This window comes from Lolium perenne, chromosome 4, assembly GCF_019359855.2.
Source record: "Lolium perenne isolate Kyuss_39 chromosome 4, Kyuss_2.0, whole genome shotgun sequence".
Classification (NCBI taxonomy): domain Eukaryota; kingdom Viridiplantae; phylum Streptophyta; class Magnoliopsida; order Poales; family Poaceae; genus Lolium; species Lolium perenne.
In genome coordinates this window covers 68,629,888-68,700,786 of record NC_067247.2, presented here as the reverse complement: position 1 = coordinate 68,700,786, position 70,899 = coordinate 68,629,888, and the positions used below count along the sequence as shown (strand labels likewise).

At 43.0% G+C, this 70,899-nt stretch overlaps 5 protein-coding genes and 1 long non-coding RNA gene across 8 annotated transcripts in view; 3 read left to right on the top strand and 3 right to left on the bottom strand.

Annotated features, from left to right (window-relative positions):
* Nucleotides 1-31,314: 31,314 nt before the first annotated feature.
* Nucleotides 31,315-33,778, bottom strand: LOC127348423 (uncharacterized). Its single transcript, XM_051374455.2, has 9 exons — nt 33,632-33,778; nt 33,419-33,552; nt 32,826-32,901; nt 32,462-32,739; nt 32,199-32,385; nt 32,015-32,134; nt 31,705-31,952; nt 31,543-31,618; nt 31,315-31,464 (listed from the first exon to the last, which is right to left on the bottom strand). The coding sequence occupies exons 1-9, from the start codon at nt 33,656-33,658 to the stop codon at nt 31,339-31,341; spliced, it is 1,272 nt and encodes a 423-aa protein (XP_051230415.1). The 5' UTR covers nt 33,659-33,778; the 3' UTR covers nt 31,315-31,338.
* A 316-nt stretch (nt 33,779-34,094) lies between these two features.
* LOC127346866 (uncharacterized) lies at nt 34,095-34,697 on the bottom strand. The gene is made up of 3 exons (XR_011744350.1): nt 34,550-34,697; nt 34,313-34,475; nt 34,095-34,235 (listed from the first exon to the last, which is right to left on the bottom strand). It is a non-coding gene; the product is annotated as an uncharacterized lncRNA (long non-coding RNA).
* Nucleotides 34,698-34,874: 177 nt separating this feature from the next.
* On the top strand, nt 34,875-38,429 carry LOC127346865 (uncharacterized). Its single transcript, XM_071829005.1, has 4 exons — nt 34,875-35,722; nt 36,996-37,044; nt 37,137-37,198; nt 37,838-38,429. The coding sequence occupies exon 1, from the start codon at nt 34,875-34,877 to the stop codon at nt 35,601-35,603; it is 729 nt and encodes a 242-aa protein (XP_071685106.1). The 3' UTR covers nt 35,604-35,722; nt 36,996-37,044; nt 37,137-37,198; nt 37,838-38,429.
* A 16,822-nt stretch (nt 38,430-55,251) lies between these two features.
* On the top strand, nt 55,252-58,191 carry LOC127292876 (uncharacterized). Its single transcript, XM_051322390.2, has one exon. The coding sequence runs from the start codon at nt 55,713-55,715 to the stop codon at nt 57,399-57,401; it is 1,689 nt and encodes a 562-aa protein (XP_051178350.1). The 5' UTR covers nt 55,252-55,712; the 3' UTR covers nt 57,402-58,191.
* A 963-nt stretch (nt 58,192-59,154) lies between these two features.
* On the bottom strand, nt 59,155-68,359 carry LOC127292875 (ATP-dependent RNA helicase SUV3, mitochondrial). Of its 2 annotated transcripts, none has more exons than XR_007845409.2 (17): nt 68,055-68,359; nt 66,932-67,049; nt 66,482-66,603; nt 66,211-66,401; nt 65,854-65,994; nt 64,760-64,882; nt 63,597-63,674; nt 62,907-63,075; nt 62,672-62,784; nt 62,467-62,547; nt 61,924-61,989; nt 61,645-61,709; nt 61,473-61,518; nt 61,270-61,386; nt 60,362-60,453; nt 60,177-60,273; nt 59,155-59,633 (listed from the first exon to the last, which is right to left on the bottom strand). XR_007845409.2 is itself a non-coding variant. In XM_051322389.2 (17 exons), exons 1-17 carry the CDS (start codon nt 68,107-68,109, stop codon nt 59,594-59,596), a joined length of 1,722 nt encoding a protein of 573 aa, XP_051178349.1. In that variant the 5' UTR covers nt 68,110-68,358; the 3' UTR covers nt 59,155-59,593. The 2 variants fall into 2 exon arrangements, 1 of the variants encoding a protein (XP_051178349.1); XM_051322389.2 differs by having other exon boundaries at nt 60,177-60,281; nt 68,055-68,358.
* A 138-nt stretch (nt 68,360-68,497) lies between these two features.
* The window catches only part of LOC127292873 (autophagy-related protein 16), a 3,258-nt gene continuing 856 nt past the window's right edge, over nt 68,498-70,899 (top strand). Inside the window, exons 1-5 of one of the 2 annotated variants that reach the window (XM_051322387.2) lie at nt 68,498-68,612; nt 68,720-68,852; nt 69,177-69,358; nt 69,452-69,647; nt 70,274-70,899. The exon at nt 70,274-70,899 is cut by the window's right edge and continues 856 nt beyond it. In XM_051322387.2, coding sequence (XP_051178347.1) covers nt 68,724-68,852; nt 69,177-69,358; nt 69,452-69,647; nt 70,274-70,899 — 1,133 coding nt within the window. In that variant the 5' untranslated portion in view covers nt 68,498-68,612; nt 68,720-68,723. Of the gene's footprint in view, nt 68,630-68,719; nt 68,853-69,176; nt 69,359-69,451; nt 69,648-70,273 lie in introns of both variants that reach the window. The other variant, XM_051322388.2, reaches the window with a different exon arrangement.

Genomic DNA, 70,899 nt, shown 5'->3' with positions numbered 1-70,899 from the left:
AGGTCCAAAGGATGTAACCATGATTAATGCTGCTGATCTATCAGAAAAGGAGTTGCTTGATGAAGTCCGTCGCCTTACTTCTTTTAACCAGGAAGATTCGATTCCGTTGACCTCTTCTTATGCTCCCCTCGACGTTGATCATCCACCATCAGGGGTATTTTTCTTTCTTCACATCTCTACTATGCCTTTTTCTTGGTCGACATAATTACCTATGTTCTTACTTGTCATTTTTCTTCGCCAGATCCTCATGGCTTCTGAAAATACACGTGATTCACCGGATGATACTTCTGAGGGGAGAGGCTCCTCAATCCCCGTAGATTTTCACACCACCGAGCAAACAGGTCTAGAGGATGAATATAATGATCCGATGGATCTCGAAGTTGCCCACACTGACCTTCCCTCCTCAGCCGATAACACTTGTGTCGCAGATGGATCAGTGCGTAACGTCGACACTGATCGTGATACTTTTGTTGATGCAGCTGCGGAAGGGGCCAGAGCTTCTCCCGCGAAGAGATCAACCGGCGGCTTTGCCGATGAAGATGATCTCTTCGACATGTAAGTAGTCCTTTTCTAAAAGTTATACTTTGCCTTTTTTACTTTTCACACCCCTTTTATAATCATAGTCAACCATTCACCTTTGCAACAACGAGGGCTTTATCGAGCCTCCGCCTAAAAAGGCCAAATCTGATGCTGCCTCGCTGGTCGTGGTGGCTTCCGAAGCTTCGGCTCCTAAGGCTGCCCCCATGGCTCAAGCATCGACTGCTTCTTCCCTTTCCAAAGGGAAGGATGTTTCTCCAACTGTTGCCACCGCGACTCCTTTTTCTGTAAGTCCTCTTCTGATTGCAATACAGATTTCTTGGTGCGTGCCTTGTTTAATTGTTTTTTCTTTCTCCCTTAAGGACCTGTGAGGCGTTATTTCTTCTCTGGAGGTTTTCGCCTCCCGATTCACTTCTCTAGAAGCTGACAAAGCTCGGCTGCAAGAGGAAGTCGAATCTTCTTCCTCGAAATTGGATGGCGCAGTCAAGATAGCTGCTGCGGCTCGCCAAGAGATTGATTCTCTGAAGGAGGAACTGGTCAGGCTGAAAGAGAAGCTGAAGGAGGAGGAAGCATCCAGGCTGGTGGCTGAGGTTCGGGCAGCCGAAAAGGATGAAGTCCTTCGTCAGTCTTATTTGGCCTTGCTTGGTAATTTCTAACATACTTCTGTCGAATGACGTACTTATGGATTCAAACTTTTTGTCAATGACTGAATTTGTTTCTTCCTTTTTACTGCAGAGGCGGCGAACATCCCTGTCGATGCCCTGGAGAGAGTTCCAAATAACTCCCCAGCGAATGCTGTATCAACGATTCTTGCTTCTCACCAGCTTACACAAGAGCTTCTTGTGAAGGGGAAGGGTGCCCTGGCGCGGATGCACTCGATGATCTTCCCCAAGATCAAGCAAAAGAAGACCTTGGGACAGCTGATCGATACCTTTGCGGTTGACACCAAGGAGGTCATCGAGGTATTCAAGCGTACATCGCACACTTTTGGTGCTGTCCTTGCCTTCCAGCTTATGATGGGTTACGGCTTTAAGGGTGACATCGAGGAAATGACTAAGGGGCTTCCGAAAGAGCGAGACGGGCAGCTTGTTGATTTGAGCACCTTTAAGGCGTCTGCTCTTACTTGTGCCCGTCAGCTCCTTGAACTGGTTTCATCAAGGAAGTCGTCGGCTGGACCCAGTTTATCGACTCAGACCCAACTCCCTTGATTCTTGTAACAAACTTGTGCCTTGAGCTGATGCGAAACATTGTTCTGCCGCAAAACTTATGCTTGTAATAAACTCCGTGCTAGCAGTGTTGTTAGTATACTTTTGTTATGATATCACTTTCTTGCACTTCTCCCGATGGGAGTTATTTTGGATTTTCGGCTGTACCATATCCATCATCCTTTTATAACGGTATTTCCTGCAGGTCTTCCTAGTGCCCTCGTTTGTTGACGACTCGTCGGGTGCCCTTCCTGAAAGTGATCGGATCCAGCGTATGAAGGACCGGATCACGCAGATGGAAAAGGACTTACGCAACACTTATGCATTAGCTGCCATCATCAATAAAAAGAGCGAGATTGCAGCCGACGTGGAGCGGTACATTCTTAGCGAGCTGCATAAGGCTACCGAAAGTTTAAACTGTAAGTTTCCTGATCCTTTTGCCTGTTTGCTAGCAACTTCTTGTCTAAGTCTTTACTGATTCTTTTGCCAGTCATAGCTTTGAACCACGCGGAAGAGAACAAGCGGATACACGAGCGAGTGCATGCTTTGACTCAGCTTTCCTCATCCGAAGAGATTTTCTGGCGGGAACACTCGAAGGCCTCGGCTGTCGTCAAATTTCAGGATCGAGTGCAACAGGTCCACTAGTTCTTCGACAAGTGCTATAAGGCTATGATGGTAGTTTGGAAGACGATGTTTCCTTTAAATGCAGTTCCCCCTACTCTTTTGACTTTGATGTCTGAGTTTGGAAATGCCAAGAAGGTTCGGGAGCTAGTAAGATCTCAAGTTTTTGCAGGGGCCAAGTGTACACTTGCCCTTGTGCTTGCTTGTTATCCTTCAGCTTGCTTGTTATCTATCGCCAATGCAACTGGTGATTTTGAAGAGTTGTACCCGAAGGTTTTAGCACCTGCCCATATAATTGTCGACAGACTTGAGGAGGAGTCAAAGGTACCTGAGGAAAGGGAAACTCCGCAAGGGTGAAGGTGTAAAGTTACTTTTGTAAATTGTATTGGCTAGTCCATCCAAGTGTTAGGATTGTTGAGCCGAAACTTTTTTATCTGGTTAATACATGAATATGTACTTTTACCATGCCGTTGGCAAATATTCAAGGGAGCAAAGCTTAATTGCCCGTTGGATGTATGTGTACTAGTTGGTCAGCAAATCATTATGAGTGATCAGCTCGTGTTGCAGGTTTTGCTAAACCTGTTGTATGCGCAACTTTGCTTTCAACCGATTGTAAATTTCGACAGTCATTCCCAAATATTTCAGGTGTAATGATTCTGCCGATGAGCCCGTTGCTCTCTGATATTTCCATAAGTGAAATATCGAGCGTGGGTTGTGTGTAAGTTTTCCAAACTCTTGCTTCATACGGCACTCGTAGAGGCATCTGAAGCAGAGGGGAGGATTAATGTCCTTATTCTTCTTTGCAGTGCTTGTAGAGGCTTTTGCCCTGGGCGCTATCTTCTGCCGTGCGTTACGTTACGTCGTTACTTGGCGGCAGCACGGTCATAGACGCTTTAGATTACTACAATACTTTAACAAGAATCGAAACTTAAGTGCTTATTGATAGGGTAAATACGAAACTAGAGGGCGAAAACAAGAGGCCCTGTATAAAGTAAAGGGAAAAATTTAAAAACTAAGGGAGTGTTTTATCAAGGAAGGGGTTCTTCTCTTCTTCAGAAGCATCTTCCGATTTCTTAAATCATCTTTGGTGGTTCTTTCTTGGCTGTTGATTTCGCCAGATGCCTGGGCAGCGATTGTTAACATCATGCCACCTCCTACATCTTCTGCCGAAACTTTTTCCGCCAATGCTATTGCTGCTGGGGCTTTGGGAGCTGGCTTCTTCTTGATTTCCCTGTCGAGTTTTTCCTCCTTGATTTCTTGTATCGTCAACTTGGGCGGGGGGTCGACAGTCTCTCGCCGTGGCCCAAATTTTGCAGCAATCCTTTGAAAGTCACGATCACAATTGTCCGAGCGCGAGAAGCTTCCGTAGACTGTGATGTTTGTCCCATTGTTCCCTGGCATCTTCAGCTCTAGGTATGCATAGTGCGGCACAGCCATGAACTTGGCGTAAGCTGGTCTCCCGAGTATGGCGTGGTACTGTGATTCCCAGTTCACGACTTCAAACTTGATCTTTTCCTTCCTGAAATTGTCGGGTTTGCCGAAGATGACGTTCAGGTATGCTTTGCCTAGAGAATGTGCTGGCGAAGTAGGGAGTATCCCATGGAAGCGGGTGTCTGAGTCTTCCAACATTCTCATGGTGATCCCCATACTTTGAATTGTGTCAAGGAATATCAGGTTGAGTCCACTTCCTCCATCCATAAAGACTTTGCTCATCTTGAACCCTCCTATCTGTGCTTCGACCACTAGGGCGGCGTGCCCTGGTTTTGGTATAGTCATCTGGTGGTCCATTCGACTGAACGTGATTTTCTGAGATGACCACTCGACATATTCAGGAATGTTCGCCATAACACTTTCTGCCAGGTTAATTTCTCGGGTGAGCTTCTTCATCTCTCTCCTTGAAACGCCTGTCCTGTGGATCATACTCATTTGCCCACGTGGTGGTGGAAACGCCTCGCTGGGTTGATGAGGTTGAGCTTGCTGGACTTGATGTTGTGATGGGGGTGGCGGTGGTGGTGGTAGCTGTTGCTGGCCTGCCTGCTGGATGAGTTTATGCATATCGAGGAACTGCCGACAGTCCCTGAGCAGGTGGCTAGACTTTACTTTACCATCTTTTGAATCGGTATATGAATGCAGGTAGCAAGGGGCGTTGATCTGTTCAGCGTAAGGTAATTCGGGAGTTCTCTGTGGTCGTGGTTTATAGTTGCCACGGTTCCCAGAGTCGTTCCGATTACCGTCCTGCCGATCGTCTCGCCTGTTGTCGTACCGATCATCCTGCCGATCAGAGTAACCTGCGGCCACCAAGTTATTGTCATCGTAACTGCGGTTCTTCCTTCTCTTGTTCCGATCCCTTCGACCACCCGAATCATGCTTCGGCTGGTCATCCTCTTCGTCGTCACTGCGCTGTCGTGGCTTTCGGACGTTGTCTTCACCATCGGCCCAACTGTTGGCGATTTCCATCAACTTGGTTATGGTTTTCGGCTTCTTGCGCCCAAGTTCTTCTATATAGCTTTCACGTCGGATGCCATCACTAAAAGCGTCGATTGCTCTGTCGACAGATACGTCTTCCGCAGCATTCAGGAGTTTGGTGAACCTCCCGATATATGCGCGCATCAACTCCTTCTGCTTTTGCTGACAGTGCCGTAACTCCTCGATCCCGACGGGCCTTTTGTAGGTTGCTTGAAAGTTAGCGACAAAAGCTTCTACTAGGTCATCCCATGACTTGATGGAACCCTTCGGCAGCCCTCTGAGCCAGGCTCGTGTTGAGTCCTTTAGGTAAAGCTGCAGGCATTGCATTGCTGCTATCTGATTCCTTTTTTGCAGAATTACTGTCTGCAGATAGTCCTCTATCCAGGATCTTGGCTCCTGCTGTCCATCATATTTGGCGGCGTCAGTAGGTGTAGGTTTGAACTTCTTGGGTGGCATCGCCTCCCGAATTTTGTAGCTCAAACAATCGGCTCCTCTAAGCTCGCCGTCGTTCTCCTGGGTCTCGTCCGAAGAATCACTCTCAAGTTCTTCTCTGATGGCGCGTCGCCGCCTTGCTTTGTCGATCCTGCTCTGTGTGATTTCGTCCCGAGCGGCTTTTGTGCGATGCTTTGACCCGCTGGCCTGCAGGGTCTTCTCTTTCGGTGGAACTAGATTATGTCCTAGTATCGCAAGACTTTCCAAAGCGCCACGGTGGGCCTGAGCCATGGATCCTTCGGGACGCTGGTTAATGAGGTATGCTGCGAGGTTGGCTGTTGCTCCCGCAACGGTTTTTGGCCGTGGCATGCCCGCGGTGTCCGTGGTTATAAAAGACTTGGTCAGGTTTGATGTTATCTCCCTTGCATCATCCTCTGAAAGCTTGGACAGTCTCGATCGATGCTTGCCTCCTCCGTGGGTACTTCGAGAGGCACTCCCCTGCGAGCCCCTTCGTTGCTCGCTGGATCGGTCTGCCGCAGATAGGAGTTTCTCGAGGGTGGCTTGCTCCTTAGACAGGCGCTCCCGATTTTTCTCCAATATGGAGCGGTAAGCATTGAGTGTGCCAACCGTGGTTCCCGCCGAAAGCGGTGTGTTGTTGAGTGCGGCTGCCTTGGCCGCCGCCCACTCCTCTTCCGTAATTGTGTGGTCGCTATTGTCATTGCTGGCGCTATTCTCAAAACTAGCCCGCCTGCTGGATCGGGGGGTGCGATCTCCGTCTCCCCTGTTAGCGACGTAAACTTGGAGGGGCGCCACTCTTCGGGTGTCTCCTCGGGCGACGCTGCCGATGCTGTCCTCTCCCGATGAATAGTAGGCGTTGCAGATGAATGGCGTGTCGCTTGACCCTAGTCCATGCCTGGTGTCGCAGTTCATGCAGTAATACGAGGTCAGCTCCGAGGGCACGGGGTCATCAGATCCAACCGACATGGAAGATACCGAACGAGGAGTCGATGGCGCGGACGGACTCGACGGGCTTGTCAGGCCAGCCGAGAGGTCGGGTGTCGACGATGCGCTTGGACTCGTCGATCTGGAGATAGGGGATTCCAGCAACCGAAGAATTCCTTCTGAGTTGACGTTGTAGTGGACGCTCCCGAAAGCCATCTCCATGTTGCCTTGTAGACCAGAGAAGGTCGAGCGGGATGATTCGCTGTGCGGGGTGAATTCGTAGGAGCCAAAACGGATCGGGCTTCCCAGATGAGGCGATGATGGTGCTGATGAAGCTACTGATGACATGACGGGTTCAGCCGATGCCCGATCTTGCGCCGACAGGGTTCCCACAGACGGCGCCAATTGTCGAGGGTACTCCTCGCCAATGCCCTCCGATAGGGGCTTAGGGTTGACGGAATCCTGTTGGCTGACTCGAGACATCGGTTTTCAGACAAGCGGGGAGAGCAATTTACCCAGGTTTGGGGCCCTCGATGAGGTAAAACCCTTACGTCCTGCCTGTCTGTTCTTTGATTATGAAGACAATGGGTTACAATGGGGTGCCAAATAGTTCGGCTGAGATCTAGTCGAGATTGCTATTGCTAGGGTTACCTAGCTCTAAGCTTTTCCTGGCTAAGATTGCTAAGATTGATCGTGTCCCTCGGCAGCCCCTCTCCTAGCCTTTATATAGGAGGCCGGGTCTCAAGGGGTCTAACCGAACACGACTAGATTTACAGTAGTTTAGATCCAATCTTTCCTTGTTTGTTCGCTCCCTTGTCTTGCACGTCAAGGAATCTTCTAGTGCGCCGACCTAGAGGCCCATCACGCCTTCAGGTATCTTCATGGGCCTCCAATTAGTCAATACCGGATAGGGCAACGCTGGTTACTCGAAGGGTAATGCCCACGTCACCTGAAAGTCAGGCAAACCATCAAAAGATGAAACATAGAAGGATATATATTTGCGAGGAAAAATTCTCCTCGTTACTCCTCTCGGCGTCCATGACCTTCCCCACATGCCAACAGGACTAGTCGTGGCTCGCTCGTCGAAGCTTGTCCGGAGATAGGCAGGATGGTGAGGTTGTCCTCCATCGCCGGTCAGCACAACGATGAGGAGTGGCACCGGTGTTGCGCTATCGGCACGGTTCTGGGAGGAGCAATAGAAGTTGCACAAGGTCGTGGTGGTTCGTGGTCGATAATCGTATGCAGGAGTGGCGCTAGGTTTTACATGCGGCGGCGTGAGTGGAGTTGCAGGATGAAGGCAACAGTTGGGGATTTGATCTGGGATAAACTGGGGAGGCTTCTGCATCGAGTGGTGGAATGGGTAGTGGCTGGCGAGCTACTAGGACGTTGGTGGTCAGCGGCGAAGCTGTGGGAGAGAGGGAGATGGGAGGGGACAAGAGATGGAGAGAGGGTACAAGTGGTGCCTGATAACGCGTGAAGCACACGTCCGTTGGGAACCCCAAGAGGAAGGTGTGATGCGTACAGCAGCAAGTTTTCCCTCAGTAAGAAACCAAGGTTATCGAACCAGTAGGAGTCAAGGGCCACGTGAAGGTTGTTGGTGACGGAGTGTAGTGCGGCGCAACACCAGGGATTCCGGCGCCAACGTGGAACCTGCACAACGCAATCAAAATACTTTGCCCCAACTTAACAGTGAGGTTGTCAATCTCACCGGCTTGCTGTAAACAAAGGATTAAATGTATGGTGTGGAAAATGATGTTTGTTTGCGAAGAGCAACAGAGAACAATGATTGCAGTAGATTGTATTCAGATGTAAAAGAATGGACCGGGGTCTACAGCTCACTAGTGGTGTCTCTCCAATAAGAAATAGCATGTTGGGTGAACAAATTACAGTTGGGCAATTGACAAATAGAGAGGGCATAACAATGCACATACATATCATGATGACTACTATGAGATTTACTTAGGGCATTACGACAAAGTACATAGACCGCTATCCAGCATGCATCTATGCCCAAAAAGTCCACCTTCGGGTTAGCATCCGCACCCCTTCCAGTATTAAGTTGCAAACAACAGACAATTGCATTAAGTATGGTGCGTAATGTAATCAACACAAATATCCTTAGACAAAGCATTGATGTTTTATCCCTAGTGGCAATAGCACATCCGTAACCTTAGAACTTTCTGTCACTGTCCCAGATTCAATGGAGGCATGAACCCACTATCGAGCATAAATACTCCCTCTTGGAGTCACACGTATCAACTTGGCCAGAGCCTCTACTAGCAACGGAGAGCATGCAAGATCATAAACAACACATATATGATAGATTGATAATCAACTTGACATAGTATTCCATATTCATCGGATCCCAACAAACACAACATGTAGCATTACAAATAGATGATCTTGATCATGATAGGCAGCTCACAAGATCTAACATGATAGCACAATGAGGAGAAGACAACCATCTAGCTACTGCTATGGACCCATAGTCCAAGGATGAACTACTCACACATCAGTCCGGAGGCGATCATGGTGATGTAGAGTCCTCCGGGAGATGATTCCCCTCTCCGGCAGGGTGTCGGAGGCGATCTCCTGAATCCCCCGAGATGGGATTGGCGGCGGCGGCGTCTCTGGAACTTTTTCCGTATCGTGGCTCTCGGTAATAGGGTTTTCGCGACGGAGAGTTTAAGTAGGCGGAAGGGCGGAGTCGGGAGGCGCACGAGGGGCCCACACCACAGGTCGGCGCGGGTCCCTCCTTGGCCGCGCCGCCCTGTGGTCTGACCACCTCGTCGTATGCTCTTCGGTCTTATGGAAGCTCCGTGGAAAAATAAGACCCTGGCGTTGATTTCGTCCAATTCTGAGAATATTTCCTTTGTAGGATTTCTGAAACCAAAAACAAGAGAAAACAGGAACTGCGCTTCGGCATCTTGTCAATAGGTTAGTGCCGGAAAATGCATAATAATGATGTAAAGTATGTATAAAACATGTGAGTATTGTCATAAAAGTAGCATGGAACATAATAAATTATAGATACGTTTGAGACGTATCAGTGCCACAAGCGGTGCCACAAGCGAAGAGCATCTGACTATTGTCAAAAGGACCCACATGTCATTTACACGCAGCGACAAATATTGTTCACCAGACGTTGCAAGTAACGTGAATATATCCACAATCAACCGAACTTGCAGTTTTGTAGAATTTCAACAATGAACATTATTGCTCAACTACTCTTGTCGCACAATGGTGGATGGAGTTATATATGCTCGAACTGATCGAGCTCTATATCAGAAAGCATCACCAAGTCGAGTAAATATCAGAAATTTTAAATTGTAGTGCATCCACTAGTGAACATAAGGAACCTCGAAGTGTGACTGAGATGTCCATGCCGATGGTGGTGAGGCCAGTCGCGACTGCAATGATCGTAACCACGAGTCTCAAGTGGACTGGAGAAGCAACGCGTGGAGGGGGATTGATGCCCTGGTGCAGTATATTTTCATATTTATTGTATTGGTCTAATGATTTTTGTATCACGGGTTCAATATCTCCATGGATCCAAAGGGTGGCTCCAAAGGGAGAGGGCTATTGCCCCCCCCCCCCCACCACGAAAATAAGAATTAGCAAAAAATGCAATTGGCTTAATATGTTGTAGTGAATAAGATGAAAGATGTGATAAAGTGAGGAACATGTCATCTTAGAAACCCATAGGAAACATGTATTAGTACAACTCATGTACTTGTCGGCCTTGATGTTGGGCATGATATTTGGCTTTAATGCCACCTAGACACAGTTACCTGATGATGCCTTTGGGTTTGTACTAAGATAGAAGAGATGGTATGCAACATCGTGAAGAATAGGGCCTAGAAACGATAGATGATTGAATTGTGCATTTGCATATTAAAAATGGGTAACTAATAAAGCTCCTTTGTTCGAAAAAAATTAAAAATAATAATAAAATGTTTAACCTATTTAAAATGTGTTTTTCGTGTGGATACGACAAATGTTGAAGCCGGTGGTGATGTGCGGCTAGTTGGGTGTGGACGGGGATCTCAAAGAAGAGTGGCTCGCGAAGGAGAAGGGCTTGATCTAGTTAAGACTGGACCAATAGTAAATGAAATGGGGGAAATAGTTGTTAGGTATTTACCGGTCCCAGGTACGTATTGGTCCACCCATGTCTGCCACACTAAAGTAAACTTACAGTTTTGTAGAAGTTGAACAATCTGAATCTTGAACAATACTTGCTCAACTACTCTTCTCGCGCAAGTGTGCATGGAGTTACGCTCGAACCGATCAAACTCTATATCAGAAAACATCGCCAAGTCGAGTAAATATCATAAATTTAAAACGATGGCAACGCATTTACTGATGCAACGAGTCTCGAAGTGCGGCCGAGTTGTTAATGTTGATGGCGGCTAGCCTGGCAGGGCTAAGATGGTGGTGAGGACGCTGCCTGAAGCGCATAGAAGAAGCCATGCGAGGAGGGGGACTGAAGCCCCGTGCAATATAGTTTCATATTTATTGTATCGGTCTGATGGTTTTTATATCACGGGTTCAATGTCTCCGTGCTCACCTATCCGCCGCCAGCTTGCCGACCTGGTTGCCCACCTACTTGATGTCCTGGTTGTTGCTTTCCCTGTTGGTGCTCCGTGCTCACCACATGCATGAAGGAATGGGTGAGAGATGCAAGTGGCGGAGTGAGGCGCATAGATCTGGCAGTGCAACGGTGGCGACACACGTCTACGTGAGAAGCTGGAAACCCTAGCAAAATTTTCCTTGACCCCTTGGGTAGCCACACCCAAGTAGAAGTTGCAACGAACGTACCTAGGCTGGAATCAGTAGTCCTAGCTAGCCAGAATCCTTCCAAGCCCGGCTGAACCCTCCAGTCTAGTTGGGCCTCCCTCTCCGTGGAGTCCTAGGCTGGAATTAACATCGGTCTAACCCAAGGGGGAATCCTAGCTCTAGCTCATGGCCCTAAATAAATAGGGAGTAATGAACTGAATGTTGGTGAAGAATGTTCAAACTACACAATGCAAACAACATTTGCATACCTAGTATAAAAGAGTGGTAATAATAAGCTAGTAGTGAGATGTGTCGCGTGCAGCGGAATTCCATTCGGCTACCAGGTGCATATGCTCCCTTCACCCAAAAAACATGAAATAATTGCATATCTAATATTTTAAAGATGAACAAAATCTTTATCTATCTATCCACCTGAAAGTCAAGCGAACCATCAGAAGATGAAACATGGAAGGATATATATTTGCGAGGCAAAATTCTCCTCGTCGCTCCTCCCGGCATCCATGGCCTTCCCCACATGCCAACAGGACCAGTCGTGGCTTGCTCGTCGAAGCTGGAACGGAGATAGGCAGGATGGTGAGGTCATCCTCCATCGTCGGTCAGCACAACAATGATGAATGGCACCGGTGTTGCGCTACCTCAACAGCCGTATGCTAGAGTGGCACTAGGTTTTACATGCGGCACGTGAGTGGAGTTGCAAGATGAAGGCACCAGTTGGGGATTAGACATTTAAAGGATAAAAAGGCAAGGCTTATGCAGTGAGTGGTGGAATGGGTAGTGGCTGGCAAGCTACTAGGACATTGGTGGTCCGTGTGAAGTTCGGGGAAAGAGGGAGATGGGAGGGGACGGGAGAGATAGGGTACAGGCGGTGCCACAAGAGAAGAGGAGTTGACTATTGTGAAAATGTAAAAGGACCCAAATGTCATTTACACGCAACGACAAATTATGTTAATCAGACGTTGCAAGTAACATGAATATATCCACAATCAGCCTTGATGTTGGGCCTGATGACGAACAACTATCGCATGTTCGTGATTGGTACTTTATCATTATTTGGTGGGGAGATTATATATTCAGATTACGTTGGAACCATTATGTCGTTGGTCTATATCATGTTTGTCATGTGTGAGTAGTTCCCCAAGTTCCCGAGGGCATATGATGATCTGGCTATGATTCTATATGATGTGCAATAAGTATTTGGTCAAATTTTCTATCTTTTATGTTGTTTTTGATGGGGTTCGTAGCATAGAAAACAAAAATTTATACCGTAAGAACAAATACCACCAAGATCTTATCTACCATATCTGAGCAACGAGATAGATAAGAAACGTACCCTCGAAGATCCAAAGTGTTAACAAGATCAAATCTCGTGGATGATGTAGTCGTACTCTTGCCGAACTCAAGTTCGAGATGTAGACCTTTCTAGTGCTGCAAGCGGGTAGCACCTCCGTACTCGGTCACACGTACGGTGTCGATGAAGACGTCCTCTCCCCGTTCCAGCGGGGAGCGGATGTAGTAGATCCTTCTCGGAATCCCAACATCACGACAGCGTGGTGGTGGTGGTGGAGAAGATTTCCAACAGGGCTTTGCCAAGCCGGTACAGGAGCAAGGACAAAGAGAGGATGGCGGCTAGGGTTTCTTCGCTCAAGCCTATTTTAGCACCCTTGCCCCTCCCCTCTTTATATAGGGGAGAGAGCAGCCATGGGATGCCTTGGCCCTTACTTTTCCTCCTTGGGCCGGCCCACAAAAGAGGGGAAAGTTGACCCTCAAGTTTCGGGGAAACTTACCCCTTAAGTCTTGGGGAACTTGTCCCTTAAGCTATGGGAAACTTGTCCCTTAAGCTTGCTTGGGGTTGGGCTGGTTGACGTGGTGCGCCCAGACCATTGAGGCTAGGCAACACCTCTTTGGCCCATGTGGCCCCTCCCGAGGTGGTGGGCCCACCTGATGAGGAAATCTCTATGATAGATACAACCAATACTCATACAACCACATCTCAGGTATATTCGTTACTAGGAATCCTTCCTGATATATATGAGAATATGATGATGCCTCAATCAAATGTATTTATATTATTTAGGAATGGATCTATCATGGACGCCAAATTGGATTAGGAACTTGCATGGAGATGGCAGCAGGCCTGCAAGGATTCAGAATGGCATTGCAAGCGAGGATTTCAGAACATTGAAGCCATCATAGTGAAGCAACGTTGCTTGGATGAATTATACAATTTACCCAATCATAAAATTCATCCAAAGAGTTATTTTTGGTGCTGCGTCACCTTATTTAATGGGCTAGGCCCATGTATTTTTGGATTAGGTATTTTAGAGGATTTTAAGAGGCCATATAAGTGGAGGAAGGCCCATTTAGGTGTGTTTTTGGCCAGCCCTAGCTGGTTCAGCAATTTGAGGATTACCAAAAATTGCAATAGGACTTAATCAATTCTTGATTCTTTAACAAAACAGTACCAGTCCGTAAAGTTACTTGTCAAATTTAACAGTGTTTCTATCTCAATTACAAGACTAGCGCATGGTAGATAACGGATGACAATTCTACAAAATTAATTCAAAATACAATTCAGACTATGTTCAGGATAATTAGTTCAAGTTTTAATCTAATTACTAATGAACTCCCACTTAATTCAACATCCCTCATAGTTGTTAAGTGGCACACGATCCAAATTCACTACACCAAGTCCGATCATCACGTGAAATGATGTAGCTTCAATGGTGAATATCAACATGTTGATCATATCATCCATATGACTCGTGTTCAATCTTTTGATTTCCTGTGTTCCGAGGCCATGTCTATACAGGCTAGGCTCGTCAAGCAAACCCAAGTATTTCCGCGTGTGTAACATGGCTTACACCCGTTATATGTGAACGTAGAATCTATCACATCCGATCATCACGAGATGCTTCAAAACGACAAACTTTAGTAACGGTGCATACGAGGGGAGAACACTTTATTATCTTGATATTAATGTGAGGGATCATCTTATAATCCTATCGTCGCGACCTAAGCAAAATAAGATGCGTAAAAGGATTAACATCACATGCATGGATAATGTGATATGATATGGCCTTTTCGGCTTGTGCGTTTGATATCCATCTTCAAAGCACATGAGCATGATCTCCATCATTACCAGCATTGCGCCAAGGTCCATGGCGCCGCTTCATGGTTGTCCACCATCCATAGCAACCATCACAACTACTAACTCATAGTAATGAAATAAAGCTATTACATGGTGAATAGACACACATGTCTTAATAAATTTAAAGACAACATTAGGCTCCTGCCGATTGCCATATTACAATAAGGATCATCTCTTACATCAAATATAAACATAATCACATATTGACCATATCACATCACATGCCCCTGCAAAAATAAGTTAGACGCCTCTAAAAAGTGTTTGCATGTTTTACGTGGTTTGGGGCTTTCGAGTAAGATCCGATCTACCTACGAACAAGAACCACAACGCTGATACAAGTGTTGTCAAGTGTAGATTATAAATTGGATCTCAACTATGATGTGAGAAACTGCCACCCACAAAGCCACTTATGCAATACAAGTTGCATTCAAGCGTGGAGCAAGTATCATGAACGTGGTCATGTAAGATTAGCCCGGGCCGCTGATGACCCACAAGTATAGGGGATCGCAGCAGTCTTCGCGGGTAGTATAACCCAATTTATTGATTCGACACAAGGGGAGACAAAGAACACTTGGAAGCCTTAACAGCGGAGTTGTCAATTCAGCTGCACCTGGAAACAGACTTGCTCGCAAGAGTTTATCAGTAGTAACAGTTTTATAGCAGTAGCAGTAGTGAAATAACAGCAGCTGAGTAACAAAGACAGTAGTAGTGATTTTAGTAAACAGCAGGATTAAAATACTGTAGGCACGGGGACGGATGACGGGCGTTGCATGGATGAGAGAAACTCATGTAACAATCATAGCAGGGCATTTGCAGATAATAATAAAACGGTGTCCAAGTACAAAGCAATCAATAGGCATGTGTTCCAATTATAGTCGTACGTGCTCGCAATGAGAAACTTGCACAACATCTTTTGTCCTACCAGCCAGTGGCAGCCGGGCCTCAAGGGAATCTACTGGATATTAAGGTACTCCTTTTAATAGAGTATCGGAGCAAAGAATTAACACTCCGTGAACACACGTGATCCTCACATCACTACCATCCCCTCCGGTTGTCCCGATTTCTGTCACTTCGGGGCCATCGGTTCCGGACAGCGACATGTGTATACAACTTGCAGGTAAGACCATAAACAATGAATATCATGATGAAACAATAACATGTTCAGATCTCAGATCATGGCACTCGGGCCCTAGTGACAAGCATTAAGCATAACAAGTTGCAACAATATCATCAAAGTACCAATTACGGACACTAGGCACTATGCCCTAACAATCTTATGCTATCACATGACCAACCTCATCCAATCCCTACCATCCCCTTCAGCCTACAGCGGGGGAATTACTCACACATGGATGGGGGAAGCATGGCTGGTTGATGGAGAGGCGTTGGCGGTGATGATGGCGATGATCTCCTCCAATTCCCCGTCCCGGCGGAGTGCCAGAACGGAGACTTCTGGCTCCCGCGACGGAGTTTCGCGATGTGGCGGCGTTCTGGAGGCTTTCTGGCGACTTCGACTTCTCCCCGTGCGTTTTTAGGTCGAAGGCAATATATAGTCCGAAGGAGGGCGTCGGAGGCCGGCCGAGGGGGCCACACCACAGGGCCGCGCGGGCCCCTCCTAGGCCGCGCCGGCCTATGGTGTGGGGCCCTCGGGCCTCCACCTGACTTGTCCTTCTGGCTCCGTCAGTATTCTGGGAAAATAGGGCCTTTTGCATAAATTCCGAGGATTTTCCTGAAAGTTGGATTTCTGCACAAAAACGAGACACCAGAGCAGTTCTGCTGAAAACAGCGTTAGTCCGTGTTAGTTGCATCCAAAATACACAAATTAGAGGCAAAACAATAGCAAAAGTGTTCGGGAAAGTAGATACGTTTTGGACGTATCAACTCCCCCCAAGCTTAGCTTATTGCTTGTCCTCAAGCAATTCAGTTAACAACTGAGCGATAAAAGAACTTTCACGAACACATTTGCTCATATGATGTATATATTCTCATGCTATGGCTAATACTTAAGCAGTTCATAATGAGATACATGCAAATAAGATCATCTAACAGCTATGTCAATCATGGAGAGGTACCAACAGTTAATAATAAGCATCATGAATCATGTATATAAGCAGGATTGCAATGTTCATAAGAGAGTATGATAAAGTGGTATCTCGCTTGCCCGTATTTGATCGGCAAAACATAAATGCCCAGGCACCTCTGGAGTTCATAGAAAGACTAGAAGTAGTGATTGTCAAAGATAAAAGCATCAAAGTTATACCTCAATCAATCATATTTTGAGACAAGCATATTATACTAAGAATGACAGTTGTGCTCTCAAGATAGTGCTCAAAGAAAGAATGGAGACACAACACAAAAGTAAAAGATTGACCCTTCGCAGAGGGAAGCAGGGATTAACATGCGCTAGAGCTTTTCATTTTTAAAACAGGAGTAAAATTATTTTGAGAGGTGTTTGTTGTTGTCAACGAATGGTAATGGGTACACCAACTACCTCGCCAACCGGACTTCCAAGAGCGGCTCCCATGAATTATTTGCATGTTTATGTGGCACTCCTTCCAACCTTTCTTACACAAACCATGGCTAACCGAATCCTCGGGTGCCTGCCAACAATCCCATACCATGAAGGAGTGCCTTTTTATTTTAGTTTTATTATGATGACACTCCCCCAACCTTTGCTTACACAAGCCATGGCTAACCGAATCCTTTGGGTGCCGTCCAACAATCACATACCATGGAGGAGTGTCTATTTAGATTAATTAATTCGGGACTGGGAATCCCATTGCCAGCTCTTTTTGCAAAATTATTGGATAAGCGGATGTGCCACTAGTCCATATGAGAGTCCGTCAAAAGTAAATGACAAGGTTGAAAGCTAAACACCACATACTTCCTCATGAGCTATGAAACATTAACACAAATTGAGAAGCATTTTGAAGGTTTTAAAGGTAGCGCATGAGAATTTACTTGGAATGGTTTGAAATGCCATGCATAGGTATTTATGGTGGACACTTTGGAACAACTTGGTTTTCAGGTGTTTGGAAGCACGAGCAGCGTTCCCGCTCAGTACAAGTGAAGGCTAGCAATAGACTGGGGAGCGACAAATCAAGAGAGCAGTAACTGTCATAATCATGCTTGCGGCAAAATAAATTAACGGAGGCATAAAAGTGATACAAGAACTCTGAAGCAATATAAATCATCGAGGCTTAATTGACTTTGGTTCATTCATATGCATGCGTGAGCATGTGCCAAGTCGATATAAATGAATTATTCAGAGGAGGATACCACAATGCCATACCTACTTATGAATAAAACAATGCAAGCAAACATCCATGACATGCTACTCATATTAATAAATTGGAGCTAAACATGAGAGATCATGAACTACTAGACTTTCTCAAATGACATATACCTCACATGAACCAACTAAGCATGCTCACATGGATGAGTATATGTACAAAAATGAAAACAAATAGAGTTCATACCAGCCTCTCACCACAATCCAATTGTCGTAGATCGTCATTATTGCCTTTCACTTGTGTAGCTTGGATAATATGAAATGAAAACCACGCTCCAGCCACTGAAGACCATTGAACTCATGATGAACTTTACAAACCAAAGAAGAACAGCAAATATTTTTGGTGTTTTCGAATTAGAAACAAGAACAAAAGGAAACAAGCAAACAAAGCAAAATCTTTTTGGGTTTTCTTATAGCAGACTAGCAATACCAAATAAAGCGAAACAAATGCAAGAAACCAAAGCAAACAAATGATGAAGAGAAACAACAGAAATATTTTTGGTATTTTTGTGTTTTGGGAAGGAAACAAAGCAAAAACAAGAAACGGCAAACTAGAAAAGTCACATAAACACAAAGCAGCAGAAATTCGTCAAACTTGATAGCAGTACAGTACCCGATTTTTAATAAATTCTTCCAATGCTCAAATCGAAAAGTGTTCAACTAATGAAAGTTAGATAACAAAAATTGGCTTCGCAAAATACTGTTCTGGCTATTTTTGAGAATTTTTTCGGTAACAGTCCAGAATCTGTTTTCAGGCAGCACTTCCCCAAATATCATCTCCCTCTCATTAGAAAACCACTCAAACAAACTAAACAAGTATGTACAAGTATCCAGCAACCATAATATGCAAAGAATGAGTGATGCCGGTATACCTCCCCCCAAGCTTAGGCTTTTGGCCTAAGTGGAGTTCAACCCCAACGAGGGTCGCTGTTCCTCGCCGGCGGATAATGCATGGCGTAATCATAGTAAGGTTCCTGTGCAGAAGAAAAGCGTGGAGGCTCCACATGCCCAACATGATGATGCGAGGAACTTGCTGCATCGGATGATGAGTCGAGGTGTTCCTCGGCCTCCTTCGTGTTGTCTCTTGCATGATGGTCTCCTCCCTCTATGAGTGCATTCAGTGCACCTTCTGTGACTGACCAATCCTCCCTGGAATCAAGGTTAAATAGAACAGGCGCAGGCAATCTTACTAGTTTTTCAGTTTTCTTAGTTATTCTCCAAACTTTCTTATAAAATGTCATCTTGTAGAACAGGTTACCCAAATTAGATGAATCAGAAACAAATTCATGTTTAATCATAGAGACTATATCAAGTTTTTCTATGGAAAGTTGAATATCAAGATGATGAGGTTCTACATTATGCAAAGCTAGTAAACGAGAGGCGATGAGACCTCCACAAATTCCACCTTTCTCACGGTTAGTAGCAAGTCTATAAGCTATCAATGCTCCCAAATTATAAGTCTTACTACCTTGCAGTGCAGCAGCTAGAAAAGCTAAATCCTGGATAGATAGTTTACCACCACTCTTTCTAGCAAGAACGCATTTAGTAATGAAATAAGAAAAGTAGCGGATAGCTGGGAGTTGAATGCTAGTGATTTTACCACCATCCTCTGAGAAACTCCTTCCATAACAAATCATCTCGAAGAGGCTTAAGAGCTCTCGCGGCGATCCCCTTATCTTCTCGCATGATCCCCATTGCGGTACTCTAATTGCTGTACAAAAATCATTGAATGGCAAGTTGACAGTTTTATTATAAATCTTATACTGAACCATGGGGTTAGATCGCGACCAATTGAACTTAAAGTCCTGCACAACTGACATAGTCAATTTTGCATATTGTCATGGTTCTCCATCAACAAAATCATTCAACCCTGCACGAGAAATTAGACTCTGAACATCTTCCAATATTCCTGCGCTTCTCATGAAATCTGTGCACGGGTAGTAAGAGGGGTATACTCCCTCTTCACGGTTCACTCTCATGACTTGTTGCACCTCCAATTCTTGTTGGTTTAGTTGATATCTATTCCATTCCATTTTCTGAAATTTTTCAACAAACAATATAAAATTTGATTTGGTGACATATAATCAAGGGGAACTACTATAAGAACTTGCTAGAGTGCTAATCATGCATCAAAACTAGTTTATACAACTTAGAACAAGCATGCAAGCTCACTAAACATGTTACCTACAGCAGCAAAATATTCAAGATATACTTAACCAAACAAAATTCTACTTGGATAATCGGAGGAGTCACATACCGGAGAGCAAATGTGCCAAATTTCAGACAGAAATCTGGGCTGAGCAAAGAGATCGAAAAATCCTGAGCTCTTGAGCAAAAACGCGAGTGAGAGAAAGCTGGTGCGAGTTTTTTTGGGAGAGAGAAGATTCTGGGAGAAAGAGATGAAGTAGTGGGGCAAGGAGGGGCCCACACCACAGGGTGGCGCGCCCCCCTCCTTGGCCGCGCCGGCTGGTGGTGTGGCACCCTGGGGTGCCCCACAGGTCATCCTCTGGTGCTCCCAGGTGCCTCTTCGAAAAATAGGACCAACGGTATAATTTTTGTGAATTTTTGAAAACTTTGAAAAATGCACATTTCTGGGTATTAAGTTTATTATTACTGGCCAGGAAATTTTTTGAAATCTCTAATTAACTAAGGAACTTTGCAAATCAAAAGCGCTACAGCAAATAAAACAAGTGGAGAAAGAAAGAAATGTTGTTTACCTCCTCTATGCATATAAAAGGTATTCGTTAACAACGTTGATCAAGTCTTGCCACCGAATAAATTTTACATAGCATATGAAGAAATAAACCTCAAATCAATCATGTTACCTTGAATTGTATTGATATGGATCCAATTATAAGATTTTGATAACCTTCTTTAGGCTCATATATAGGACAATCAATAGTTCCAATTTTGATAGTTCTCACATTAGAAATAGTATTGACTCCACATACTTTATCAATCTTCTTGGGGAAATAAACGGTATGCTCCTTATCATCAACATTGAAGGTAACCTTTCCTTTATTGCAATCAATAACAGCCCCTGCGGTGTTAAGAAAAGGTCTCCCAAGAATAATAGACATATTATCATCTTCAGGCATTTCCAACACAACAAAATCAGTTAATATCAAACAGTTATTAGTAACTTGAACAGGAACATCCTCACATATACCAACAGGAATAGCAGTAGATTTATCAGCCATTTGCAAAGATATATCAGTAGGTATCAACTTATCTAAGTAAAGTCTCTTATAAAGAGAAAAAGGCATAACACTAACACCGGCTCCCAAGTCACATAGAGCAGTTTTAACATAATTATTCTTAATAGAACAAGGAATATTAGGTATACCTGGGTCGCCCAATTTCTTCGGAACCTTGCCATTGAAAGAGTAATTAGCAAGCATAGTGGAAATTTCCTCATTGGGGATTTTCCTTTTGTTAGTAACAATATCTTTCATATACTTTGAATAAGGAGGCAATTTAATAGCATCAGTTAAAGGGATTTGCAAGAATAAAGGTTTCATCCAATCACAAAATTTATTATAGTGTTCTTCTTCCTTTGATTTTAGTTTCTTAGCAGGAAAAGGCATTTGCTTTTGCACCCAAGGTTCTCTTTCATTACCATGTTTCTTAGCAATAAAATCTTCTTTAGTATACTTTTTATTTTTAGCATGCTTTTCAGGTTCATCTTCTACCTCTTCTTTATCAGAAGCATCATTCTTATCATTATCATTATCATGTTCATTACCACTTTCAGTTTCAGCATCGGAAATAGAAATACTATTAGGATCATTAGCAGGTTCAGAGGATTCTACAACATTTTTATGTTTCTTCTTCTTTTTCTTCTTAGAAGGAGCACTAGGTTCAATTCGTTGAGAATCTTGTTCAATTCTTTTGGGATGCCCTTCAGGATATAGAGGATCCTGGGTAGAGACACCACCTCTAGTTGTTACTTCATAAGCATGTTTCTCTTTAGAATTATTATTTAGCAAGTCATTTTGCACTTTAGTGAGTTGATCAATTTGAGTTTGAATCATTTGAAAATGTTTAACAAGCATCTTAACATCATTGGAGGTTCTCTCCACAATATCATGCAAATTGCTAATAGCTTGAGAATTTTCCATTAGATGATTCTCTACTCTCATATTAAAATTTTCTTGCTTAACAATATAATTATCAAACTCATCTAAGCATTGAGCAGGAGGTTTTGAATACAGAATATCTTCCCTAGTAAAGCGTTGAAGGGAGTTTACCTCAATCATGGATGAAGGGGGAATTATCTCACATATATCTTCTATGGGAGGTAGATTCTTCACATCTTCGGATTTAATACCTTTCTCCTTGAGAGACTTCTTAGCTTCCCGCATATCATCATCATTCAATTCAACTAAACCCCTCTTCTTCAATGTTGGCGTTGGAGTTGGTTCAGGTGTATTCCAATCATCATGATTCCGGCTTATTCTAGCCAATAATTCTTCAGCTTCGTCTGGAGTTCTTTTCCTGAAAACACAACCGGCACAACTATCCAAATATGCTCTAGATTCAATGGTTAGTCCACTATAAAATATATCAAGTAAATCATTTTTTTCTAAATCATGTCCAGGTCGAGCTCTGATAAGAGAACAAAATCTTGCCCATGCCGCAGGCAATTTCTCTTCATCTCCCTGATCAAATCTGTAAATTCTCTGTAAAGCAGCATGTTGAGCACTAGCAGGAAAGTATTTTCGAAAGAAAACATCACGCAAATCAGATGGACTTTTAATAGAACCAGGAGGCAAATTATTATACCAAGTTTTAGCATCATCCTTTAATGAGAAAGGAAAAATTTTAATGACAAAGTAAGTACGCATCTTGATATCATCAGAAACAAGCTACTCATAGAAGAAAGTTCATTCATGTGTTCTACAGCACTTTCTTTTTCAGTACCACAAAAGGGTGCTTTCTCTACAATAGCTATATGAGATAGATCAAGAGAAAAATCATAATCTTTATCCTTAATGCATATAGGAGATGTGGCAAATTCAGGATCAGGAGATAGCTTATGTCTAACAGTATATTGTGCGAGAAACTTTTTAATGTTTCTTGCATCAGTAATAGAATTGCATTTATCAATAAAATCATCATTAAGCTCCACATAATCTTCATCAGGATCATCACTAGAATAATCAAGTTCAGGTGAACCAACAGGTGTAGTGGCATTTTCATTAGGAGTTTCAGCATTTTCAATTTGTCTAGACCTAGCAATTGTAGCATCTAGAAAGGATCCCAATGAACCACTATCATCAAGCACAACAGAAACATTATCAATATTATGAGAGTTTTCAGATTCAGCAGATGTACCAGCTTGTGGCGGTGAAACAAGTTGACTTATCACAGATGGTGAATCAAGTGTAGCAGAGGTACTCAGAGTTGTACCTTTTCTTGTAGTGGATGGTAATATGGCGACTTTAGAATCGCGAGCTTTACCCATGATGGAGAATTTGCAGCGAACAATATCAATCCAAGTGAACTTCCAAATAAAGCTATGCTCCCCGGCAACGGCGCCAGAAAACAGTCTTGATGACCCACAAGTATAGGGGATCGCAGCAGTCTTCGCGGGTAGTATAACCCAATTTATTGATTCGACACAAGGGGAGACAAAGAACACTTGGAAGCCTTAACAGCGGAGTTGTCAATTCAGCTGCACCTGGAAACAGACTTGCTCGCAAGAGTTTATCGATAATAACAGCTTTATAGCGATGCGATAGTGAAATAACAGCAGCAGAGTAACAAAGACAGCAGTAGTGATTTTAGTAAATAGCAGGATTAAAATACTGTAGGCAAGGGGACGGATGACGGGCGTTGCATGGATGAGAGAAACTCATGTAACAATCATAGCAGGGCATTTGCAGATAATAATAAAACGGTGTCCAAGTACAAAGCAATCAATAGGCATGTGTTCCAATTATAGTCGTACGTGCTCGCAATGAGAAACTTGCACAACATCTTTTGTCCTACCAGCCGGTGGCAGCCGGGCCTCAAGGGAATCTACTGGATATTAAGGTACTCCTTTTAATAGAGTACCGGAGCAAAGCATTGACACTCCGTGAACACACGTGATCCTCACATCACTACCATCCCCTCCGGTTGTCCCGATTTCTGTCACTTCGGGGCCATCGGTTCCGGACAGCGACATGTGTATACAACTTGCAGGTAAGACCATAAACAATGAATATCATGATGAAACAATAACATGTTCAGATCTCAGATCATGGCACTCGGGCCCTAGTGACAAGCATTAAGCATAACAAGTTGCAACAATATCATCAAAGTACCAATTACGGACAGTAGGCACTATGCCCTAACAATCTTATGCTATTACATGACCAATCTCATCCAATCCCTACCATCCCCTTCAGCCTACAGCGGGGGAATTACTCACACATGGATGGGGGAAGCATGGCTGGTTGATGGAGAGGCGTTGGCGGTGATGATGGCGATGATCTCCTCCAATTCCCCGTCCCGGCGGAGTGCCAGAACGGAGACTTCTGGCTCCCGCGATGGAGTTTCGCGATGTGGCGGCGTTCTGGAGGCTTTCTGGCGACTTCGACTTCTCCCCGTGCGTTTTTAGGTCGAAGGCAATATATAGTCCGAAGGAGGGCGTCGGAGGCCGGCCGAGGGGGCCACACCACAGGGCCGCGCGGGCCCCTCCTGGGCCGCGCCGGCCTATGGTGTGGGGCCCTCGGGCCTCCACCTAACTTGTCCTTCTGGCTCCGTCAGTATTCTGGGAAAATAGGGCCTTTTGCATAAATTCCGAGGATTTTCCTGAAAGTTGGATTTCTGCACAAAAACGAGACACCAGAGCAGTTCTGCTGAAAACAGCGTTAGTCCGTGTTAGTTGCATCCAAAATACACAAATTAGAGGCAAAACAATAGCAAAAGTGTTCGGAAAAGTAGATACGTTTTGGACGTATCAGCCGCTTCATCCCACGACCCCGCAAGATGCAAAGTACACGAAAAGCAAATTACAACAAAAGCATCAACGTCCACAAAACCATTGTGTACTACTTGTGCAACAGATCTATGCATAGACGTGGCTCTGATACCACTGATGGGGTTTGTAGCATAGAAAACAAAAAATTCTACCGCAAGAACAAATACCACCAAGATCTTATCTACCAGATTTGAGCAACGAGATAGATAAGAGATGTACCCTCGAAGATCCTAAGTGTTAACAAGATCAAATCTCGTGGATGATGTAGTTGTACTCTTGCTGAACTCAAGTTCGAGATGTAGTCCTTTCTAGTGCTGCAAGCGGGCAGCACCTCCGTACTCGGTCACACGTACGGTGTCGATGAAGACGTCCTCTCTCCGTTCCAGCAGGCAGCGGATGTAGTAGATCCTTCTCAGAATCCCAACAGCACGACGACATGGTGGTGGTGGTGGAGAAGATTTCCCGCAGGGCTTCGCCAAGCCGGTACAGAAGCAAGGATAGAGAGAGGATGGCAGCTAGGGTTTCTTCGTTCAAGCCTATTTTTTTAGCACCCTTACCCCTCCCCTCTTTATATAGGGGAGAGAGAAGCCATGGGATGCCTTGGCCCTTACTTTTCCTCCTTGGGCCGGCCCACAAAAGAGGGCAAATTTGACCCTCAAGTTTCGGGGAAACTTACCCCTTAAGTCTTGGGAAATTTGTCCCTTAAGCTATGGGAAACTTGTCCCTTAAGCTTGCTTGGGGTTGGGCTGGTTGGCATGGTGCGCCCAGCCCATTGAGGCTAGGCAACACCTCTTTGGCCCATGTGGCCCCTCCCAAGGTGGTGGGCCCACTGGTGGCCCACTAGAACTTTCTAGAAGCTTCGGTCAAAATACTGACATTTTTCCGAACCTTGGAAGGTGACTTCCCTTATATGAATCTTATTCTTCGGACCATTCCGGACCTCCTCGTAATGTCCTGGATCTTATCCGAGACTCCGAACAACATTCGGTCTCCATATCATATTCCATATCTACTTAAACAACATCGAACCTTAAGTGTGTCACCCTACGGTTCGTGAACTATGCAGACATGATCGAGACTCCTCTCCGATCAATAACCAATAGCGGGATCTGGAGATCCATAATGGCTCCCACACATTCAGCGATGACTTAGTGATCGATTGAACCATTAACATACGATACCAATTCCCTTTGTCGCGCGATACTTTTCTTATCCGAGGTTCGATCATCAGTATCTCTATACCTAGTTCAACCTCGTTACCGATAAGTACTATTTACTCGTATCATGATATGTCATCTCTTGTGATCTTGTCACATGCTTGCAAGCCAATTAGACGACACTCCACCGAGAGGGCCCAGAGTGTATCTATCCTTCATCAAGATGGACAAATCCCACTCTTGATCCATATGCCTTAACTTATACTTTCCGAATACTTAATCCCATCTTTATAACCACACATTTACGCAGTGGCGTTTCATGTAATCAAAGGGCCCATCCAGTGTAAGTGATTTACATGATCTCATGGTCGACGGACTAGGTTACTATGTATCGAAAGCTTAAAGCAAGTTGAACTTAATGACTTAATATTATGATATAGTTACTATGGGCGTGTGTCCATCACATCATTCACCTAATGATATGATCTTGTTATTAATAACTGATACGTCTCCAACGTATCTATAATTTCTGATGTTCCATGCTTGTTTTATGACAATACCAACATGTTTTGTTCACACTTTATATCATTTTTATGCGTTTTCCGGAACTAACCTATTGACGAGATGCCGAAAGGCCGATTCTTTGTTTTCTGCTGTTTTTGGTTTCAGAAATCCTAGTAAGGAAATATTTTCGGAATCGGACGAAATCAACACCGAAAGTCTTAGAATTCCCGGAAGCTTCCGGAACACCGAAGGAGAGTCGGAGGCGGGCAGCAGGGGGCCCACACCATAAGGCGGCGCGGGTGGCCCCCTGGCCGCGCCAGCCTATGGTGTGGGGGCCCCAGCCGCCTCCTTGCGCCGCCTCTCCGCCTATATATTCGTCCCTGACCTAAAAACATCGACCAGTTCGACGGAAACAGAGAAAACCATCCAGAGCCGCCGCCATCGCGAAAGTCCAATTCGGGGGACAGAAGTCGCTGTTTCGGCACCCTGCCGGGACGGGGAATTGCCCCCGGAGCCATCTCCACCGCCGTCTTCACCGCCATCTTCACCGCCAACGCTGCCTCCATGATGAGGAGGGAGTAATCCACCCCCGAGGCTGAGGGCTCTGCTGTAGCTATGTGGTTCATCTCTCTCCCATGTACCTCAATACAATAATCTCATGAGCTGCTTTACATGATTGAGATTCATATGAGTTTTGTATCACTATTCATCTATGTGCTACTCTAGTGATGTTATTAAAGTAGTTTTATTCCTCCTGCACGGTGTAATGGTGACAGTGTGTGCATCCGTGTTAGTACTTGGCGTATGCTATGATTATGATCTCTTGTAGATTATGAAGTTAACTATTGCTATGATGGTATTGATGTGATCTATTCCTCCTACATAGTGTGAAGGTGACAGTGTGCATACTATGTTAGTACTTGGTTTAGTTATATTGATCTTTCATGCACTCTAAGGTTATTTAAATATGAACATTGAATTGTGGAGCTTGTTAACTCCGGCATTGAGGGTTCGTGTAATCCTACGCAATGTGTTCATCATCCAACAAGAGTGTAGAGTATGCATTTATCTATTCTGTTATGTGATCAATGTTGAGAGTGTCCACTAGTGAAAGTCTGATCCCTAGGCCTTGTTCCTAAATACTGCTATCGCTACTTGTTTACTGTTTTACTGCGTTACTACTGCTGCGTTACTACTGTTTGTTTACTGTCCTGGGCAAAGCACTTTTCTGGTGCCGTGCCGTTGCTACTATATATTCATACCACCTGTATTTCACTATCTCTTCGCCGAACTAGTGCACCTATTAGGTGTGTTGGGGACACAAGAGACTTCTTGCTTTGTGGTTGCAGGGTTGCATGAGAGGGATATCTTTGACCTCTTCCTCCCTGAGTTCGATAAACCTTGGGTGATCCACTTAAGGGAAAACTTGCTGCTGTTCTACAAACCTCTGCTCTTGGAGGCCCAACACTGTCTACAGGAAAAGGAGGGGGGCGTAGACATCAAGCTATTTTCTGGCGCCGTTGCCGGGGAGGAAAGGTAAAAGGTACTCACACTCCGGATCTTGGCTACCAAGCTATTTTCGCCGTTGTAAGTACTCGAAGCTATTTCCTTTAGATCCTGCAATTGCATCTTTTTGTTTCTTGTTTACACTAGTTAGGCATAATGGACAACAATAAGCTTCTTACTTTATTTCCAGATTTAAGACATGGATGGTTTGATCCGAAAATTAAAAAACCCATGGAACATGTTAGCATGAATACTTTGAACACCATTGTTGCTAATACTATGGATAAGTCTAAGCTTGGGGAAGCTAGTTTATATAAAAATAATCTTTTTTGCTCCTCAGCTTTGGAAGAACTATTTCACTCTGATAATGCTTTATCTCCCATATGCGATAACTCTAATGATGCTTCTGATATTTTAAATCCACCTGCTGAAAGTATTCCGTATAAAATACCTATGAAAATTATTGAACGCGTTATGGATAACCGTTATACAAGGGATGGAACTGTCCACCCTGGAGATCATTTATTGTTCTTGCATGAATTATGCGGTTTATTCAAGTGTGCAGGTATTGCTATGGATGAAGTGAGGAAGAAACTATTCTCTATATCGCTGTCTGGTAAAGCGGCGCATTGGTATAAATTACTGGATAATGGGGATTCTCTTGAATGGAATGATATTGTGCCCCGGTTTTATTCTAAATTTTATCCTCCTCATGAAGTGCATATTGATAGGAATTATATTTATAACTTTTATCCTCGTGATGGAGAGAGTATTTCTCAAGCGTGGGGGAGACTAAAGTCACTAATGCTCAAATGTCCCATTCATGAGCTCCCCCGTAATGTTATTGTTAACAATTTTTATGCGAGACTTTTAGGACAACACAAGGACTATCTGGATGCCTGTTCGGAGGGATCTTTCACAAGCAAGGAGGTTGAAGCTAGGTGGGATCTTCTTGATCGGATTGAGGAGAATGCTGAAGGATGGGAGAACGACAAAGGTAAAGAGTCAGGTATAAATTATGATTATGAATGCATTGAAGCTTTTATGGATACCGATAAATTTCGAAATATGAGTGCTACTTATGGTCTTGACTCTCAAGTTGCTGCAAATCTTTATAAAGCCTTTGCTTCTCATTTTGAATTGCCTAAAAAGAATTTTGATAAGTATCATGAGCCTTTTAAAGAGGCTTGCATGAAGAATCAAATTGTTGTTAATTATTGCAATAAGCATGCTCAAACTCCTAAGAATGCTATTTCTTATAAGCATGTTAATTTTTGTGGAATGCATAGACCTTGTGGAATTAATCAAGTCAAAGATGAATATTGCATCCATCATATTAATGAAAAAACTAGAAAGTGGTTTAGGGCTCTAGATGATCTTGGTAAAAAAGTTTGTGCCCTCTATCCTTTTATTTGTGAAGTTTGCCATGAAGTGGGTCATTTTAATTTTCAATGCTCCTCCGATGATAATTTGAACCCAATGAGTGCTGCAAATTTGTATTGTGATGATGAAATTACTCCTAATCAGCATGATGAACTTACTTTATTTTTGGGGTGTGAAGAACTGTCGAGAAAAATCTCTTTGTTACATATGAGTGATCTTGATATTGATGATGTCCTGCATGGGTGTTTTTCTTATTGCATTGATAATAGCCATACAAATACTTACATACAAAATATTTTAGAAGATGACACCTTGCCAAAATATGATAGGACCACCATGTGTTTTGAACTAATTAATGAAAAGGAGGAATCCTCCCAAGTTTCTTCTATTGTTTCTAAAAGTAAATCAGGTTATGCGGACAAGCCACCCTTCAAGCCTCTTCCTCCTAAAGAAGGAAATGAGGAGAAGGAAGAGAAGAAGAAGAAGAAGGAGAATAAAAAGAAAGAGGTAACGGCGTATCCCCGCATGAATGAGATAACGCTAAGTAACCGTAAGTATGTTGCTCCTAATGATTATTGTGATAATGAATCTAAATATGATGATCTTCCTATGCCCTTTACATACATTAGAGATCATGATTTGAATGAGCACACTACTTTTGATATTACAAATCTCTGGGAAACTAATTCTGAAAATGATGATGATAATAATTGCCATAGTGTCAGTGCTATCCATGCTTCCTCCCATAATGATATAGAAAGCTCTAAGCTTGGGGAAGAGGTGTTTGAAAATCCTTTTGCTACTGATCATTATGTGTTTGATACATCTCCTTCTAATAACAACGATGGTATGGTCATAGATAAACCGACTGTGAAAGATAACTATTCTATTTCTTATGATGACACTGTGCCTCCGATCTTTGATGATTATTATAAAGAATGCTATGATATAGGTTATAACTACCCTTATGAAACTTGTCATAGTCATGATTGGATTACCAAAAACAATTCTTTTAATATGCAACTTGTTTACCATGTTCAAATTCTTGATAATAATCTTGCTCCAATTACTATTAATGAGAAGAACTCTTCTTATGCCAAAATTAATGATACTTCTATGCATATGAACCATGATAAGAATGTTTTAAGTGATGGGTATATTGTGGATTTCATCAATGATGCTACTGAAAGTTATTATGAGAGAGGGAAGTATGGTTATATGCATCTTAATAATATTAAGTTTCCCCTCTTTATGTTGAGAATCTTGAAGTTACTCGTGTTTTATCCTCTTATGCTTGTCACTTTGTTCTTCATGAATTCATTTGTGTACAAGATTCCTCTTCATAGGAAGCATGTTAGACTTAAATGTGTTTTGAATTTGCCTCTTGAAGCTCTCTTTTGCTTCAAGTACTATTTCTTGCGAGTGGATCATTAAAACTGCTGAGCCCATCTTAATGGCTATAAAGAAAGAACTTCTTGGGAGATAACCCATGTGTTATTTTGCTACAGTACTTTGTTTTATATTTGTGTCTTGGAAGTTGTTTACTACTATAGCAACCTCTCCTTATCTTAGTTTTGTGTTTTGTTGTGCCAAGTAAAGTCGTTGATAGAAAAGTTCATACTAGATTTGGATTACTGCGCAGAAACAGATTTCTTTGCTGTCACGAATCTGGGCAAAATTCTCTGTAGGTAACTCAGAAAATTATGCCAATTTACGTGAGTGATCCTCAGATATGTACGCAACTTTCATTCAATTTGAGCATTTTCATTTGAGCAAGTCTGGTGCCTCAATAAAATTCGTCTTTACGAACTGTTCTGTTTTGACAGATTTTGCCTTTTATTTCGCATTGCCTGTTTTGATATGCTCGATGGATTTTTCGATTCCATTGACTTTCAGTAGCTTTGTGCAATGTCCAGAAGTGTTAAGAATGATTATGTCACCTCTGAACATATATATTTTGATTGTGCACTAACCCTCTAATGAGTTGTTTTGAGTTTGGTGTGGAGGAAGTTTTCAAGGATCAAGAGAGGGAGATGATACAACATGATCAAGGAGAGTGAAAGCTCTAAGCTTGGGGATGCCCCGGTGGTTCACCCCTGCATATATCAAGAAGACTCAAGCGTCTAAGCTTGGGGATGCCCAAGGCATCCCCTTCTTCATCGACAAATTATCAGGTTCCTTCTCTTGAAACTATATTTTTACTAGTAGAATGCCCGTGCTTCGCCACGGCCCTTTAACATAGTGTCAAATGCATAAACGTGTAAATAATGCATGCAAATATTAAAGTATATAAAATAAATATTTAATACTTAAAATATTTAAAGATCCACTTCGCACAATTTATTTTATAGAAGAGAAATGTCTGAATACACTATTTATTAAAGCCATGGTCCGTTGACGCGTCTAAGGTATTCTCGCACGATCTCAGGAATGTTGTCTTCAACTTCATTAGCCAGATACTTGAGTATGTGTATCAAAAACTTTTTCCTTACCTCGTAACCATCCTGCACAATTGGTATATCATGTTAACATGAAGTTTTCTTCCCACAAAAAATATAAGATTGTGAACATAGAGTACTCACGCTGCAAACTGGATGAACAAATCTTTTACCATCCCATGAAAGCATAAAACTAAATACTAAGTATCCAAACAATTTTCTGCAAATAAATGGAACATATCATTATCTTGGTCATTAGAATGACGATAAAATAAGCTGCTTGTAAAGATAACTGAGAAAAATCACCTGTCGGGGCTTGTTGGTATTGGGATATTGTGAGGATATTTACGTGGCCAGAAATAAATATCGGAATTCCAGCCAGGTTGCGCTATCTCAAGAGCATCATTTAGATAGAATGAACATCTTTGTAATTTTAGTTGGTACCTCTCTTCTGATAGAGTTTCAGAACATGGGTCTAAAATACATACACGACACTCATGTTTGTCGATGGTGAACAAGATGAAGTGGCCAAGAAATGCGTGTGGTAAAAGAATCTGCAAGTGGTGAGCATTAAAACACATAAATCATGTTAATAATGGAAAAGAGACTAACTTACCATGTTGCATGATGATATATTATGGTCTATCCCAGGCCAGCTATGAAAAAATGTTGCCAACTCCTTAATATCTGGCTTAACAAGCCAAAGTGGATGTTTTCTACCATGGAGTATCGCCGACTGAAATGAAAAAAAGGTTTAGAACCATAACAGTGACAATAAATATGCGATTATAATAACTTACACAAAATCTCAAGTCCATGTTGTGCACGGGAGGCTCTATAAAAAATTGTATCTCATCACATGCCACTATGCGCACAGCCATGTTGAAACAATCCTTGTCCATTGGCTGGTCCATCCTGAGTATGTCCTGAATTTGCTTTAGAGTTAATCCTAGTGGATAAGGTGTGGAGCTTCGCACCCATTCTTTTCTGCAAAATAATTGATAAGAATAATGATATGATAATAATATGTACCGACCCTTGATCAATATCTTATGAGGCTTACTTTAAACATGTTGCATCGTCAATGGACATGATGTATTTGCATATCTCGTCAACAAACTCATGTGGTTTGGTGGACAAGGTGCAAATAGGAAGCTGGATATTTTCTTTGGCTACATCTCCTTGGTGTTCTTTACCTAGGCTTGGCAATTCCGTAATATCAGAGTCGGATCCATTTTCTTGATCTTTAGATTGATTATATATTGGACTGCCTCTTATTTTGTTTAGTTCCGAATCATGCAATATGGCAATTAATTTTCTTCGGAATGCTTTCATATCCTCCTACAAAGTAGTAAGAAACATTGATATTGTAAATTAATAATTTAAGATGCAAGATACTACTAACAGTCTCTAAACAAAAATAATACCTGAGTGATGCAGTCAGAAAGCATATCGCCTGTCCAATATTCCATAAAGTTTAACATGAACAACCCGCACGATGCGCTACAAAATTAGCAAATGTTATAGTAGAATTATATCTAGACAAATCAACATAAAAATATTAAAACAATCATTAATCTAGAAAGATTTTCGGTATACTTCATGCTACTGGTACCAATGGAGGATGCTAAAATATCATTCGACCTACCCAATCCTCCAGACTGGCAAACCGCACATTTTTTGTAAACAATTTAGAGTTTTCAGACCTACTTGATCAGAGGATTAATAACTTTTTTTTTGCATAGGTTCATGGTAGCTCAACTGCTTAGTTAATATTTTTTTCTATCTCATGTCACTGAACTACCGTGCACCACACGACCTAGAAAAACAAAAAATTACGTTAGTACCCATATAGAAGAGACATAGAGCTGATACACCAAAAAAGAAGTGCCTGAGCTTCTCCACGATCCGTTACTCAATGGTAAGGTCTAATTTAACTACTATCCAAACACACCTTTAAATACATTACTTTTGTATCACCGTAATTTTCACATTCGAAAGTTCAAGAGATTCAACATACCCATCAGTCTGCACTGGTTTTCGGATATGCTCTACTATTGGCCATGTCGTGACATCGAGATCGTGCCACTTTTCACCTTTGTCAAATCCCCTTCTTTGGGATGCAGTCTTTAAGTGCTTCTCAAGTCCTCGGAGCTGTTATATGAGGAAAAAAGATATTAAACACCGAGGAAAAAGTAAAATGTCAAGAGGAGATCATAATCAAATAACTTACCATAAACGTGAGGTCAGTTCTACCCATTCCAGGACCAAGTGAGTCTAATACTTGTATCAAGCGTTTCTTCGCATTGATGACCGCTAAATACCAGTGAGTCTTACTGATATTTATCGGTAGGAAGATCTAAAATAAAATATTACATAAGTAGGTATACACATGTTAAAAATATAATAAATGAGATGCATAGGTAGGGATTTAGTTCTGACCATATCATGCTTTAGATAAATATATGCCTGCTCTACGATATGACGATATATTTTTACGTCTTTCTTCAGCATATTGGAGACGTATGTTTTATCCATATATACCTTATCGCCAGCTCTGTTAAGCAGATGATCACATGCACGCATGCAATATATGTAGGCATTTATCACCTACAATTGAACACATAAAATACATTTAAATTAAAAATAGACACATATTGTGTAAATAGTGATTTCTTGTTGACTTACATCATCGGGCAGAAATCCGTCATCACATGTAAGACACTTTAAATGGTCATTAGATAGCGATGCATCACCGATCTCCACAAAGTTGGTATTTTTAGGTGCAGACATTATTGATTCAATGACGACAAAATCTTCCGCGGTGCAGACATAGTCTGGCAAGATATATAAGTGTGCCACATTAATTACATAAAAAGTAATATAGCAAAAAGGAAAGGGCGGAACTAAGTACCTTTTGAGATAATGTTTGTGTTTTCTTTTTTTGGTTTATTATGACATGACTCCTTTGGATTTGAAAGAGTCGGTGAGTCTAGGGTCCCTTTCATCAAGGTAGCCTCGAGGCTTTTGGTGATGGCTTCTTTAACATCAACATCCATTTTTATATTGTCCATGACCTGCAAAAACGAAATTAATTATAAAGATCTTTTTATCTAGGAACATGTGTTCAGAAAAATATAATCAAAATCACCTTGGTTGATTCGGTAAAACTCGTCTCTTCCACCAACATTGTATCTGAACCTATGTCGATAGGTTCATTCAAAGCATTTGTAGTATCTGCCTCAGTTCCGTCCATGATCTACAATAGTTAATACACATTGTAAGAGATGAATATTTGCGATCTGAAAACAGTCAAAACATAATTGATTTGAGAAAATTTGTAGACATGATCGCTTGTTATCCTGGAGCCTACCTGTTACTGAACAGCAGAACATCAATAAGCGAGGTTGCTTAACTACAGTACTGGATGGATTAAAAAAAAGGAGAGAAAAGCATCTCGTAACGTGGCTATATACATGTTACATGTCGTGAACAAGGCAAAAGGGGAAAATGCCTTATATCACCCCACCGAGCAGGGGGGAAAAAGCATCTCGTACAGGGAGAAGCACCTCGTCAAGTCCCTCCGCGCCGACCAGTCCGCCGCCGGCGAGTCGTCGGCCGTCGCCCGCGCGCTCTCCGCGATCCACCGCGAGATCCGCGCCCCGGACGCGGCCACCAAGGCCACCGCTCTCCAGAAGCTCACCTACCTCTCCTCCCTCCACTTCGCCCCCGTCGCCGCCCACCCGCTCGCCTTCCCGGCCATCGAGCTCCTCGCCTCGCCGCACCTCCCGCACAAGCGCCTCGCCTACCTCGCCGCCTCCCTCTCCCTCTCCCCGGCCTCGCTCTCCCTCCTCCCCCTCGCCACCCACCAGCTCCACAAGGACCTCTCCCCTTCCACCGCCGCACCCGCCGCCCACCACCTATGCGCCCTCGCGCTGCACCTCCTCGCCTCTCCCGCCGCGTCCGCCGCGCCCGACCTCGCCGCCCACCTCGCGCAAGACCTAGTGCCCCACCTCTCCCGCGGCAAGGTTCCGGCTGCAGGCCGCCCCGCCTCCGGCGCCGAGCCACATCGTCATTGGCCGCAGGCGGCCCCTACTCCGCCGCGTCCGCCCCAACCTGGACCGGCTCGCCGTGGTGCATCCCCGCGGCTCTCTCCTTCTTGCCGCGGCTGCCATGGATCTCCTTCTGATTATCGGCGTTGCTGACTCGATTGTGTGCGGTGCGCGCGTGGTAATCGACGCCGGTGGAGAGGGGAAGAGGGAGTACCTTGATGCCGGTGGGCGATTGCTAGCTGCCTGGAGGATTCGTCGCTTGAGAGAAAAAGGTTCGTACGGAAACAGAGATATGTTTAGGTCTCGGGAGAAAATATTGTAGGGTTGTTTGGATTTGTTAGTTAGTTATTCCTGAAATCTGTTAGCAATTTTCGTGGGAATCTGTTTTGCAGGCCCTTTCTTGTTTTTATTGTTGTTTGGATTTGTTAGTTAGTTATTCCTGAAATCTGTTAGCAATTTTCGTGGGAATCTGTTTTGCAGGCCCTTTCTTGTTTTTATTGAACTTTGGAAAGTAACCATATTTGCAGCCAGTAGTTGTTCTGAACCCCAATTGGCATGCAACAAAAATCTAAATAGGTCATGAATTAAAATCAGGGCCTGAACAATGAAAATGTATCCACGAAATAGTGAATAAATTATCTAACCAGTGCATTACTATGGAAATCAAATATTACTGTGCATGGAGGATAAGACCAGCCTGGGATTTCTAAATCGGAGCCATTTAGGTATTTGATGATGATATTTTAGTAGCTCCCACGGCGAACACCAGCGAGCTTATCTTAATGCTTAGTCAAGTTTTGGTTGTTTTTCCCTATGTTTCTTAGATGGCAAAATCCTAAAAAATATCATGAATGCATATGCTCTAGAAAATATCCATTCTATGCCTTAAGCTGACAAAGCCTGAAGGAGTTATATGACACAATGATTGAGATGGGTGAGTAGAATGCAGTGGCAGATTCGTGGATGTACAAATTAGCTCTTTTACAACATGACATGCAACCACACAGCACTTCATTTTCAGGTGGTGAATTGAGGTGATTGTCATGAGCTAGAACCTAAATTTTGTATTCGGACCAAACTGAACGCGGGCTTATCCAACTCAGTCTAGGCTAGATGCTGGCATTAATAGTTTACATATACATTAGGATTTGAAACAAGGATGCCCTGATTAGCAGTAGCACCCCTATATAAATTTCCCTTCACATGCTGTGAGCTCAGACGTTGGGTGAAGGTGGAAGTAGATGACAACAGAATTAGGGTTTCACCGTTTCAGTAGGGGTAACGAGGCTTGCCCTCGTGACCATGGAGGGCCTTGTCCCTGGTCACCGCATGCAATGCTCATAACAATCAGGCCTGGGCAATTCTCTTCATCTTTTGTTGAGCCAAAATGATACAGAAAAAAAATCCCTTTGTATAACATGGAAAGCCTTAATAAGCCTTTGCATGATGTTAGAGTTCAGCGGTAGTGCTTATAGTTACAGCCCTTGGGAAGTTTAATTCATGGGCATTTAACTTATTTGCTCACTGACATGTCGTTTGTCACAGGGAATTCTACTACTCTATCCGGCCCTAAATACTTGTCAGAACTGATGAGGTCAGAACTTGAAAACCAGGAAAACTCCGTTGTGTTCTCTTATTAAATGTGCAGTCTACTTATTTGTTTGTACTTGAATTATTTGCGGTCAGGTTCATGAGACAGCAAGGCCAATTTGCGTCAAAGATCACACACAGAAATTTCTCCAAGAAAGGTAAGGCGTTTTCTTTTCTACAATTTGATAGGGCAGAACTTTAACAAGCCGATGGTCTTATTTTTGGCACGTGCGTTTTAGTTGCAGTTAATTTTTATTTCTACACAAGATTATTTTCTCAGATTTTCTCATGAAATTTATGAGTGCAAAGTGAGTTTAAAATATTTCCCTAATGTGTAAATAATCTTCCGTGCTTAAATCATTCACTTGACTTAGTACGATTTTCTTTTCTGTTACTGCTTGTGTGGGCTTATGATTTGTGATGATATAGAGAGGTGTGAGCTTGACAAAAGGTGTGATTCTGATGATGTAGAGAGGTGTGAGGGCATTGCAAAGGTAGATTGAAGTTGGACCGTATCAAGCCTGTACATTTAAAATATGCAACAAAATGAAAGCACCAGTGACCTGATGTGTACACGTACACACCATGTTGCACATCTCATCTTGCTTTTCTGGAACAGCAAATATATGACCTGATTGCATAACTTAAATAATGCTGCGCCTCTACATGTGTACACTCTGTACGTTTGTTTGATCATGAGCAACTTGCTCCTGCAAATTTTATAAGTTGATTCCAGGCTGATCATTATTTACCGATGACGGAACCGATCCGATGAAGTTCTCCTTGCTTTGATGAAGATGATGGCCGTCAGTGACGAAGACGGTGGCCAGCAGCGACTTTGGTCAGGGCGATGAAGACAAGGTCCCCTTGCTCGATGAAGACGGTGGCCGGCAGCGTCTTTGGAGAAGGCGATGAAGACTTTGGTCAGGGCGATGAAGACAATCGAGGTTATAGCGACGGCTCCTTATGCGAGGCAGTGGCGGCCAAGGTCCCTTTGAACGATGAAGACGGTGGCCGGCAGCGTCTTTGGAGAAGGCGATGAAGACTTTGGTCAGTGTTATGTCAGGGTCTTTGGAGAAGGCGATGCAGACTTTGGTCAATACTGGACGTTGGTGGCCGGCAGTGGCGGGATGTTTTTTGAAATGTTGTTGAGAATGTGTAGGATCCGGCCAGTTTGTTGAAATGCTGTTGAGAATGTGTAGGATCCGGTTTTTTGAAAAGTTGTTGAGAATGTGTAGGATCTGATCCGGCCAATGTGTTATCCACGCCTAATGGAAGTTTGTTGAAATGCTGTGTGATCCGGACGTGTTGAAAAGTTGTTGAGAATGTGTAGGATCCGGCCAATGTGTTATCCACGCCTAATGGTTGTTAGTTGAGTTTTCTTTGTGACGTGGGGGTATTATTGTCCATCCTGAAAATGTGACACCAGGCATTCACCAGTTTGCTTTTAATAGTAGAGATTCGGCCACATCTTATGTACTTTACTTGGAGCGTCTGTTGTTTTCATTTTTGTTTTTGTTTTAATAAATGCTTGTGTGGGAGAGAGACACGCTCCGCTGGTTCATATGAACACATGTGTTCTTAGCTTTTAATGTTCATGGCGAAGGTTGAAACTGCTTCATTAATTGTTATATGGTTGGAAACGGAAAATGCTACATGTAGTAATTGGTATGATGTCTTGAATAACTTGATACTTGGCAATTGTTGTGCTCTTGTTTAAGCTCTTGCATCATATACTTTGCACCTATTAGTGAAGAAATACATAGAGCTTGTTAAAATTTGGATTGCATGAGTGGTTTCTCTAGAGTCTAGATATTTTCTAGTGAGGTGTTTGAACAACAAGGAAGACGATGTATAGTCTTATAATGCTTGTAATATGTCTTTTATGTAAGTTTTGATGTACTAGTTTATGCTTGTGTTTGCTTCAAACAACCTTGCTAGCCTAAGCCTTGTATCGAGAGGGATTACCTCTCATGCATCCAAAATCCTTGAGCCAACCACTATGCCATTTGTGTCCACCATACCTACCTACTACATGGTATTTCTCCGCCATTCCAAAGTAAATTGCTTGAGTGCTACCTTTAAATTTCCATCATTCGCCTTTACAATATATAGCTCATGGGACAAATAGCTTAAAAACTATTGTGGTATTGAATATGTACTTATGCACTTTATCTCTTATTAAGTTGCTCGTTGTGCGATAACCATGTTCACTGGGGACGCCATCAACTACCTTTTGTTGAATTTCATGTGAGTTGCTATGCATGTTCGTCTTGTCTGAAGTAAGAGAGATCTACCACCGTATGGTTAGAGCATGCATATTATTAGAGAAGAACATTGGGCCGCTAACTAAAGCCATGATCCATGGTGGAAGTTTCAGTTTTGGACAATATCCTCAATCTCAAATGAGATAATTAATTGTTGTTACATGCTTATGCATAAAAGAGGAGTCCATTATCTGTTGTCTATGTTGTCCCGGTATGGATGTCTAAGTTGAGAATAATCAATAGCGAGAAATCCAATGCGAGCTTTCTCCTTAGACCTTTGTACAGGCGGCATAGAGGTATCCCATTGCGACACTTGGTTAAAACATGTGCATTGCAATGATCCCGGTAGTCCAAGCTAATTAGGACAAGGTGCGGGCACTATTAGTATACTATGCATGAGGCTTGCAACTTGTAAGATATAATTTACATGATACATATGCTTTATTACTACCGTTGACAAAATTGTTTCTTGTTTTCAAAATCAAAGCTCTAGCACAAATATAGCAATCGATGCTTTCCTCTTTGAAGGACCTTTCTTTTACTTTTATGTTGAGTCAGTTCACCTATTTCTCTCCATCTCAAGAAGCGAACACTTGTGTTAACTGTGCATTGATTCTTACATACTTGCTTATTGCACTTGTTATATTGCTTTGCATTGACAACTATCCATAAGATATACATGTTACAAGTTGAAAGCAACCAATGAAACTTAATCTTCCATTGTGTTGCTTCAATACCTTTTACTAAGAATTTATTGCTTTATGAGTAACTCTTATGCAAGACTTATTGATGCTTGTCTTGAAAGTACTATTCATGAAAAGTCTTTGCTATATGATTCAATTGTTTACTCATTGCATTTACATTGTTTCGAATCGCTGCATTCATCTTATAAGCTTTACAATGGTATGATTAAGATTATGTTGGTAGCATGTCACCTCAGAAATTATCTTTTATCGTTTACCTACTCGAGGACGAGTAGGAACTAAGCTTGGGGATGCTGATATGTCTCCAACGTATCTATAATTTCTGATGTTCCATGCTTGTTTTATGACAATACCAACATGCTTTGTTCACACTTTATATCATTTTTATGCGTTTTCCGGAACTAACCTATTGACGAGATGCCGAAAGGCCGATTCTTTGTCGTTTTCGCTGTTTTTGGTTTCAGAAATCCTAGTAAGGAAATATTTTCGGAATCGGACGAAATCAACACCGAAAGTCTTAGAATTCCCGGAAGCTTCCGGAACACCGAAGGAGAGTCGGAGGCGGGCAGCAGGGGGCCCACACCATAAGGCAGCGCGGGTGGCCCCCTGGCCGCGCCAGCCTATGGTGTGGGGGCCCCAGCCGCCTCCTTGCGCCGCCTCTCCGCCTATATATTCGTCCCTAACCTAAAAACATCGACCAGTTCGACGGAAACAGAGAAAACCATCCAGAGCCGCCGCCATCGCGAAAGTCCAATTCGGGGGACAGAAGTCGCTGTTCCGGCACCCTGCCGGGACGGGGAATTGCCCCCGGAGCCATCTCCACCGCCGTCTTCACCGCCATCGCTGCCTCCATGATGAGGAGGGAGTAATCCACCCCCGAGGCTGAGGGCTCTGCTGTAGCTATGTGGTTCATCTCTCTCCCATGTACCTCAATACAATAATCTCATGAGCTGCTTTACATGATTGAGATTCATATGAGTTTTGTATCACTATTCATCTATGTGCTACTCTAGTGATGTTATTAAAGTAGTTTTATTCCTCCTGCATGGTGTAATGGTGACAGTGTGTGCATCCGTGTTAGTACTTGGCGTATGCTATGATTATGATCTCTTGTAGATTATGAAGTTAACTATTGCTATGATGGTATTGATGTGATCTATTCCTCCTACATAGTGTGAAGGTGACAGTGTGCATACTATGTTAGTACTTGGTTTAGTTATATTGATCTTTCATGCACTCTAAGGTTATTTAAATATGAACATTGAATTGTGGAGCTTGTTAACTCCGGCATTGAGGGTTCGTGTAATCCTACGCAATGTGTTCATCATCCAACAAGAGTGTATAGTATGCATTTATCTATTCTGTTATGTGATCAATGTTGAGAGTGTCCACTAGTGAAAGTCTGATCCCTAGGCCTTGTTCCTAAATACTGCTATCGCTACTTGTTTACTGTTTTACTGCGTTACTACTGCTGCGTTACTACTGTTTGTTTACTGTCCTGGGCAAAGCACTTTTCTGGTGCCGTGCCGTTGCTACTATATATTCATACCACCTGTATTTCACTATCTCTTCGCCGAACTAGTGCACCTATTAGGTGTGTTGGGGACACAAGAGACTTCTTGCTTTGTGGTTGCAGGGTTGCATGAGAGGGATATCTTTGACCTCTTCCTCCCTGAGTTCGATAAACCTTGGGTGATCCACTTAAGGGGAAACTTGCTGCTGTTCTACAAACCTCTGCTCTTGGAGGCCCAACACTGTCTACAGGAAAAGGAGGGGGGCGTAGACATCAATAACATCCAATGTTCATGATCAGGAAACCATGATCATCTATTAATCAACAAGCTAGTTAAACGAGAAGGTTACTAGGGACTCTGGTTGTTTACATAACACACATGTATTAATGTTTTCGGTTAATACAATTATAGCATGGGGTGTAAACATTTATCATGAACACTAATATATAACAATAACTACTTTATTATTACCTCTTGGGCATATCTCCAACAGTTCTATGATGGTTTTATGTGAACATCGACTGCATATTATTTCACCTATATGGTCTCATAGGGCTGCACTTTGATGTAATGCATTAGTGTTGGAGGGGTTGCAATGGCAGAAATCGTCTTCCAACACTATGGGTTGAATTAGAGGAGTCTATGTCGGGGATCCTAAATCTTATGGCTATGATGGGACATTTATGTCTTAATATTTTCTATACTTGCACATAAAAATGGCTTTAGGACCCATCATTAAGGGTGTATTTGCACATGCTTATGGCTCCACCTAACTAAGGCTCCGCCCCTAATTGAATAAAGCTTTACAAGATATTTACCATGTTGTCCAAAACTCAGATGCTAGTGAATCCATGCCGTCCTCGGGAACTTTAGTCTCACATAAGCACACACACTTGAGCTCGTCCTCTTGTTGCATAGAGGATTGGGCTTTTATCTCATCAAGAGAATTTACTTACTTGCTATTTACTTTGCGCATTTTATTTTTATTGCAAACTATATACCCAAAACACCAAAACCGTTACTTTATTATTACTGCTTTCTTGTTATTTTTCTAACCAATACCTCCATCTCCTCGTGGGTTCGACAACCTATCTTTATTGAAAAGTACTACAATTGATCTCTGATACGTCTCCAACGTATCGATAATTTCTTATGTTCCATGCTTGTTTTATGATGATACACACATGTTTTATACATACTTTATGTCATATTTATGCATTTTCCGGCACTAACCTATTAATGAGATGCCGAAGAGCCGATTCTTTGTTTCTGCTGTTTTTGGTTTCAGAAATCCTAGTAAGGAAATATTCTCGGAATTGGACGAAATCAACGCCCAGGATCTTATTTTTTCACGAAGCTTCCAGAAGTCCGAAAGGGAAACGAAGTGGGGCGACGAGGCGGCGACACGCCAGGGCGGCGCGGCCCACCCCCTGGCCGCGCGGCCCTGTTGTGTGGGCCCCTCGCGTCGCCCCCTGACCTACCCTTCCGCCTACATAAGCCTTCATCGATAATAACTCCAGTACAGAGAGCCACGATACGGAAAACCTTCCAGAGACGCCGCCGCCGCCAATCCCATCTCGAGGGATTCAGGAGATCGCCTCCGGCACCCTGCCGGAGAGGGGAATCATCTCCCGGAGGACTCTTCACCGCCATGGTCGCCTCCGGAGTGATGTGTGAGTAGTTCACCCCTGGACTATGGGTCCATAGCAGTAGCTAGATGGTTGTCTTCTCCTCATTGTGCTATCATTGTCGGATCTTGTGAGCTGCCTAACATGATCAAGATCATCTATTTGTAATGCTACATGTTGCGTTTGTTGGGATCCGATCAATATTGAATGCTATGTTATGTTGATTATCAATCTATCATCTATGTGTTGTTTATGATCTTGCATGCTCTCCGTTGTTAGTAGAGGCTCTGGCCAAGTCATTACTTGTAACTCCAAGAGGGAGTATTTATGCTCGATAGTGGGTTCATGCCTCCATTAACTGCAGGACAAGACGAGAAAGTTCTAAGGTTGTGGATGTGCTGTTGCCACTAGGGATAAAACATCAATGCTATGTCTAAGGATATTTGTGTTGATTACATTACGCACCATACTTAATGCAATTGTCTGTTGTTTGCAACTTAATATTGGAAGGGGTTCGGATGATAACCTGAAGGTGGACTTTTTAGGCATAGATGCATGCTGGATAGCGGTCTATGTACTTTGTCGTAATGCCCAATTGAATTGCACACTACTCATCATAATATGTATGTGCATTGTCATGCCATCTTTATTTGTCAATTGCCCAACTGTAATTTGTTCACCCAACATGCTATTTCTTATGGGAGAGACACCACTAGTGAACTGTGGACCCCGGTCCATTCTTTTACATCGAATACAATCTACCGCAATACTCGTTCTTACTGTTTTCTGCAAACATCATCATCCACACTATACATCTAATCCTTTGTTACAGCAAGCCGGTGAGATTGACAACCTCACTGTCATGTTGGGGCAAAGTAATTTGGTCGTGTTGTGCAGGTTCCACGTTGGCGCCGGAATTCCTGGTGTTGCGCCGCACTACACTCCGCCGCCATCAACCTTCAACGTGCTTCTTGGCTCCTACTGGTTCGATAAACCTTGGTTTCTTACTGAGGGAAAACTTGCCGATGCACGCATCACACCTTCCTCTTGGGGTTCCCAACGGACGCGTGCTATACGCGTATGATACGTCTCTGACGTATCGATAATTTCTTATGTTCCATGCTTGTTTTATGACAATACCTACATGTTTTGTTCACACTTTATGATGATTTTATGCGTTTTCCGGAACTAACCTATTGACGAGATGCCGAAGTGCCAGTTCCTGTTTTCTGCTGTTTTTGGTTTCAGAAATCCTAGTAAGGAAATATTCTCGGAATTGGACGAAATCAACGCCCAGCATCTTAGAATTGCATGAAGCTTCCAGAACACCCGAGAGCCACCAGAGGAGGGCCCTGTGGGCCCCAGATGACAGGCTGGCGTGGCCAGGGGGTGGGCCGCGCCCCCCTATGGTGTCGTCGCCTCGTCAGCCCTCCGACTCCGCCTCTTCGCCTATATAAAGGTCCCTGACCTAAATCTTCGATACGGAAAAGCCACGGTACAAGAAACCTTCCAGAGCCGCCGCCATCGCGAAGCCAAGATCTGGGGGACAGGAATCTCTGTTCCGGCACGCCGCCGGGACGGGGAAGTGGCCCCGGAAGGCTTCTCCATCGACACCGCTGCCATCTCCACCGCCATCTTCATCACCGCTGATGTCTCCCATGAGGAGGGAGTAGTTCTCCATCGAGGCTAAGGGTTGTACCGGTAGCTATGTGGTTAATCTCTCTCCCTATGTACTTCAATACAATGATCTCATGAGTTGCCTTACATGATTGAGATCCATATGATGATGCTTGTAATCTAGATGTCGTTATGCTAGTCAAGTGAATTTTACTTATGTGATCTCCGGAGACTCCTTGTCCCACGTGTGTAAAGGTAACAGTGTGTGCACCATGTGGGTCTCTTAGGCTATATTTCACAGAATACTTATTCACTGTTATGAATAGCATAGTGAAGTGCTTATTTATATCCCTTTATGATTGCAATGTGTTTTGTATCACAATTCATCTATGTGCTACTCTATTGATGTTATTAAAGTAGTCTATTCCTCCTGCACGGTGTAATGGTGACAGTGTGTGCATCGTGTAGTACTTGGCGTAGGTTATGATTATGATCTCTTGTAGATTATGAAGTTAATTATTGCTATGATAGTATTGATGTGATCTATGCCTCCTTCATAGTGTGATGGTGACAGTGTGCATGCTATGTTAGTACTTGGTGTAATTGCAATGATCTATCATGCACTCTAAGGTTATTTAAATATGAATATCGAATATTGTGGAGCTTGTTAACTCCGGCATTGAGAGTTCGTGTAATCCTACACAATTAGTGGTGTTCATCATCCAACAAGAGAGTGTAGAGTATAGCATTTATCTATTCTGTTATGTGATCAATGTTGAGAGTGTCCACTAGTGAAAATATGATCCCTAGGCCTTGTTCCCAAATACTGAAATCATCGCTTGTTTACTGTTTTACTGCATCTTTACTGCCTGCAATATTACCACCATCAACCACACGCCAGTCGTAGCATCAAGCTATTTTCTGGTGCCGTTACTACTGCTCATATACATTCATACCACCTGTATTTCACTATCTCTTCGCCGAACTAGTGCACCTATACATCTGACAAGTGTATTAGGTGTGTTGGGGACACAAGAGACTTCTTGCTTTGTGGTTGCAGGGTTGCATGAGAGGGATATCTTTGACCTCTTCCTCCCTGAGATCGATAAACCTTGGGTGATCCACTTAAGGGAAACTTGCTGCTGTTCTACAAACCTCTGCTCTTGGAGGCCCAACACTGTCTACAAGAATAGAAGCACCCGTAGACATCATCTACTCACGCTTTCTTTCCTGTAGACAGTGTTGGGCCTCCAAGAGCAGAGGTTTGTAGAACAGCAGCAAGTTTTCCCTTAAGTGGATCGCCCAAGGTTTATCGAACTCAGGGAGGAAGAGGTCAAAGATATCCCTCTCATGCAACCCTGCAACCACAAAGCAAGAAGTCTCTTGTGTCCCCAACACACCTAATAGGTGCACTAGTTCAGCGAAGAGATAGTGAAATACAGGTGGTATGAATAAGTATGAGCGAGTAACTGCGCCAGCTTAAAAGTGCTTTGCTGTCCAGGACTGGCGTGTGGTTGATGGTGGTAATATTACGGACAAGACAGATGCGATAGAACGATAAACAAGCAGCGATAGCGGATATTTAGGAACAAGGCCTAGGGATTATACTTTCACTAGTGGACACTCTCAACATTGATCACATAACAGAATAAATAAATAGATGCTAGACTCTACACTCTCTTGTTGGATGATGAACACCACTAACTGTGTAGGATTACACGAACCCTCAATGCCGGAGTTAACAAGCTCCACAATATTCGATGTTCATATTTAAATAACCTTAGAGTGCACGACAGATCAACATAACCAAACCAAGTACTAACATAGCATGCACACTGTCACCTTCACGCTACGAAAGGAGGCATATATCACATCAATACCATCATAGCAATAGTTAACTTCATAATCTACAAGAGATCACAATCATAGCCTACGCCAAGTACTACACGATGCACACACTGTCACCATTACACCGTGCAGGAGGAATAAACTACTTTAATAACATCACTAGAGTAGCACACAAATAAATTGTGATACAAAACACATTGCAATCATAAAGAGATATAAATAAGCACTTCACTATGCTCTTCATAACAGTGAATAAGTATTCTGTGAAATATAGCCTAAGAGACCCACACGGTGCACACACTGTCACCTTTACACACGTGGGACAAGGAGTCTCCGGAGATCACATAAGTAAAATCCACTTGACTAGCATAATGACATCTAGATTACACGCATCATCATATGAATCTCAATCATGTAAGGCAGCTCATGAGATTATTGTATTGAAGTACATAGGGAGAGAGATGAACCACATAGCTACCGGTACAGCCCTTAGCCTCGATGGAGAACTACTCCCTCCTCATGGGAGACAGCAGCGTTGATGAAGATGGCGGTGGAGATGGCAGCGGTGTCGATGGAGAAGCCTTCCGGGGGCACTTCCCCGTCCCAGCGGCGTGCCGGAACAGAGACTCCTGTCCCCCAGATCTTGGCTTCGCGATGGCGGCGGCTCTGGAAGGTTTCTCGTACCGTGGCTTTTTCGTATCGAAGATTTAGGTCGAGGAGGCTTAAATAGGCGAAGAGGCGGCGTCGGAGGGGGTACGGAGCCGCCACACAACAGGGGGCGCGGGCCCTAGCCTGGCCGCGCCAGCCCCATGTGTGGGCCCCCTGTGGCCCCTCTCTGGCGGCTCTCGGGTGTTCTGGAAGCTTCCGGGGATTCTAAGATGCTGGGCGTTGATTTCGTCCAATTCCGAGAATATTTCCTTACTAGGATTTCTGAAACCAAAAACAGCAGAAAACATGAACTGGCACTTCGGCATCTCGTCAATAGGTTAGTTCCGGAAAAAGCATAAAAACGACATAAATTATGCATAAAACATGTAGATATCATCAATAATGTGGCATGGAACATAAGAAATTATCGATACGTCGGAGACGTATCAGTAGACATCAGCGTATCAAGCTCTTTTTCTGGCGCCGTTGCCGGGGAGATCAAGACACGCTGCAAGGGGAGTCTCCACTTCCAATCTCTTTACTTTGTTTTTGTCTTGCTTTATTTTATTTACTTCTTTGTTTGCTGCATTATATCAAAATACAAAAAAAATAGTTACTAGCTTTACTTTATTTACTATCTTGTCTGCGTTCTCCATATTAAAAACACAAAAAAATTAGTTACTTGCATTTACTTTACTTATTTCATCATGTTTCCTCCTAGGTTTACTCTGAAAGATATACCGGTATGACAAGGGTCTATCATTGTAAGAGATAATATAGAAGAATTTTTCACCCATGTTAGCATGGATGAAGATTTTGAAGATATACCCTTGGTAAAAACTGTCCCTACTTATGAAAGTGCCTCTGCCTGTTTGGTACACATGTTAGAAACTTGATTTATTAATCTCAATCCCATAATACAACATATGTTTCTTACACTTTCTGATATGGAGATGGGAGAAAAGAGAGATTTTGTTTTAAAAGTCCTTGTTAGAGAATTTGAAGAGGTAGCTAAAGAAGCTAGAAAAGTTTTCATTAAGCATAAGAGGCTTGGTTTGTTCACTGATTTTAAGAAAACACTTGAAAAGATGGACATGGATAGAATAAGGTACACTAATAATGTTAATGATGGTGGGGAGATTAAAGCACCAATACCTAGTAAGCTCCTAGGAATGCATGAAGCTCTATAAAATAACTATGCTTGTCTTGTCCCTGAAAATTTGTTTGATGAGAATAGCAAGCCTAAGACTAATGAAAAGGGAGCCTCTGAAACTTACAAGATACAATGCATTGTTGAGGAAACTCCCAACGCCCCTGGTAATGATATTAATGCTTCATGTTTTGATAACACTTGATACACACTTTCTGCGCCTAGCTGAAAGGCGTTAAAGAAAAGCGCTTATGGGAGACAACCCATGATTTTACTTCTGCAACTTTGTTTTATATTTGAGTCTTGGAAGTTTTTACTACTGTAGCAACCTATCCTTATCTTTATTTTATTGCATTGTTGTGCCAAGTAAAGTCTTTGATAGTAAGGTTCATACTAGATTTGGATTACTGCGCAGAAACAGATTTCTTGCTGTCACAAATTTGAGCAGTAGTCTCTGTAGGTAACTCAGAAAAATCTGCCAATTTACGTGAGTAATCCTCAGATATGTACGCAACTTTAATTCAATTTGAGAATTTTCATTTGAGCAAGTCTGGTGCACCTAAAAAATTCGTCTTTACGGACTGTTCTGTTTTGACAGATTCTGCCTTTTATTTCGCATTGCCTGTTTTGCTATGTTTGATGGATTTCTTTATTCCATTAACTTTCAGTAGCTTTGTGCAATGTCCAGAAGTGTTAAAAATGATTATGTCACCTCTGAACATGTGAATTTTGATTATGCACTAACCCTCTAATGAGTTTGTTTTGAGTTTTGTGTGGAGGAAGTTTTCAAGGATCAAGAGAGGAGGATGATACAATATGATCAAGGAGAGTGAAAGCTCTAAGCTTGGGGATGCCCCGGTGGTTCATCCCTGCATATTTCAAGAAGACTCAAGCATCTAAGCTTGGGGATGCCCAAGGCATCCCCTTCTTCATCGACAACATTATCAGGTTCCTCTAGTGAAACTACATTTTTATTCCATCACATCTTATGTGCTTTACTTGGAGCGTCTGTATGTTTTTGTTTTGTTTTGTTTGAATAAAGTTGGATCCTAGCATTCATTGTGTGGGAGAGAGACACGCTCCGCTGTTGCATATGGACAAATATGTCCTTAGCTTTACTCATAATGTTCATGGCGAAGGTTGAAACTGCTTCGTTAATTGTTATATTGTTGGAAGCGGGAAATGCTACATGTGGTAATTGGTATAATGTTTTTAATAATGTGATACTTGGCAATTGTTGTGCTCATATGGATCATTTTTAAGCTCTTGCATCATATACTTTGCACCTATTAGTGAAGAAATACATAGAGCTTGCTAAAATTTGGTTTGCATGATTGGTCTCTCTAAGGTCTAGATATTTTCTAGTAAGGGTTTGAACAACAAGGAAGACAGTGTAGAGTCTTATAATGCTTGCAATATGTTTTTATGTGAGTTTTGCTGTACCGGTTCATACTTGTGTTTGCTTCAAATAACCTTGCTAGCCTAAGCCTTGTATTGAGAGGGATTACTTCTCGTGCATCCAAATCCTTGAGCCAAAAATTATGACATTTGTGTCCACCATACTTACCTACTACATGGTATTTCTCTGCCATTCCAAAGTAAATTGCTTGAGTGCTACCTTTAAATTTCTATCCTTTGTCTTTGCAATATATAGCTCATGGGAAAAATAGCTTAAAAACTATTGTGGTATTGAATATGTACTTATGTATCTTATTTCTTATTAAGTTGCTTGTTGAGTGATAACCATGTTCCTGGGGACGCCATCAACTATCCTTGTTGAATATCATGTGAGTTGCTATGCATGTTCGTCTTGTCTGAAGTAAGGGTGATTTATCTTGAGTTGAATGGTTTGAGTATGCATATTGTTAGAGAAGAACATTGGGCCGCTAACTAAAGCCATGATCCATGGTGGAAGTTTCAGTTTTGGACAACAATCCTCAATCTTTTATGAGAATATTATTTGTTGTTGAATGCTTATGCATTAAAGAGGAGTCCATTTTCTGTTGTCTATGTTGTCCCGGTATGGATGTCTAAGTTGAGAATAATCAAAAGCGAGAAATCCAATGCGAGCTTTCTCCTTAGACCTTTGTACATGCGGCATAGAGGTACCCCTTTGTGATACTTGGTTAAAACATATGTATTGCGATGATAATCCATGTAAATCCGAGCTAATTAGGATAAGGTGCGGGCACTATTGGTAATCTATGCATGAGGCTTGCAACTTGTAGGATATCTTATACATAATACATATGCTTTATTACTACCGTTGACAAAATTGTTTCTTGTTTTTAAAATAAAAGCTCTAGCACAAATATAGCAATCAATGCTTCCCTTTTCGAAGGGCCCTTCTTTTACTTTCATGTTGAGTCAGTTTACCTACTTCCTTCCATCTTAAGAAGCAAACACTTGTGTTAACTGTGCATTGATTCCTACATACTTGCTTATTGCACTTATTATATTACTTTATGTTGACAATATCCATGAGATATACATGTTACAAGTTGAAAGCAACTGCTGAAACTTAAATCTTCCTTTGTGTTGCTTCAATGCCTTTACTTTGAATCTATTGCTTTATGAGTTAACTCTTATGCAAGACTTATTGATGCTTGTCTTGAAAGTACTATTCATGAAAAGTCTTTGTTATATGATTCAATTGTTTACTCATTGTCTTTACCATTGCTTCGAATCGCTGCATTCATTACATGTGCTTACAATAGTATTGATCAAGATTATGATAGCATGTCACTTCAGAATTATCTTTGTTATCGTTTACCTACTCGGGACGAGTAGGAACTAAGCTTGGGGATGCTGATACGTCTCCAACGTATCGATAATTTCTTATGTTCCATGCTTGTTTTATGATGATACACACATGTTTTATACATACTTTATGTCATATTTATGCATTTTCCAGCACTAACCTATTAACGAGATGCCGAAGAGCCAGTTGCTGTTTTCTGCTATTTTTGGTTTCAGAAATCCTAGTAAGGAAATATTCTCGGAATTGGACGAAATCAACGTCCAGGATCTTATTTTTCCACGAAGCTTCCAGAAGTCCGAAAGGGAAACGAAGTGGGGCGACGAGGCGGCGACACGCCAGGGCGGCGCGGCCCACCCCATGGCCGCGCGGCCCTGTTGTGTGGGCCCCTCGCGTCGCCCCCTGACCTACCCTTCCGTCTACATAAGCCTTCGTCGATAATAACTCCAGTACCGAGAGCCACAATACGGAAAACCTTCCAGAGACGCCGCCGCCGCCAATCCCATCTCGGGGGATTCAGGAGATCGCCTCCGGCACCCTGCCGGAGAGGGGAATCATCTCCCGGAGGACTCTTCACCGCCATGGTCGCCTCCGGAGTGATGTGTGAGTAGTTCACCCCTGGACTATGGGTCCATAGCAGTAGCTAGATGGCTGTCTTCTCCTCATTGTGCTATCATTGTCGGATCTTGTGAGCTGCCTAACATGATCAAGATCATCTATTTGTAATGCTACATGTTGCGTTTGTTGGGATCCGATGAATATTGAATGCTATGTTATGTTGATTATCAATCTATCATCTATGTGTTGTTTATGATCTTGCATGCTCTCCGTTGTTAGTAGAGACTCTGACCAAGTCATTACTTGTAACTCCAAGAGGGAGTATTTATGCTCGATAGTGGGTTCATGCCTCCATTAAATCTGGGACAGTGACAGAAAGTTCTAAGGTTGTGGATGTGCTGTTGCCACTAGGGATAAAACATCAATGCTATGTCTAAGGATATTTGTGTTGATTACATTACGCACCATACTTAATGCAATTGTCTGTTGTTTGCAACTTAATACTGGAAGGGGTTCGGATGATAACCTGAAGGTGGACTTTTTAGTCATAGATGCATGCTGGATAGCGGTCTATGTACTTTGTCGTAATGCCCAATTGAATTGCACACTACTCATCATAATATGTATGTGCATTGTCATGCCATCTTTATTTGTCAATTGCCCAACTGTAATTTGTTTACCCAACATGCTATTTCTTATGGGAGAGACACCACTAGTGAACTGTGGACCCCGGTCCATTCTTTTACATCGAATACAATCTACCGCAATACTCGTTCTTACTGTTTTCTGCAAACATCATCATCCACACTATACATCTAATCCTTTGTTACAGCAAGCCGGTGAGATTGACAACCTCACTGTCACGTTGGGGCAAAGTAATTTGGTTGTGTTGTGCAGGTTCCACGTTGGCGCCAGAATTCCTGGTGTTGCGCCGCACTACACTCCGCCGCCATAAACCTTCAACGTGCTTCTTGGCTCCTACTGGTTCGATAAACCTTGGTTTCTTACTGAGGGAAAACTTGCCGCTGTACGCATCACACCTTCCTCTTGGGGTTCCCAACGGACGCGTGTTGTACGCGTATCAATCTCCTGCACTTGGGAGCCATCAGAGTCCCAACGTCATCAAGTACTGAAATCATGTCACTTGGGCCATAGTAACAATCATTAGACATATCAAAGTTGTACCAACACTCATACAAGAATATCTTTAGACAAACACCTCAAATCTCGATACATATGGATGATTACATGATCAATAACATCTAAACCCCATCCACCTCTTAGGCCTATACAGAACTACTCACTCATGGCGATGGAGAGTGAGTCCATGGTGGTTGACGATGACACTGGTGACGGTGATGATGAAGAAGATGCCTTTGAAATCCATCTCTCCGGGGTGGAGAGCATGAACAATCTGGCTCCCAAAATGAAGATCGTGGTCTCGGCGGCGCTCTGTTTCGCGAAACGTCTCTTCCCTCTGGCAGGGTAGGTTTTAGGGTATATAAGGCACCACAAGAAAGGGGAAGCGAGGCGAGAACCGAGGGCCAAAAGGACCTGGGTGGCGCACCCTAAGGTATTGGGCGCGCCACCTAGTCCCTTTTGAGCCTCGTGACTCCCCTCTTGTGATCCAAAGCTCCAGGCCCTCTATTTTGATGAAAAACTCCCCTGGTATTTTTCTCCGATTTTATTTCCTGCGAAAACTGACAGAAACGAGACTTTGCTAAAAACAACGTCAGATTCAGCAGTTTTTATCCAAGTATGGTGAGATTCGGGAGCAAACCTTTGAGCAAAGTGCTTGAAAAAGTAGATACATTTGAGATGTATCAAATAAGCTTCCTGAAAAATTTGCAGAAAACTATCCCTGGAGTTTCCTGCACTCACTGAAGCTAGCGACCATCGCCAAACTCTAGCACCGCCTAGACGTGTATTGGAAGATGCGCCAAGCCTCCACCGTTGCCAGATCTAAAAAAAAACACCATCATCAACGAGGCTTTTTGAGTCAATGAACAGGCCCGCTGCAAGCAGCGAGGCACATGTTGGCACGTCGACCGGGGGACATCCTTGTGCTACCTTGGACCAAGATCTGCCTCATTCCATCGATGAAATCGACGAATAAAGATAAATCCACCACCTCCAAACAAAAATCTTTAATCTAGAGCATCCACCTCGCACGACACCCATCATCACCGTGCATAACGACGAACGCCAACGACACATCGAGAAATATATCTCGCCAGATCTGAAGAAATGCTAGAAGACCAAGCTGCCGATCTGAAGAATCGACAAGCACTCGATGCCATCAACTCCAATACGCTGCCGTGAAGGTCGATGCTGGCGTGGGAGTAGACTCGAGGCAGATTTATTCGCCCAACCATCGCTCCCACCACCACCATAACGGAGGAGTGAGGCCCCCTCCCTCGCGCCGTGAGAACGGCAAGCGGAGGGAGAGGAGACCAACTCTCATGCCAGCGGAGATATGGGGCGGTGGAGGTGTTGCCTCGGCCTCCTGTCGTGAGAGACGAAGGGGTAGAGCCAAACTTAGGTAAGTTTTTCCATGGGCGTGGCCCTCTTAAGCTACGTAGCAGTTTCCTTTTTTTTTCTTGTTAGAATGGTTTTCTTGTGATTGTGTGGTTTACTCTGGTTTCATCAGATTTTCTTTGGTTAGCTGTTTTCCCGTGCAGTTTTTAAGTTTATCTTTTTTCTGATGTTTTTTGTGGGTTTTCTTGATTTTTTTCACCTGTTTTCCTGTCATTCTTCTTTCACTACATGTTTGTACTTTGAATAATTTTTATTTTATGTATGAATATTTTTAATTTTACGTATGAATATTTATTTAGAGACACATGAACATTTCTATAAATACACTTGAATGTTATTTGAATATTATTTAATCACATATAGAAACAACTTTCCAACTCATGAACTTTTATTACTCCCCATGTCCCAACATATAAGATGTGACAGTGTTTGATGCATGACTTTGACCTCAAATATTTACTAAAGTTTAATAATTCTACAAATGGTATGGCTGCATTTGTCTTGTGAAATATTGACATTGAGTATATCACTATACTAATTTTATAGGTATATTACAACTGAAATTTTAGTTAAAGTTGCATGTTGTTGACCATAAAAGTCAAACATGTCTTATATTTTAGACAAATGTAGTAAGATATATATGCACATTTAAATAGATAGATATGAACATGTGAGAACAAAATTTTCAACACGTGAACAATTTTTTACTTCACAATACAGATTTTATTGACCATCAATATCATGATATCTTTATCGAATAGTACATGCTAGAGATACATGAGCTGTTCCAACGGTTATAAAATAAAATTTAAAAGAAACATACAAATCTTCGAGGTTTTCGAGCCCATCTTTTTCCAGTACACAATCTTATAATCATCTAAAGTCAAGCGCAGATAATTGATTTTCATGTCAAACCACAGACTTGTAACATCAAATTTATTAAGATTTTACAAAAAAAACAAGCAATTTAAAAAAAGAAGACTTACTTCTAAATGGGTCGAATTTAAAAGAACTCTTCGGGCGATGGAGGGCGGGCGCGTGGCTTCAAGCAACAAAGTTGCTCGTGTTGCTCGGGGTGCTCTACTGCAAGCCTGCGCCGCCGGCCGCAAGAGCGGCGAGACTAGACCACGCCGAACCTGCTGCGTAGTCACCCACCCGCCGCGTCTAGGCTACCAGCCCACCACAGCCTACTCACGACTCCTCCCCCCGCTCAAGTCCTCCCTTCCCAGCCGCAGCCACCCGGGGGGTCGCCGCCAAGCTCCCCCTACTCCACGGCGGTGGGATCCCATATGTCCACCGCCCGGAGCCCGTGCAGCCCGTGCCCGAGACACGATTAGCACCGACGGTGGGTCCTTCACTGCTCTCGTGGCAGAGCACGGTACTGCGTGGCCGCACGGACAAGGTGCTCGACGATTTGCCTGTTCTGGCTTCCAAGCTGAAGAATGCGCCGGTGCAGCCAGGTTATCCTGTCACCGACGCGTAAGCACCGGCCACCTAAAGGCAACCACGCAGCGTCATGCTTCTGCACCGCAGGCTTCGGGCTGCCCGACTGGTTCAGGAACCCAAAGAAGGACGTCGCCTCTATCGATGACGACAACGACACCGACGACTTTGTGCTCCCGATCACCTACGCTTCCGTGGAGGAACGTAGTCACGGAGGCAGCTCGAGACCGCTGTCGATCCTCCCCGGCTGCTCGACCCCCGCCTCCCACGAGGACGCCGAGTTCGAGGCTGACGTCGACGAGGTGAGCAGGATCCTGAGCTCTCGCTTTGCGTCTCCGGAGGCCATTGTGATAGCCATGGACTGCTGCCCCGTCAGGGTGTCAGGCCGCATGGTCGACAAGATTCTGAGGAGGTTTGGCAGCGACTGGGTGGCGGCCTTCGGGTTCTTCATGTGGGCAGGCGCTCAGGAAGGGTACTGCCACGCTGCTGATTCGTACGACCTGATGGTTGACGTACTGGGGAAGTTCAAACAGTTTGATTTGATGTGGGGCTTGGTCAGTCAGATGGACGAGACTGGGGGTTTGGTGTCGTTGGCAACCATGACAAAGGTGATGAGGAGGCTTGCTGGGGCTAGCCGGTGGACCGAGGCCATAGAAGCTTTCAATAAGATGGACCGGTTTGGTGTTGTGAAGGACACCAAGGCCATGAATGTGCTCCTGGACACTTTGTGCAAGGAGAGGAGCGTGAAGCGTGCAAGAGGCGTGTTCCAAGAGCTGAGGGGCACGGTACCTCCCGACGAGGGTAGCTTCAACACGATGGTCCATGGGTGGTGCAAGGCACGGATGCTGAACGAAGCTCGTGATGCGATGAAGGAGATGGAGGAGCATGGCTTCAGTCCTTCGGTCATAACATACACCAGCCTAATAGAAGCATACTGCATGGAGAAAGATTTTCAGACTGTTTACGCCATCTTAAACACGATGCGCACCAGTGGATGCCCTCCAAATGTTATCACATACACGATTGTGATGCACGCACTAGGGAAGGCCGGAAGAACGCAAGAAGCTTTGGATGTATTTGACAAGGTGAAGAGGGATGGCTGTGCCCCAGATGCTTCCTTCTACAACTCTCTCATTTATATACTCGGCAGAGCAGGGAGACTGGAGGATGCAAACTCTATGGTTGATGAGATGTGCAGAACTGGGGTTCCCCCCAACGTCGCTACCTTCAACACCTTGATTTCTGCTGCCTGTGACCACTCTCAGGCAGAGAATGCCCTGAAGCTGCTGGTTAAGATGGAGGTTCATTCATGCAAGCCTGACATAAAGACATACACCCCATTGCTGAAGCTGTGCTGTAAAAAACAATGGATGAAGATACTTCTGTTCCTGGTATGCCACATGTTCAAAAAGGACATCACCCCTGATTTCAGCACTTATACCTTGTTGGTAAGTTGGCTATGCCGAAACGGGAAGCCTGCTCAGTCTTGCCTGTTTCTGGAGGAGATGGTGCTGAAGGGATTTACGCCGAAGCAAGAAACATTTGATCTTGTGATGGAGAAGCTTGATAAGGGGAATCTGCATTCAGCAAAGAAAAAGGTTCAACTTCTTATTGTGCAGGCAGCTGCTGCGAAGCACACTGGTTCCTCTTATTTGAGCAAGGATGCTGCTGCTGCTGCACAAAATTGATTCTGTACTGTCAAAACACTTGTGGTCATGAATCTTAGAACAAATGGAAACGAACCGTTCATGAAACACAGTTGTCATTATCCTGCTATTGAGCGGCCCTGGTGGCGGTGAGCATGCTGAACCTTTCTTTTCGCTCAGTGCCGGAGCAGGACTGCTTGCCGCTGCCCTTAATGTGCAGGCAAAATCTGCATATGAGACGCTCTTCTCAGGGACAGTCGAGCTGCCCCTCTGTGAGGCAGAGCTGGGATTGCTGTGCGCTGTTGAAGTGCAAAATCTTCTCTTGACTCGTCGGGGCAGATCGATGTTTGGTTGTTGGATGGCGGGCAGGTTGGCACGGGCTGCAGCACCTAACGCCATGCTCCTCTGTCTGTGATGCCTCCATGGAATCAATATCACATGTTAACTGAATGTGTGTTCGCCCGCCAAGTTTGGTTTCTGGATCTGACGAGATGACTCTTCCGCAGGTGGCTGGACACAGTGGCAGAGCGCATGGGCGCCAACGCAAAGAGGCTTCACTCACTGACTCACTCATCACCCTCACCATCTGGCGGCACCACAATTCTTGCGTGTTTGATTGGGAGCTCCAGATTGCCAGGGCCTCACATTGACATTTCTGCTGGAGGCAGTGCAATGGAAATTGACAGGGGCCAATGTCCCAAGGAGAGTGCCTCAACATGCAAGACCCCCATGTTGACCTTTTCTTTTGGCAGTATATGGCAAAATCTCTTTTGGTTCTTTTGTTTGCCTTTGTTTTATATATTAACTCAGGTTTTCGTTTCACGCTTGTTAACCTAGCTTTGCAGTTTGTTTGGATTCAGCTTTGTTAATTTTGGCACATACCAATGTTCTTCCGGCATAAAATTATACCCAAAAACATGTTCGAGGAAAAAAAGCAATGTTCGAGGAATCGGCCGAGATACCGATTTATCGCCCGATTTATCGTGAATCGGGTGGTAACCGATAAGATTTCAGCATATCGGCTAATTTTTATCGTTGCACCGATATATCGGCCGATTTTCTGTCTGGGAGCTGATATTTCGTCTGATTTTCACTCTGGTGACCGATATTTTGGCCGGTTGTCAATGAAATTTCACTGAAATTCGGTATGGCTGTCGATATTTTCGTCCTATGGGTCTTGTAGAATTGTGCATTAGCTCAAATTTTCTATTTTTATTGATTCAAATGCAAATAATCGAGGTAATTCTTCTACTCAATACTCCAATATTGTTTTGACATACCATATTATAGAAAATTTAGTGCTGGAAATTAGGATTTACAAAAAATAAGTCGATAAATGGGCGACCGATAAAATCGATTAATCGGCCGATAAGCGATTAATCTCCATTTTAAGGCTGACCGATAAGTTAAGATTAACGATTTCTTGAACATTGAAAAAAGTAAGGACATATATCGAACCCCTACCAACAACATTGTTTCTCCCTACCTACATTTTCATCAACATCAGCAATATAAATATAATGTGAAAGTTTCGTTGTAAAGAAGAGACAATGTCTTTCACAAGCCCTGTAGATTGTTCACAGAGAAGCAACTGGACAAGTATACATCATAATATGTGTAGCTACCAATGGAACAACATTCAGACTTCGTATAAACTGTTCTGCCAACATATTTACCCATTCCCTGAGACATTCACGTCTTTCTGATCCCACACAAGTTACAACCACGCTGTCTCTAGATTCAAGACACACATGCAGATTATCTAATTTGCATATAATAAGTTAGTGCCGTGCAATAAGACAAATGGTTCTTCACGCTTGCATCTCATTTTTTGTTTACTTTGTAATGTACAGTTCCAACTTGCTTGGGAAAAAGGATTTGCCTTGCAATGTACAGTTCCATTCGTATTAGGTACATGAGGTGCTACTGAAAGAATAATTATAAAATCTGATGGATGAAAGATGTTATGTGCTGCCACACTGAGTAATTCAGGTCAACTTCAATGACCACGGTGAAAGCTTCAGGACAACTTCAACGACCACGGTGAAAGCTTCAGGTCAACTTCAATGACCACGGTGAAATGTGAGCCCAAACAGATCCTCTGCCACCCAGAAGTGTTATTATCACTGCTTGTCATTTACCATGTATCCAATAGGAAGGGTCAGATGCATGCTCTGGAGGTTTGCTCAAAACATTGACTGAATGTGCTGATGCGCCTTTTGTTGTACCAGCCTCTATTTTGATCTTGCATCAATTTCTGGAAAATACTTGCTCCTGTTCATTAACCTCAAAATGGTTACTCCAACGTTTTTTGAAGGACACATAAAGAAACTGTTCTAAGAAAAAGGAAAGCAAATGATATTAAAATACTGGTCTTATGTAACAGCATTTTCTTGTGGATGTAAAAAGACATGAGAGTTTAGCAAAAGTGCCTTCTAGAACTTGCATTAGAGGCAGAAAGCAAGAGAAGGACATGCAAAACATATTGTAATGACCCCTAAACTTTTAAAGGCCTCTAGAACTCGCTGTTTATGTCAAGTCAGTGAGTACATCCTCCCACCGAACACAAAGCAAAACAGTGAAGGGAAAAATATCAACAGAATGGCTAAGTACATGTGCTTGTAAAAGATGCATGATAGGTTCTGTTTTTAAGCATCCATATTTATCTAAAAAGGGGGATCAGAGTTAAGTGCAGATTCGTAAGAACTTCAGTAGGCTGAGAAACCTGGCTTCATTAGCTAAGGACTTTTCTAGCATAGTACTTCCCCTCTTCGAATGCAAATAACATCTGAAATTTATGGAGGAGATATATCATACAATTGTGGTGCATCATATTCTTGGCTTAATTTCCGTAGACTAGGCGAAGCCCTTCTTTGCCCTGGTTGCTGCCATCCTGACCTCTCAAGATATTCTTCTATCAACCTGACATTACCAGTTAGATCTCCAGAGTATTTATTTACGAACAAAATGATGAAAACAAATAAATTCTATATGGAGCTCACATGCTGCAGATTGACTTTTGGGAGTCCGCCAGTTCACGATCTGGGAAAGAGTCATCAAATCTGTAGCTCAACCACACATACAACTCTAGGACCTGAAGCGATCACAAATGCGTTAATGTCATTTCTGAACTAGTCTCAAGAAAATGGTGTACCGAGATGGAAGCTACATAATTAATCTTGCTGCAAACTCTTCAGAAGTAAATGGTTGGCTGAAACAGAAGTGTCGCCCAATCTTTTTACAAAAAAAAGCGTACTCCGTATCTTATATGCACAAAGACCCAATGCAAGAGAATAAACGAATTTATGGATCCAAGAGAACTGAGTACTAGCTCAGTGGCGGGGGCATTGTCCAACGCTTCGGAGCAGTGGGGTCCAATCTCTACAGGGGGCGTATATCAACCAACTAGCTTCTTTTATACAAAAAAATGAGGGGTCCCTCCTCTAACTTTTAAATTATGGATCCACCATTGTTTTGAGAAGTATAATCTCCTAAGGAGTTCTAGGCTCAGCACTCGAATCAATTATAAGTGGTTGGCTCTAAGATAGTCTATACTAACTGCTAAATGCATCCTGGTCAGTAATTACATCATACTAGTAACAACCCACCAGCAAACTCCCTTAATAACCTTTTGTGCATTAATTGTAATGTCTCTTTCTTAGGACCTTATGGGATAATCCACTTCATTAAGATTAGCACGAAAAGGTTTGTATGAATGCAGAATAGAAGGCAGCTGACAATGCACACAAACACATGTTTACTGCCTTTGCACAATATGAACTTTAAGAACAAACTAATTCATGTTCAGAAGAACCCTGACAAGTTATATAGCAGTGTTGATATTGACTGGCAAGTTACAAGTATTCTCTTTTGACATAATTTATACTAGAGAAACGAAAGATATAATAACCTTGTGAACTGATTCAAGCTCCTTGAGTTGATTGTGTGTTTTAGGCACCCGCAGTGTTCCAGGTGTAAATATTTCTTTAAGTCGAACAATGCCTTTCTTTGCATAGTTTTCTGCAAACTGCATCTCGAAAAAAAATCAGTGCAACTGTTTCATAATTCCCCAAGAAACATAGAAATTAACAGTATTGGGGTAGCAATGTTTGCCTGAGTTAATCCTTGAGTAGATATATCATCATTCACATCTACCGGACTGCAATGAAGTGTCAGAAAGTGGTCAGGATACCGGAGAACTGACAACAGACATAGAACAGAGAGAATGTAGAAAATGTCTTATGATAACACAGAGATAGATTGATCTAGTATCATAGTAAATCACCTTTGACAAAAGAGGTATTTATCGTACAACCCAAGAGGCAATTCATCAACAATAACAGCAACTTTCTGTTAACAGTGGGAGGAAGAAACGTGAGACAGGTCACTATATCTCGCAGTATTGATTTATATATAAATGCTAAGTTGTTGCCTTTTTTAAAAGAGGCAGGTCACACAGTCTGACTTTCCACCCACGTGAAATTATTTTCATTTTCCAGACGTAAACTTGTATATCATTTGATCAAACATAGAAAAAAATGTATTATTCAATTAAATAAAATACCAGCATGTCTTCACAATCAGCAATAAAATAATCTGGAGACAGTTTAGCCTTTTCCAAGAAACGTTCCTGCAGCAGAACGGAAAAATGTTAAAACATATTCCTGAGTCCTAACCGGGGAAATAGCTGCATATAGGCACACAGCATTGAGATATATTTAATAGGAAGGCAGACATTATTGAACAAGAGGTGACAGAGAAAAAGTAAACTCTACTTTCATTTGTTGTGATCTGTAAGCAAGCAATGCCAAGATGAAGTCCAAACAAATAAAACAATATACCTCAAAATAAAATAGAAGTAATTGTATATGACTGCATAGTTGATCGCACTAACCACAATAACCAAAATTTGAAGCTCAAGTGCTAGAATATTCTGATAGCTACACAATATCATCGTAACTTACCGTGCCATCCAAAATAGCACAACAAATTGCTATCATCATTGAACTATGACTTACTATAATATTTAGCTATGCGATTGACACTTAACCTGTTATAAAAGTATGAATGCATTTCAATACCAAGAAATATGGTATGTTTAGCTTACCAATATAGGGTGCAAAAAGACGGTTCCCTGCAATCGTGAATACACAGACAATAAATCGAATGTGGGAAAAAGTCCAGCACGCTGCAGATGAAACAATGCAGTATCTGTGGTTAGCTTTTCTAACTGTGACTCATACAGAGCTTCTGAAAGTTTCATCATATAACAGGTGGAATCAATATGTTGCACAGTAATGGGTGGATACTACCTCTATAATGGGGGAAGGTGACTTCAGAGATGAATGTAGTAATGGGAGATCTTCAGTATCTAGACACGTAACTTCGCCAACTGGGAATTTAGAACCATATCTCCCAGCTCTGCCTACATAAAAAAAAGAGAGACACAGAACTTGCTCAGCTTGCACCTCAAGACTCAAGAGGCCTGTGCAATAAGCGGAAGAAAGACTTGCTAGGGATAAAACAATTAAGAAGCAAATATAATACCAGCAATCTGTTTGATCTCAGGCACAGTCAGTTCCCTGGTGCAGACACCATCAAACTTCTTCAGTGTAGAGAAAATAATTCTAGAAATGTTCAGATTAAGACCCATTCCAATAGCATCGCTAGCGACTAGCACATTAAGGTGACTGGATTCATCATTGAACATTGTCGCCTGCAAGCTTAGGGAACAGATTAACAAAATTTATCCAAACAATCATGTCGTTGTCACAAATAAAGTATGACAAACAAACAAATGAATTTAGTGCATACGGCCAAAACTCCTAATCTGTTAGTTCTGGCTAAGAGTTATGGGCGTGTTGCATCAACAAATTATACAAACAGAAAAAAGGGGTGCTGATTTAAAACGTAACAGGTAAAAAGAAACAATATAGTAACTCAAAGTCCATCTTCCTAACATTGAACAGTACGCTCAATTCCAAAGCATCTAAAGGAGCATTAATAATACATGTTACATAATTGTAAAAATGCTTTATGGTTCAGATGGTTGTGACTCAACTATCACATAACATATTTATTTTTCAATCCATATTCAGCTAGGTGTGCTGGTATGCATATCAGCATGTTCAAATGGAAAGTGTGACATTTCACCTTACTTCTTATTATATGAGGTCACACATGATTGACAATGAGGTATATATCAATACTAGGAAATACCAAATGCAAAAAGATTACCTGTTTCGTTCGAGTTTCTGGCGGCAAAGAGCCATAGACTACAGAACAAAGATGCTTTCCCGCCATTTCAACTTTTTTCTGCATGTGACAAAATTCACGGTGTAAGAATGAAACTTCAGATTTCACTTTATCTAGCCCGCAAAACAACATAATGATGCGTCGGTGTCGTGTATTCTTTATTCAAAAGAAAAACATTGTCATGTATCTGGGCACGTAGCCACATACCATGGGTATAACTAACAATGGTAAGTAGTAGCGTCCCCATGAGCATCAAATTCTCCTTGGGTTAGGCTAGGAAGTGCAGAATCACTGGACAAAAATCCTTTTTTTGACAGTAGTAGCGATTCTATCACTGGAGTACTGGGGGCCCTGGCTTATTTGTTTCTTCTTTTGAGTAGGCCATGGGTTTGCATTTTTATTTTTACTGCTTAAAATTCTTTGGAATACTCAATCAGAATGTATTATGAAAAACTAAAAGTTGTTTGGAACTTTGGATATTGGTAACTAGAAAAACAGGTTTCATCAAATTGCATTTGTGAAAAATAGGTGGGCAGGTAATCTGTTATCAATGGGACTATCTATCCTGTAACATAATTATCATTGCTATTGCAATTGTTTTTGGCCTGTAACTGTGAGACAATAGCCCCACAGCACAAAATTTATCATAAAAACCCATTACAAATCGCAATTGTCCCTTCCTTCTCTGTCTGGATAGCCAACAAGGTGCAGCGAACCACCCTTGCGTTTCCAGCAGAAGGAATCACGTTCGTATGGAACAGTGCCAGAAGAATGGAGAAGGGGGCGGAGGAGGCCAACAGAGAGCAAATAGGTAAAGGGTTTCGGTGGAGGAGGCGAAGAGGAATTCCTTCTTGGGGGAAGGCTGCCTCCGGCTACCAGAGGCCAAAGAGACCACAGTCCGGTGGACACAAGGGTCTATTAATTTCCAAATTTACATGCTGAGATCCAGTTGGGCTGATAGGCTGAATAAAGTTGACATTCAAGTTTCTGATATTTTTCCCCAAACTAGCGAGACTTTCTCAGTATTTTTTGTGTGAGCCTGTAGTTTTACTCTTTTGGAAATGTCGAACAAATCAGATAAATAATAATTGTATGCTCCCCAAATAACTAAGCATGGCTACAATAATACGTTGAAGAATACCAACCTTAAGCTTATATATCTCATGCCGTGAGAACGTTACCATGCAATCCCCTTCCTTGATGTTAGAGAAAGATCCAAGTGTAGTCTTCAGAGGAACTAAAGGAGATAGTCGCTCATAATATTGAACCTGGTCGGCAACATAGACCCAACATGTCAGTAGAATTAACCTGAAAATAAGTACTGCCCAGCATGATGGGCAGGACAAATTTCTAAAATTCTCATTTTAGAGGTCCTAAATTAGTGTTACTACTTGTTACAGCAAGGTTGCACACTTGCACGTTAAATTTCAGGAAAAAGGCTTAAAAGTGGTATGTGCCAAAGCATAACTTATGATACAATAGGGATAAGTTCGGAAAATATCCGTGGTACAACACCAGTAACAGGACACAAAGCATATCCTGGGCAAAGGCCCAAGATAGACTGGTGTTGTTATCCATGATTTACATGATTTCATCGCATGAAAATATGTATGAAAGTACTACATGATAAGTTATAAAAAAATCTGTTATGACCGGTCTTAGTTACGTGAGGAGGGGGCCCAACCGTGGGCCCAATTAGGGGCTTATCCCATTATCAGTTTAGGGTTTTAGCTCTTTATATACTGGTTGTAACGAGGCAAACAATCAAGCAATAATAATATTCATTATTGCCGACTCCCTGAGGAGTCGGTCTCCTAACCCTAGCCGCCGCTCCTCCTCTCCAGCCCGCGCACGACGGCGCCCTGCCGCCGGCGTCCGCCGCCTCGCCCGCACGTCTCTCCCTCCTTCCCCTACAAGCTACGCCCTAGGGCGGGTAGAGCAGTTGGTTCTACCAAAATCACTATCTGAACTGGGATAAATTTAAAAATGCGAACATGATGTTTGCTAATGTTTCATCCTACATATGCGGAGTGCTACACTGTCTCTATTCCTCTTGTACGAAGGACTCAGTTCTCTGTCCATGTGAATAAATCCAGTTTCATATAATTAGTGCGTTATCCCGGCAGAGGAAAATAACTGGCAGCATTAATACAATTTGATTTGACAACTATCATGTGTAGCAGAAGGTACATACTATGTCAATGATCATCAGAAATTAAGTGTGTTTTGGTTAAATTACCGTAATCACATCACCAGTAGCTTCAAGCAATCGCTGAATAATAGGAACAGCAGCTGGGTCACCACAAACATGAAGCTCATCTGAACAAAGCCCCAGAAGTGCACGTGTGAATGAAAAACCCCTTGTTCTACAGCCAACCATCTACTAAGTCAAAGCAAATGAAATGAGAATTATGAGGATCATTCCAAACAATATACTTCATAAACAGTTGAATATATTGGTTCGTAGGATGGTTTAGTAAAAAACAAATTTAGCTCGATAAGTCTATCTGTAATATAAATTGACATTTCTTTAAAAAATAATAATATGAATATACATCTTCCTAGCAAGTCTGCAAACGTGGATCACTTCACATACCTGAATTTCATCAATAACAGCGCACTGATACTCAGTTGTCACATCAGCCATCTCAACCGTCACTGAGTTATGCTTTGCACCTTCAATTTCTTCCCTTTCTTGTCCAGTCGTCAAGTTACAAGGGACACTAGCTTCGTTCAATCTTTTTGCTACCTCCCGCGCTAACAATCTTAGAGGTCCACAGTACACGCCTACAGCCTTTGGTTAGGACTCAGAGCAGTCATTAAAACTTTATGCTCTTTCAGTTTCACTGGGTTGATCAAAATAGTACCTGAAGAGCTTGCTTCTAATCGCTTGAGAGCATTATGTGTTTTCCCACTGTTTGTAGGACCAACATGTAAAAATACCTTACGCTTCTTTTCTCGGGCATTCGGGTACCACAAATGAGGATGGCTGTTATTCAAGATAGCACAGAACTTAATCAAGTCTTTATTGTGTGGAAAATGAGAAAGCAAAGAGCATTTTACAGAATATTTTGGCACATAACTAATCTTTTGAAGACTTACAATGCACTTCGGTATGGCGATTGCTTAAGGAAAACAATTGAAACTAAAATAACATGTGCAACACTGTTGTGTCAACATTTGTCACATTTAAACTAGAACACGAATAATGTGGAATACCAGCATCCCGCACAGGACAACTGTTTTAAACGGAATCCCTCAAGAATATGTAGAGGAAACAGATATTAGGTGATTAGAAATAAAAAATGATTTCTTACGTCATATCGGTCAAATCAATCTTCCCAGAGTTGTGGCAGCCCCTCCAAAATCTCAAATTGGCAGAATTGACCGAGGAATGTAGATCAGAATAGGAGAGAAGGCAGCGAATGTAAACATCTGTACACGAAAAGTGTTACCCAATATTCTTAGCAAAAGGAGAGCTGTACAATGGACCAACCAACCAAAGTTATTGACACCTTAAATAAAGCATATTGCAGGTAAGTATACAAAATAACAGTCCACATCAGCAATCACAATGCAAGTGACTAAAGCACAGCCGCAAGCGCCATCTATCTGACTATGTGTTTCTACCTAACATGGTGGGGAGAAGCCTGCGGAGAAGCTGCATGTGCGACCGATAGCACTAGGAGTTGAACGTGTTTACAGAAGTGAGTAAGATTGTTTGAATCCCAATAAATCAGGCTTCCAGCCTTTCCGTAGATGACATGTTCACCCCAAATAGAATTGTTCTCAGTGCGTCGAACAGTAACTACCATATGAACACAAGGTTATACTCCCCCCTTCCAAGATAAATGACATTTTAAGATACGGACACGGACTCGAGGATGCAACTACAAACATTATTTTCTAAATGAATATGTTGATAAGGAAAACAAAAGATTACATAGCCTGAATTTTTTTTCGATGAAAGATATAATGAAGCAATAATATTATTATTCATTTGAACAACCTCGGTAATCTTTGATACATTAATGGTCAAAGTTAAAGAGGTCTGGTTGGACAATTTCTAGAACCTTAACTATTCTGGAGCCAAGGCAGTACTCTACAAAAAGGTAAATCCATAGCTATAGACTTGTAGTCTATTCATCAGCACAACAGCCACAATTAGTATCTCCATTTCTTTCATTTTCCCAAACAATTGGAGCCCATTCCCCCGACTCGACTGCTCCTTCTCCGATCAAACGTGCAGAATGAGGTTGAACTTAAAATGGATACTGATCGGCGACACCACTAATGCCGCATACCGCGCGCCTGGCTTTTGGCATTCCGCCGAACACACACCGTGCAGGTGCGCGCGGGACACACACTGCAGCTCATGAAACGCCAGGAAACAGGCACGCACAGGAAACAAACAGGCCATAAGTGAAAGCGGGCACTGACCATGGAGGCACGACGACGGGAGCGCCCTCCGGCGCAGGATCGCGGCAGCCGCCATCGCGAGCCGCCCGCTTCCTTCCTTCCGTCCGTGTCCCCTCGATGGCACGATTCAGATGGCGACCGACGCACCAGCTCAAGCCCGGGCGGCGATGCAGAGGGGGGAGGGGAAGGTCGCCAATGCGCTTGCTTGCGGAGCACGCGGCGTGGAGGAAAGGAAAGGAACGGCGGAGGCGGCGGCCGTGGCTTTCGCCGGGAAGCGAGGCGGCGTGGGTGGCGGAGATGCCTCTCGACTCTCGTCGCGTGGTCGCCAAGGCCGGAATATTCCATTCCCATCCACATCTCGGCCCAACTCGCTCTTGAAATGGGCCCAATTCGCTTGGGCCCAAGCCCAACACGTATCAGACTCGGCCCAAGTCCAGCTCCAATCCATATCCAATCGGGCCCGGACGCCAGCCAATTTGGGTCTCGTTCCTCTTCTCTTTCTTCCTCGTCTCAACCCAAGTCGCCCTCCCCGCGACGCCACGCCGCCGGGGACACGCGACCTCCGCCGCCGCCGCCGGAGTAATCCACGCTTTGAGGTTTCTTCGAGCGAAGGAGCTAATCCGCGCTCCCTTCGTAGTTCTGCTCGAGGGTTAGTGATTTAGTCGTTGTTGTTGGTGGTGGTGCAGGACGATGGCGGATGCCAAGGCCGCCATGGCGGCGATCGGGAGGGTCACGCGGAAGCTGCGGCGGCGGGATGCCGTGGAGGTGGATGCCCACCGCCCCGCCATCGAGGCGCTCAATCGCCCCTTCGCCGCCCAGGTAAACCACCAATCTCCCTAGTCTCCCCTTATTACTGATCTTGCGAGCTTCGATCGAATCGAGACACTTTGGCATAACTAGTGAACACGCATTCGAGCCATATGGAGTCCATGTAGGGTCTGAAAAGGAATGCCGGTGGAGTCGGCTGCGTGAAGCTTGTTATTATTTCTCCATCCGACTGTTGCTAAATACGGAGTAACCAAAATGCCGAATAATTTAGCTTAGCAATCCACCAAAAAAGTTGTACTAATTCATGTACTGTATGTGGAACCTCTGTGGTGTCTTCTTTGTGTAGCGATTGGTTTTCTGACCCCCCTTCTGTAGGCCTTGGAGTGGAAAGAAAAGGCGGAGAAGTACGAGTTGGAGCTGCAACATCTCTACAAGGCGCATTCCCGTTCGTCCGAGCAGCTGGTTACCTTGATAGAAGAGCTGAAAGCGTTGAAAGCGCTGCTCAAGGAGAAGGAGGCGCTCATTCCGACTTTGCAGAGCGAACTTGGGCAGACTAGGTACTGAATGTGGTGGATAGTTTGTGGTGCTGTTTATTGAGTGTGGCCGTGGTGGAGAACATTGCCGTTGATGTTCGTATGGGACTTTTGCAGCGAAGAAAACGTACAGCTAAAGCAATCGCTTGAAGAAAAGACGAATGCTTTAGAGCTTCTAATTCAGGAGCACCAGGCGGCTAAAGCTGAGCTTGAGCAGGCGCTAGCGAAACTGAAAGGTGTGGAGAATGAGAACACGCAGCTCGTCGAGCGGCTGATGCAAGCGAAGATGGTGGAGGCAGAGAAGCTTAACGAGGTACCCTGTTGTCTCTTTTTATTGCTAAGGTTTCACCTTTCCAGTATATAAGGTAATACAAATTGAGAACTGTTTAAGCATTAAGCTTTGCCTTCTAGCACCTGGTAGTCTCACTAATGCAGTACATAAAATTGTTGTCACCTATTAGCAATTCATATTTCCTTACGAATTCTCAGTGGATCTGCAATTAGAAAGTTCAAATACCAGCAAGCTTACCATGATACTAACACAAGACACTTGGCGTACTATGTTTCGCTTCCCATTATATGTCAATTTTTATTGTTAAAATGCTTCAGATTTATAAGTTTACACAATAACCTTGGTGCTCCTTGTAAATTACTGTTTTACAGTAGCAGTCCTCAAATATTTGCCCCTTGATCATTTCAAACTGGACAAGTGGTCCGGGAAGGTCGACCCTTTTCTGAATTGTATGTAATGTTCAAACTCTTTCACTCCTGGAACAAGAGTGGAAATAGAAGAACCAAGTTGCTTATGGAGTTATGGTTGTTTAGCTGTCAGAGATATATTATTTATGTAGTATGTTTTAAATCAATAATTGTGGTCGTAGTATTAGTGTGTATGACCAAAAAACTGTTGCTTTACATGCTGTGGATAAAATTGTTCAGGCCAATGCGATGTATGAGGAGATGGTCTTAAAGCTAAAGGCAGCTGGGCTTGGCGCTGGTGGAATGCAACACCATGCAGAACAAGAAGCTGATGGCATCATTCGTCGATCCGAAGCAGGGTACATTGACATCATTGAAACACCAATCCCATCTGCACCCAGAATCACCATCCGTGCTCATGAGGGTGGGTGTGGATCTATAATATTCCAGAATAACACAGACATGCTAATCAGTGGTGGCCAGGATCAAACTGTCAAGATATGGTCTGCACATACTGGTGCTTTGAGCTCCACCCTACAGGGTTGCTTGGGGTCTGTCAATGATCTTGCTGTGACCAATGATAACAAGTTTGTAATTGCCGCGTGTAGCTCTAACAAGCTGTTCGTATGGGAAGCTAATGGGGGGCGTCCTCGTCACACTCTGACTGGTCACACAAAAAGTGTTTCTTCTGTAGATGCAAGCTGGGTGAAAAGCTTGGTTATTGCGAGTTCATCCAGTGACCGTACTATCAAGATTTGGGATCTCCAGACTGGCTTCTGTAAAAGCACCATAATGTCAGCAAGCAACCCCAACTCGCTAGTTTTCATCCATGGCGATACCATTTGCTCAGGTCATAGGAATGGAAG

Bases quoted from the DNA above. Each gene is read 5' to 3' on its own strand.
- LOC127348423 (XM_051374455.2), bottom strand. From the start codon at position 33,658: ATGGGTAGAACTGACCTCACGTTTATG. The intron at 31,619-31,704 runs GTGATTTTTCTC...ATTTATTTGCAG, and splicing joins ATACCAACAAGCCCCGACAG to AAAATTGTTTGGATACTTAG. The intron at 31,465-31,542 runs GTGAGTACTCTA...CCAATTGTGCAG, and splicing joins TTGTTCATCCAGTTTGCAGC to GATGGTTACGAGGTAAGGAA.
- LOC127346865 (XM_071829005.1), top strand. From the start codon at position 34,875: ATGTTACATGTCGTGAACAAGGCAAAAGGGGAAAATGCCTTATATCAC.
- LOC127292876 (XM_051322390.2), top strand. From the start codon at position 55,713: ATGCGCCGGTGCAGCCAGGTTATCCTGTCACCGACGCGTAAGCACCGG.
- LOC127292875 (XM_051322389.2), bottom strand. From the start codon at position 68,109: ATGGCGGCTGCCGCGATCCTGCGCCGGAGGGCGCTCCCGTCGTCGTGC. The intron at 63,675-64,759 runs GTTGGTATTCTT...TGTCACATGCAG, and splicing joins ATGAGATATATAAGCTTAAG to AAAAAAGTTGAAATGGCGGG. The intron at 61,387-61,472 runs GCAAACATTGCT...TTCGAGATGCAG, and splicing joins CTACTCAAGGATTAACTCAG to TTTGCAGAAAACTATGCAAA.